Source organism: Macaca thibetana, unplaced genomic scaffold (assembly GCF_024542745.1).
Source record: "Macaca thibetana thibetana isolate TM-01 unplaced genomic scaffold, ASM2454274v1 unplaced_scaffolds2, whole genome shotgun sequence".
Lineage (NCBI taxonomy): Eukaryota > Metazoa > Chordata > Mammalia > Primates > Cercopithecidae > Macaca > Macaca thibetana.
The window spans coordinates 2322-73482 of record NW_026088791.1 but is presented as its reverse complement, the minus strand read 5'-3'; the positions used below and the strand labels follow the sequence as shown (position 1 = coordinate 73482).

The window sequence follows — 71161 nt, the reverse complement described above, 5'->3', positions numbered from 1 at the left end:
ATCAAGACAAGCGACAGCAGGGGATGAGTGGTTGAACAGACTGCAGGCCAGAGCCACCGCTACCGGTTCGTCACCCTGCGTATGCCGTAGGAATTTCGAAGGCCTGGGCGCGGCCAGTGCGCGGGTGCGACAGAACTGGCAGGGGTGAATGAACGAGTAAGGGGAGATCATCGCAGCTTCCGTTCCTATTGCACGGTGACAGTTCACTGGACGTGAATATCTCGTCAGTTCTCCCCCATCAGTTCACTTCGGGGTAGACGAAGGTGCGGGTGATGAGATGTTTTGCATCGCTTAGTGTTTCGGAAACTATTCGTCCAGTTTGGTCGAGGTCGAGCAGTACGTTCATACCCGCAGCCGGATAGCCCAATGCCAGACGGAGTTGCCGTCCGGCGCTGGGTAAGCGCACCGCGATGGGCGCAGTCCCGTCCGCATACGGCTCCTGGGCGAGGAAGAACTCGCTGGACAGACTTAGTTGCTGAGGTTCGGGTCCGACGTTTGCGGCATCACTGGTCACCGATTCGTAAAAGGTCAGATTCTTCTGAGTGCGGGTGATATCTACGGCTCGAGCGAGATCGGTGTCCCCGGACTGAACAGGCCATGGAATTAACATGCTGACCGTCCCGCCCAGCCACCCTGTCGCCGCGGCCTCGAGCGTGAGCATGCTTTCACCCAGTGGCCAATCGGCTTGCGCCACGAAGCATCCGGATCCGCACCCGCGCAAGGGAAGGGAAGTGTTCTGCCCGCTCGCCCGCAGTGCGCCGATCAAGGTGTATTCCTGGTCCGGTTCCTGAGCGTAGTAGTCGACGCGGCGCGGAGTCGACAGTCGAACCACCAGCTGCCCTTCGCTGGCGGCGACGCTCACCCCAATCTGTCCAGCCAATGTTCCCAGCGGCAGAACCGGACCGATGGCTGCAGGTGGTCCCGGCTGGGCGGGTGAATTGGCAGGCGCCGTCGAGACTAATGCAGCACTGATGGCGAGCACGGAGATCAGGAGGATGCTCTCGATACGAATCTGATTGCGCAGTTTGCCCACTTGTTCAGTTCTGCGCATCGTCCGCCGTGCAGATATCGCCACACCCGAGGCGGCGATGACGAAGAGTAGTTTGACCGTCAGAAGTTGCCCGTACGGGGTGGAAAACATTGCGGCAACGGGGATCAGCAACAATGCCGAGATCGTACCGGTGGTCACGACGACGATGAAGGTCCACAGCGCAAGTCGTGTGTAACCGGCCACGACCCACCGAACCGGGGCATGCTGACCCCGCCACGCGAATGCAGTGCGAACCGTGTGGAGCAAAGCGCCGACCCAGATTGCCGCTGCCGCGAGATGAACGGCGGTGAGAAACGCGCCCCATCCGGGAGCGACGACGTTTGCGTGCGAGCGCAGCCCTTCGGCGGCAATGACCAGCAGAAGGGCTGCGCTCGCAAGTCTGGGGGCTCCCCGCGGCTTTCAGCGCCAAGGCCAACATGAGCCCACACGTCTCTACGAGCAAGATGATGCCCGCACGTTCTTGCCATAGCGCAGCAACGCTGGACGAAGCGGCGAGCGAAACCATAAGGCCTGCAACACCTACCAGAGCAATACAAGCGCCGGCCGGAAACCAGGTGCGCAACTTCTTCAACGAAGGGTTCTCGGCGTGCGGTACAGACGACAATCTCTCCGCGACAAGTGTCCCGAGCGCGAGGGCGAACCCGACGAACAGCAGCCACCGGAGCACGGTTTCCGTCCACGAGGTCGAGGCGCTGTCGTCGCCACCGCCACCGCCGCTGTCGGTCAAAGCGAGGCCGACGGCAAACCGAAAGTCTTCCTCGACGAGGTCACCATCTGCGCCGATCACTTGCCACCGGACGGTGTAGGTGCCCGGCGACGGAGCATCCGAGAGCCGGGAAGTGATTGCACGGCCACCTTTGGACGACTCTGCTGCCTCCATCGGGCTCTCACGGCCTGCGCCGTCCAGGACTTTGATCGCATCGGTCCCGGCGGTGACTTGTTCGTTGAAGATCAGGGTGATGGCTTGCGGAGGCTCGGAAACGGCAGTCTCCGAGCCAGGTTCGGTAAAGAGCAGCGTGGGGTGAGCGTTGGCGATGCCGGCGCCCAGAACCACAAGGACTCCCGCAACGAGCACAAGTGTGATGCTCTGGAACATTCGAACGAACAACGACATGTTCAGGTCAGTTCAAGGCATACAGAGACTGAGAAGTCGCCGCGTACGCGCTGTCGTAACTCGCCGCAGTCAACGCTTCGACTGCTCCGACATTAGCGCGCTTCTCCCAGCCTTTTCCCTCCCTGCTCCGCCAGGCGAATCCATCTTGATCGACCCCCCACAGTGCATCCGAGGAGCCCGCGATCAGCACCATGGACGGCGCTCCAGCGAACTTTGTGAAGGTGCGCCCGTCGTCGCTGCTGTACTGCAGCCCTGACGAGGTGACAGCCCATGTCCCACTCTCGGTGAGAGCGAGGGACGCCACACCCAGGGCACCGCCGGATTCCCACGACTTTCCCTGATCCTTCGACACCGTGACACCTCTGGCCCCGTCGAAGCCGACGAGTGTCGTGCCATCTGTAACCAGAGAATGAAAGTCGACCTGTCCCGCGAGCGAGCTATCCGTCCAGGTTCGGCCGCCGTCGTTGCTGGTGCGTAGGCCAAGTGGGTTGGCTGCGGTACTGGACGGTCCCGGGTGCCCTGAGGAAAAGAGCGTGTCACTGCCCGCCACGCCCGCCAACCCCATCAAATCGTCGTCGGAATCACCCACTCGCACTGTGTCGCCCGAATCTCCGATCGCGAACAGTCCGCGATGCGTACCCGCCAAGATGGTGCCATCGGCGTTGATATGCAACCCGTGCAGATGGTCAAGTTCGGGTGTGAGCTCCACCCCTGGTATGGGCGGGACGATGGACTGGCCGGCCTTGTCGTCGTTTCCCTGCGTCGAACAAGCCGCAAGAGAAACGGCGATGAGAGCGGCGCCGACGAGCCCCACGATTGGGGACGTTCGCGCACGACGACTATTGGGCATCTGGGTGTCTCGTCCTGTATTCGAAGGGATGGCAACATTTCCGGGCGACTGGTACCTTATCTACTAAGATGCATAGTAGATGAGGGTGTTGGCTGGCTGCGAATTCACCCCCTGCAATGGTCTAGTGCAAGGGAAATGCTCGCCGTCGAAGCCCCTGATCTGATACGGCAGGGAGGTGCAATTGGTCTGGTCCCACGCACGGGTCGACGGGATGACGGCGCATCGCGTCATTGGTGGCGCAACCGGCGGTGGGCAGGAAGTTTGAACACAGGGCGGGTGCAGCGGTACTGCCTAGCCCTGGTGGCAGGAATGATTGAGAGTTCTTCTCGTGTGGTCACTTACCCGGAGATCTTGCAGTTGGCGAAGCGCCCATACAGACGGGATGCTGCTCAACGTGCCTTCGTGTGTGCCACTGCTGCACTACACCGTAGCCAGGGCAGGTCCAATCGATTGTCGCCCACCATGGAGACGACGTGATTTCGCGTCTGGCCCACTACGGGCGACGAGACCAGGGGAATCTCGTGGGCACAACTAATCCGGTTGGTCCAGGCCGTCGTGACTATGCGACCCACGGATACATCAGCGCAAAGGACTTGTACCTCAAACGCCTCAAGCGTATTGAGGGTCAGTCGCGAGGGCTGCAGCGAATGGTTGAAGAAGAAAGGTGCTGCATTGACATCCTTACCCAAATATCGGCGATGAAAAAAGCGCTGCATGCAGTAGCTATGGAATTGCTCGAAGACCATCTCAGTCATTGTGTCGTCGATGCCGCCGCAAGAGGGGGCGCCGAATCCGACGCCAAGATCAGGGAGGCCGCCGAGGCGATCAGACGGCTCGTGAATTCGTGAGGACCCTCCCATCTGATGTCCGAAACGATCTACTAGTCGGTGGGGCGGAATTTCGATGCCGTTTTATCGAAAGTCATTTACTTAGAATGTAGTTACGATCGAATCATGTTTTTTGAATGCGGGAGCGGGCGGCACATAGGGAAGCACTCCGCATGTTCCGTATTCCGGAGCGATTTCTGCTCGCCACAACCGGGATCCGAGGTCCTCGACGGGAATCGAGTTCATGATGAGCGCGTGCGGTGGCAGTCCCCACCGGGTGGGGATCGCCGAAGCATCATGGTGGCGCACCCGGGCTTATCGTGGGCCTGGGGTATCTGACGGTGATGGGCTCGTCGTGGTGGTGCTCGGTGTCGAGGATCCGTCACTTATGTACAGGGTGATGGTGGAGCCCGGAAGTGCCGCTCCCGACGGAGCTGTCGCGGTTGCTGTCCCTCTCGCGCTCGGACTTGACGTGAGGGAGACCGTCACTTTGAACCCGGCGTTCTGCAACAGAGATGTTGCGGCGGACTCGGTCATCCCGACCACGTCGGGTACCTGATCCCCGGCCGAACCGCGAACATATTTCTGGTCCAGCGGGGGTAGCGTGATGGGTCCGAAGTTGCTCGCGATCGGTCCCATCGCGTTGTACCACGTTCGGGCAGGTTCATTGCCGCCGTACAAATCGTCATTGGTGAACTCGTTTCGCTTGTGCACTGGCACCGACACTGAATTACTATCATGCATAGTAATTCATGTTCTCGTTCTTTCACCCCGCCGAACCCGGTACATGCCTCTGAAGAGTGCCGAAGCGGCGAGAGAAAGCACGATCGCAGACAACGCGAGTTCCGGAATCGAACCCACACGTGTTGCCAACGTGAGATCGGAGCGAACGGCGATCTCGTCGGTCAATGCTTGTGCTGTGAAGATCTCGCTCTGTTGACGCACCACACCCGCTGGCGTGATGATTGCGCTGACACCGCTGGTTGCTGCGATCAGCACACTGCGGCCGTGTTCGACCGCCCGCACCCGCGACATGGCCAGCTGCTGAAAGGTCATCTCGGTCCGGCCGAAGGTCGCGTTGTTGGTGGGAACCGCGATGACGGTGGCTCCTGCCTTGACGGACTCGGTCACCAGATCGTCGAAGGCCACCTCGTAACACGTGGCAACAGCTACCTGAATTCCGTTGAGGTCGACGACGCCGTTCCCGTTCCCGGCAACGAAATTGCCCGCAGAATCGGCATATGACGACACCGCACTAACGATCGATCGGAGCGGCAGGTACTCCCCGAAGGGCACAAGCTGCCGCTTGATGTGTTGCTGCCCAGGGCCGTCCGTCGGATCCCAGACCATGGCACTGTTGATCGATGTTCCTGGCTCGCCCTGCAGGACCGTACCGACCAGGATCGGGGCGCCGATAGAACGGGCTGCTCGGTCCAGTCGATCCGCCGCATCCCGATTCGTCAAAGGATCTATATCCGAAGCGTTTTCGGGCCAGATGACAAGTCGTGGCCGGGCTGCTCGGCCCGCTGTGACCTCAGCTGCGAGTTGTTCGGTGCGGGCAACATGATTGTCGAGCACAGCTCGGCGTTGGGCGTTGAAATCGAGGCCGAGTCGCGGCACGTTGCCCTGAACGACGGTCGCAGTGACGACCTCGTCAGGGGCGGCACCGGGAGAACTTGTCACCAATGCACTCACAAAGATGAGGACGATGCAAGCGCCACCTTTCGCCAATGCTTGCCATCGAACACGGGAGGGTCCGGCCAGTGACCAGGCGATGAGAGTTCCGGTCAGTGCAGTCACGAAGGAAAGACCTGGCGCCCCTGCGATCGAAGCCAACGGCAGCAGCGGACTGTCCGCCTGCCCGAAGGCCAAACGCCCCCACGGGAAACCGCCGAACGGAATTCGGCTACGAAGTGCTTCTGCGGTGACCCATGCACCCGCAATCCACACCGGGGAAAGGGGAGCGTGGCCGACGGCCACTGCCAGTACGCCGAACACTCCGAACGCGAGCGCTTCAATCGCCGCCAACGCCAACCAAGGCGTTGCACCGACATACGCTCCGACCCATGGCAGCAAGGGAACGAAGAATCCCAGTCCCGCGGCATAGCCGAATCCGAAACCCGCACGGAGACTGCGACCCTGGAGAACGGCGGTCAGCAGGGCGATGGCTACAGGGGCGAGAAACCACAGCGTGCGCGGCGGAAAGCTGAGAAATAGCAGCCACCCAGCGCCCACCGAAAGAGCGAGACGCAAAGCGTTCCCACCGTGGTGCCGTTTGGGGCGACCACTCTTCAGGCATGCATCGAGTTCACTGTCGGCAGTGATCGCACGTTCGGACGAAGGGACCCTCACAGGCCCGCTCTCGTAGAAGGAGAACTGTGCTGGTCAGTCAACAATTTCTCACAGAGATCGTCGAATTCGCTGCCCCACCCGGCATGATCGGTCCTCGCGAGGCCTCCGAGTTCGAGATCGACCTGCTCCGGTGCTGCCCCCGGGCGTAGGCGGATCCACACTCGCCGCCTCCTGATCACGAGCGAGGTCAGAAGTCCGAGCATCATCGTGATCGCAAAGACGAGAACCCACTGTTGCGCAGGGTCGTACGACACCTGTAGATTGGCGAATTCCTTGGCGCCGTCGAACCGAACCTGTGTTCCGTCAGAGAGAGTCCGCGTCTCTCCAGGGCGGAGGTTCACACGATCTTGTTTGACCAGCCTTCCTTGGTTGATCATTTCCTTGTTCAACGAGAAGATCGATTGCGGGATGCCGGTGTCCAGACCCGTATCGCCCTTGTAGATGTCGATCGCGACCGCAGGATCACGTGCGTCGGGAAACGACGAAGTCAGGAGCGTCCCGCTGAAGGAAGCGGTCGGCGCGAAGAGTCCCTCGATGGCGATCTGATTCTTCCGGCGCTCGTTCGGATCGGGGAACGAACCGCCGGGTGGATCGAACCGCAACGCCCCACTGCTGAGAAACGTCACCGCGTCGTCCGGTTGAAACTGCATTGTCTCGGTACGGGACTGGCCATCGGGGAAAGTGACGGTGAACTGCGGCGCGTACCCGTGGCCGGTCAGATAGACGCGGGCGCCATCGGTACGCAGCGGTTCGTTGACTCGAAGACGGTAGTCTTTCCAGGTATTGGTCGCGATGTCCTGCCCGCTCTGGTATGAGATGTTGGAGGTGAACATTTCGGCCTGACCAGTATCGAGATAGTCCGCGGAAAAGTCGTTGACCTTGATGCAGAACGGTGCGAGACCCGTGCCGTCAGTTGCACTTCCCGCGCGAAATGAGTCGTACACAGCGGGTGAGGTGTTGCAGAATCCAGGGCCGCCGTCGGCAATGACGATGACCGAACCCTCGTACCCCACCAGCTTGCCGATGGCGACGGTGACGAGCAACCCGATCAGCGAGAAGTGGAAAACCAGATTCCCGGCCTCGCGCAGATATCCCTTCTCCGCCGAAACCGATACTCCGGAATCATTTTCGGGATTGACTGCGATGCGCCAACCCTTGAGAGACCGGCGCACTCTCGTCAAGGCCTCGTCGTGAGAGATATCTACCTCGCCGTGGAAATGGTGCGGCAACCTGGACAGATTCCGAGGTGCCCGCACAGGCTGGCTCCTGAGTGCGCCGAGATGCGCCCGCAAGCGTGGAACAAGACAGCCGATGAGAGAGAGAAACAGGAGAACGTAGATTGCGGTGAACCAGAAACTGGAAAAGACGTCGAACAACTCCAGCTTGTCGAACAGTGGGCCAAGGGTTGGTTGGGCCGCAATGTACTGGGAAACTTTCTGCACGTTGAGATTTCGCTGAGGCAACATAGCACCGGGAAGTGCTGCCAGCGCCAAGAGGAACAGGAGCACGAGCGCGGTACTCATCGACGTCAATCTGCGCCAGTACTGGCGCAGTAGTCGAACGCTTTCTCGGATAATCAGTCTCGGTAGGCGGCGGATGCGACCTCCCGCGGTGGCGTTATCTGTCATATCGGCAGCACGACCGAACTGACGAATTCGTTGCGTAACCAGCCGACGAACATGCCCCACACGCCGGTGACCAGTGCGAGCCCGACAGCGACGAGCATTATTCCGCCGACGATCTGAATCGTCCGTGAATGGCGTTTGAGCCACCCGACGCCGCGGAGAGCTTTCGCCGACCCGAACGCAAGCACGATGAACGGCAGTCCCAATCCCAGACAGTAGGCGACAATCAGTATCACGCCCCGCGCTGCTGTCGTGCCTTCAGTTCCGGCCGCCACCGAAATAACTCCGGCGAGGGTGGGGCCGAGACATGGTGTCCAACCCAACGCGAACACGCCCCCCAACAAGGGCGCGCCGGCAAGGGAGGAGATACGCCGCGGGGCGAACCGTGTGTCTTTCTGCAAGGCAGGAATCAAGCCGATGAAGGTCAACCCCATCACGATGGTGATCACACCACCCACCCGTTGGAGCAGGTCTTCGTTGATGCGCAGGGTTCCGATCACCCCGAACACCGACGCGGTGGCGAGAACGAACACCACGGTGAATCCGGCAACGAACATCGTTGCCGCGCCGGTAACCCGCCATCTGCCTGCAGGTTCCGAGGTCTCGTCGCCACGGGTCACCGCTGGAGAATCAGCTCCGGAAATGCCGGCCAGATACGACAGATATCCGGGAACGAGCGGCACCACACACGGCGATGCGAACGACACCAGACCGGCCAGAATGCACGCTGCTACGGCGAGCAGTAACGGGCCGCTCGCGGCGGCGGTCTGGAAGCTGGAGCCGACACCTTGGGCGAGTTCGTTCACCGCTCGGCCGCCACGCGCTCGATGACCGGTTGCAGATCCTCGGTGAGAAGTGCGCGAAGAAACACAGCGGCGACGCGCTGTCTGCGATCCAACACCAAGGTGGAGGGAATCACGCTTGTCGGATAGTTTCCGCCGAGCGCTGTCAAAGTTCTCATCGACGGGTCGTAGATCGAGGGGTAGCTGACGTTGTTGTCGACGACGAAGTCCTGGGCCTTGTCTCGTTGAGGATCTCGAACGTTGATCCCGAGAAACTGAACACCGAGACTTTCGGTTGCTTCGTACGCGCGCTCGAGATCGTCGGCCTCGGACCGGCACGGGGCGCACCATTGCCCCCACAGATTGATCACGACGACCTGACCGGCGTAATCAGTGAGTGAAATATCGCTACCGTCGGCCATGAGGTCAGGTCCGGCCAATACACCGATCATGTTTCGCGATTCGGGCGGGTCGTACAAAATATCGGTTTGTCCTCCCGGTGACACGAAATCGAAATTCGCACCCGAAGCGACTGCATCGGTGCCGGTTGCACATCCACTCGCGGCGACGACGATCGCAGTGAGAATAGCGACCAGTGGGAGGATGCGGGTCGGTTTTCCGAGTACGCGTTGTCTCGATTTGCGAGGGAGTGCGGGGGCATTCATTTCATCAACTCACTTACAGCGGAGCGTATTTGGTCAGTGTTTTCGAAAACCATGGGGGTTGTAATCTGTTCGACGGACCCGTCTTGTTGGACGAGAAAGCTCAGCGGCAGAACTGGCGGCGCCGATAGCGCAATTCCGATGTCGTCGACCGCAGCGAACGAGGGATAGTGCACGCCTGCAGCGGTGAGAAGCGCTAGTGCTGTGGACATGTCGTCCTGGACGTTGATCCCGACTACTCGGATGGAGCCCGGAGTACCTGCATAGTCATTCAGGACCGGGATTTCCGATCGGCACGGCCCGCACCACGAGGCCCAGAGGTTGATCAGGGTCGGCTCCCCGGACAGCGCTGCACCGAGGTCGACCACAGTATTCTCGCCAAGACACGTCGCTTTGATTCCCAGGAGTTCTCCTCCAGCGGGCGGTACTGCCGGGGCCACAGGACAGGGAACCGCTGCTGCCGCGGACTTCGAGGAAAACCCCGAGTCGACGCGATCTTCATCTGCCTGGGCGGCCGGAGGCACTTGAGGCCGGGTCGAGGAATGGGTCTCGGTTGACGTTGATCGAGGCCAGATCGCCACGACGAGAAGACCGATCACAACCAGGAAGAGCAGGAACCACCGAGACTGTGCCTGCATGCACTTCCTCCAAGCGTGGTGCGGTGAACCGGGACAACACTGAACTACTATTGTGCATAGTAGACATATGGTTCGTTCTGTCGCCCCCGCCAACCAGAGGCGGGATCCGAACCCGAGAATCGAGCATCGTGAAACGCCAGTCCGCTCCGAAGGGCCGTATCAATCCACCAGTCAGCCCAGAAATTGCGGCACTGGGTGCCCATCAAGCACCGCAGACGCGCGTGGCGCGGATCAACCGTGTAGCACGGTCAAAGCTCGTGCGTCTGGTGATGTACTACACCGCGGTTCGACTCGCCCTGATCGCCGGCCTCGCAGTGATCATCATGGGAATCAACGCCATACTCGAACTCGAAATCCCCGGTGTGTTAGCACTGTTCGGGGCGGTGCTGCTCGGATTCGCCATCTCTGCGATCGCGTTCCGGTCATTGCGCCGCCGGATCAATGAAGAAGTGATGGTCGTAGATGAAAAACGGCGTGCAATGCGCACCCGGTGAAGGGTTCCCTCCGGTTAGGTGCGCGTGAAAGCTCCAGTAACGAAAATGCCCAGCATCGGTGCCACAACCTGTCTTTTTTGGACGTATGACCGCTCAAAGCTGCCTTCCTGGGTGATGCCGAGGGCGCGCGATCATGCATTGATTGGCATTGGGATGAAGATGTCAGGTGACGGGATCAGGTGCGGAGTCGGCGGTATCCGTGGTGGTCTCGAGTTTCGGAATCGGTACAAGCTGCGGGATCAGGCGGACGAGACTCGAGCAGGCGCAGTACGGAGGACCGTTGAGTCAGCTCGCCCTTGTGAGGAACCCCGGGGCTGCTGCTGGAGACGACCCTGTTGGGACCACCGGTGGGTGGCCGATACTTTCACTCATCGCCCTCTACATCAGCTGTGGGCGCAGCCATACCGAACGCACCCCTCAGTGCAGCAACGGTAGGAGCGCCACCGACCTCGCCCGTGGAATCTCGATAGAGCCTGCATGACACGTTGGGGACCTGGTCCGGTTCGGCAAACGGATCGCGGCCGTCGACGAGCAACGTCGGCGATCCGGTCATGCCCGCAAGCCTTGCGGATCGAGGATCGTCGACGATTACGTGGCGCAGTTCCCAATCGATGGACTCCTCCGCGAGAACGTGCTCGATCCGTTGTTCGAGGAGCTGCACGTTCGGGCAGTCCGGGACTTGCAAAATTTCAAGGTGCATCATGGTGTTCCTCCGTCGGCGTGTGGTTTCGAGTATGCGGCAGTGCAGGACAGCTCGCGGTAAACGAAACCCAGGACTGGTAGGTCTGCATTTTCTCGGCAAGATCGTCAGGTATCGGCATCGGTGTCATAAGACCGGCACGAGTTCGTTCGGTGTTGCCCTCCGGATAGCGGCCCAGTGCGGATCCCGGGGCGGCGACGACGATGATGCGAAGAACCTGCCCGACGGCTTCGCGGCAGTCACGCTGATGTAAGGCCAGGGGAGCATGGCGAGGTGGTTTGTGTGGCCATGGACAGGGCTGGGAGAGGACATGTGTGCGTTCGAGGTGATGCCAACGCTGGGTGTCATCGCTGGTGCGGGCCGGCTGCGGTCCTCTTTGCGGGCCGAAACGCGACGGCGCTGTGTCGGTCGTGCAAGCGATGCGCTTCGTGTAGACACTGCGCAATTGTGCGAGCATTCGGTTCATCGGATGCAGAGCCGGCGGCAGGTGCTGCAGGTCTTCGCCCATCAGAGCAACATCGGCGGTCTCGATGGCCACGTCGGAACCCATCGCGCCCATGGCAATGCCCAAGTCGGCGGTGGCCAGGGCGGGGGCGTCGTTGACACCGTCCCCGACCATTGCCGTCGGGCGGTTCGCACGCAAGGTTTCCACGATCCGTGCCTTGTCCTCCGGGCGCAGGTCGGCGTGCACGTCGTCGATCCCGACGTCGGCGGCCAGCGCCTGGGCGGTGCGTTCGTTGTCGCCGGTGAGCATCGCGACGGTGTACCCGCCGCGTCGTAGCCCGGCGATCACCTCATGTGCTTCCGGTCGGAGCTCGTCTCGTACGGCGACTGCCCCGATGACGGTTCCGGCGCGCTCGATCCACGCCACGAGTTCCCGAGACCTCTCACCGATGGCGTGGCCGCCGCACCCGGACTGAGTCGTCTCGACGGATGCGCCGACGTGTGCGTCGGCTACCCAGAAAGCGGTACCTCGCCTGGGCACTCGACGACCCGGACGGCCCACCCCCTCGGGTGGGCGCCCGAGAGGAGCGAACGGCCTACCCGAGCGTATACCCCCAGGGGTACTTGCATACCCCCCTGGGTATATGCAACAGTGGGTAGACGCTCGTCAGAAAGGACTGTCTATGTGTTACCCCGTCCCGTGCCCGATATGCGACAAGATCGCGTGGGCAGGTTGCGATCGACATGTCGACGACGTCACGAAGGATGTTTCACGGCCTCGGCAGTGCACCTGCTCTGCTGAGACCGTTGGTCCTATCGATCGGCGCCAGCGCCTCGCGATCGCTGTTTCGCCGCCAATCCCGGTCGCGAGTGCAAGGGCCTAACCTTCCAATTGGGTCAGGTTTACCGAGGTCTAGCTCGCTCATTTGAATACCCCAGCCCGTATTTTAGGAGAAGTTATGTCTGTGCCCGACACCGTGACGGCCACCGGTCGTGACGATCGTGATCGCGTATCTACACCCGGCATACTCGGACGCCTGGGAAGCGCGATGGTCGCACGCCGCCGATGGGTGTTCGGTGTCTGGCTGATCGCGCTTGTCGCGCTCGGATCTGCAGCGCCGTCGGTTTTTTTTCGTCACTGGCGGGTGCTGGGTGGCAAGCCAACGGATCCGAATCGGTCCAGGTCCGTGAACTCGCGCAACAGCATTTCGGCGGGAACTCCTCGGCCGCGGTTCAGGTGGTGGTCCATTCGGACACCGCGTCGATCGACGATCCCACCGTGCAGCAGAGACTCATCGACGTCACAGCTGTGTTCGACGGTGACACCCGGTTCGGTGCCGTCATCGCCCCACAGCCTGGTATGACCATCAGCCCCGACGGCCACACCGGCATCCTCATCGCCGGCGCCAACGCAAACGCGGACGACATGGTCAAAGCCGTCGACGATGTCAAAGACGAGCTGACCGCACTCTCCGGCGACGGTATCGAGGTCTATCCCACCGGATCCTCCGCGTTGTGGTCCGACTTCAACAAAGCCAACCACGATGCGATGATTCAGGCTGAACTATTCTCTTGGCCAGTCACTTTGGCGATCATGGTGCTCGCATTCGGCTCCCTCGTCGCTGCCGGGCTGCCGCTGTTGCTCACAGTGGCCGGACTCGTCGCCTCCGCCGGCGGTTTGGTGCTGCTCAACGAGGTCACACCGATCTCGGTATGGGCGATGAATTTCGCGATGATGTTCGCCCTCGCTCTCGGCATCGACTACGCCTTGTTCATCGTCGCCCGCTTCCGCGACGCCCTCCGTACGGCCGATCCACGAGCAGCCGTTGCCGAAACCATGGACACCGCAGGCAAAGCGGTGCTCCTGTCCGGACTTACCGTCCTGGTCAGCCTCTCGGCAGTGCTGCTCGTTCCCGCACCGGCCGTGCGCACCATGGCCGTAGGCATCATGCTGGCCGTCACGTTCGTTCTGATCGCCACCATGACACTTCTTCCGGCCACGCTGGGCGCACTCGGCCCCAAGGTCAACGCAGCATCCCTGCCTTACGCGAAACGCCAACAGCACCGATCCCCGAAGTTCGCTGCGTGGGGCGAATTGCTTCACAAGTACCCATGGCCGTTCGCGCTGGTCTCCGTCGGCATCCTCGTCGCCCTGGCCTTACCTGTCCTGGGACTGAAGGTGGCAATGCCGTCCATCGCTGTCGTTCCCGACGATGCGCCCGTTCGGCAAGGTTACGAGTTGGTTCAGGCCCAGTTCGGTGACGGGGCACCCGGCGCGCTGCAGATAGTTGTCCCGTCTTCCGATGCGGCTGCTACCGCCGCGGCAGCGAGCAGCGTCGACGGGATCTCGATGGTCACCCCGCCCACACCATCAACAGACGATTCGAACTACACACTGCTGCAAGCGTTTCCTGCCGTGGACCCTTCCGCAGAGGCCATGGGCACGATCCTCGGTGACCTACGCGCACAACTACCGGAGTCCGCGCTCGTCGGCGGCGCGCCAGCGGAGAACCTCGACCTGCAGCAAGCCCTGAACGACTACCTACCGTTGGTTATCGGGATCATCCTCGCCCTCGGCTTCATCCTGCTGCTCGTCGCTCTGCAGGCACCACTGATCGCGATCCTCGGCACCGCCGTCAGTTTGCTGTCGACCGCCGCAGCGTTCGGGGTTGCGAAGCTGATCTTCCAAGACGGACACGGATCGTCGCTGCTCGGCTTCACCCCTCAAGGTTTCCTCGACGGCTGGGGGCCGGTGTTCTTCTTCGCGATGATCTTTGCCATCGCCATGGACTACACCGTGTTCCTGCTCGCCACCGCGAAAGAACACTACGAGAAGACCGGGGACCCGAAGGCTGCTCAGGTCGACGGCCTCGCGCACTCCGGACGCGTCATCTTCGCCGCTGCGGCGGTCATGGTCGCCGTGTTCTTCACCTTCGCGCTCTCCGATCCGCTCCCACCCAAGGAAATGGGCATCATCCTCGGCGTCGCGGTGTTGCTCGACGCCTTCCTGATCAGGCTGATCCTGCTCCCGGTCCTGCTCCGGCTGAGCGGTCACGCTGCATGGTGGGCACCGGGCTGGCTGCGCAGAATGTTGCCGTCGATCCGCTTCTCGCACTGACCATTACAACACCTCACGGAGGAATCATGACCGATCCGAACATCACGCATTCGAGCACGTCTGCCGGGTGGCCGATCGAACGTATCGTCCCCGCACTGGCCGCCGGCGTCACCGCGACGGGCCTGACCCTCGGCGAACTCCACGCACCACGGTGGAGGCTGCTCAGCGCCTTCGCCGCCGCGAACCTCGCCCTCTACGCCGCGGTCGGCTGGTGCCCGGCAAGTGCGCTTCTCACCAGAGCGGGCGTACCAAGTCTTCGCCACCCCCGAAGCGGATAGGCACACAATTGCCGCAGTTCGACGAACGGAAGGAATTCTCCACCATGACCATCGCACTCTCGACCACCTTGACCGACACCGACTTCGAGACGGCGGTCACCGCCACCAAAGCAGCACTGTCCGAGCAAGGCTTCGGTGTGCTGACCGAAATTGACATGCAGGCCACCCTGAAAGCCAAACTTGGCACAGACATGGAGAAGTATCTGATCCTAGGCGCGTGCAATCCCACGCTTGCACACCGCGCCGTAGGAATCGTGCGTGAGATCGGCCTGCTACTGCCCTGCAACGTCGTCGTCCGTGCCGACACCACCGCCGGATCGGTCATCGTCGAGGCGATGAACCCGGACCTCATGGTCCAAGTGACGGGCGAACCAGCACTGTCAGATGTCGCGGCCGAGGCCACCACCAAACTCCAAGCCGCCCTGGACACGCTCGGCAGTCGGGATGCAGTGCGCAGTTGATGACGTTGACCCTGGCGCTGGCGCTCGGCCTCACCGTCGGAATCCTGCTCGGTCTCCTCGGAGGCGGTGGATCGATCCTCGCTGTCCCGATCCTCGTGTACGCTCTCGGGTTCCCCCTGCCGGAGGCGATACCGACTTCGCTGTTGGTGATCGGTGTCGCCTCCGCGGTCGGGGTCATCTCCAAGGTGCGGGCGCGGCTCATCGAATGGCGACTCGCGGCAATCTTCGCCGCCACCGGAGTCCTCGGCACCCTGGCCGGCACTGCCCTTGGCAAGCATCTACCTGAAACTGCCGTGATGATCGGCTTTGCGATCGTCATGATCCTCGCGGGGGCACGCATGCTGCGCAGCCCCGACAATCCCGGAACCGCCTGCAGGACGAGCAATTCCGGGATCAACTGGCGCCGATGCGCACCTCGGTCCATACCGACCGGATTCGGCCGTCGGTGTCCTTACCGGACTGTTCGGCGTCGGCGGGGCTTCTTGATCATCCCCGCATTGGTTCTGCTGCTGGGAATCGAGATGAGTGTCGCCGTCGGAACCTCTTTGGTGGTCATCGTCGCCAACTCCGCCGCCGGACTCATCGCTCAGGCCGACGGCCTAGGTGGAAACTGGCCCTTGACGGCAGCGTTCGCAGGTTCAGCCATTGCGGGTTCGTTGGTGGCCGGACGATTCGGTACACGCATCGCCACGGACTCACTTCGGCAGTGGTTCGCCTACCTGGTGTTTGTCGTGGCAGGTTACGTCCTCATCGACACTCTCGTTCTCGGATGATCTACCGTGCACCCCGTTGGATGCCCCCGGGGGTAATCTGGCAATTTCTGGCATCATCATGCATCTGAAGGAGACCCCATGATCGGCGACGAAGACAGCATCGCATTGGTCCTCAACCGCCTCCGCCGCGCACACGGCCAACTCTCGGGAGTGATCGGCATGATCGAGAACGGACGCGATTGCAAAGACGTTGTCACCCAGCTCGCCGCTGTTTCCAGGGCCCTCGACAAAGCTGGCTTCAAGATCGTCGCTACCGGTCTCCGAGAGTGCATGACAGGCGAAGCGGCAGACAACAAAGAACCCATGACCGAAGCAGAACTGGAAAAGCTCTTCCTGGCGCTGGCCTGAACGCCCGCTTCACATCAGGAACGAGGCCGACCGACAACATGTAGGAGCTCCCCATGAGCACGACCGACCCGGACATCGCCATCATTGAAACTTCCAGCCTCGGCGACCGCAGCTATCTGATCAGCCACGACGGTATCGCCGTGGTGATCGATCCACAACGCGACATCGACCGCGTCCGGGCGCTGGCAGCAGAAAAGAACGCTGTCATCACCCACGTGCTGGAAACTCACATCCACAACGACTACGTCACTGGCGGCCTGGAACTTGCGCGCGCCACGGGTGCCGAATACGTCGTCCCGGACGGCGATCCGGTCGAATACGAGCGCCGAGCAGTCGTCGACGGCGATGTCGTCGACGCGGGATCGACGACGTTCGAGGTCATGCACACCCCAGGGCATACTCATCACCACGTCAGTTACGTTCTGCACCGGCGCGGCGAGCCGATCGCAATCTTCACCGGCGGCTCCATGCTCTACGGGTCCACCGGGCGCACTGACCTGCTCGGCTCCGAGCACACTGATGAACTGACCCACGCGCAGTACCATTCGGTCCGCCGTATCGCGGCCGAACTGGCCGCTGAGGTGGAGGTCTACCCCACACATGGGTTCGGTAGCTTCTGTGCCGCAACTCCGACCAGCGGGGACTCATCCACCATCGGTGAACAGCAGCAGTCCAACCCCGCACTGACTCAGGACGAACACACCTATGTCGACGAGCTGATCGCGGGCCTGTCTGCATATCCCGCGTACTACGCCCATATGGGCGTCATCAACACCAAAGGGCCGGCCCCGATCGACCTGTCCATGCCCGAGCCCGTCGATCCAGACGAACTACGTCGCCGCATCGACGCCGGGCAATGGGTCGTTGACCTACGAGCACGCACCGCTTTCGCCGCCGGCCACGTCGATGGCTCTCTCGGGTTCGAACTGTCGACCAGCTTCGTCACCTATCTCGGATGGCTTTATCAGTGGGGCGTGCCGTTGACGCTGATCGGTGAAACAACCGACCAGATCGCCGAGGCGACCCGCGAGCTGGCTCGGATCGGCATCGACAGTCCCTCCGGATCCGCCGTCGGTGAGATTCACTCGCTCGTCGGCGACGGAAAGGTCCGCTCCTACGATGTATCCGACTTCGCCGGACTCGCGGCGGCCACCGGCGAACGTGAGATAAGCGTCCTCGATGCGCGTCAACAGTCCGAGTACGCGGACAGCCACCTTCCTGGTGCCGTGAACATCCCCCTCCACGAGCTACCACACCGACTCGAGGAAGTTTCCGCGGCCGAAGTGTGGGTGCACTGCGCATCCGGTTACCGCGCATCGATCGCCGCTTCACTTCTCGACCGCGAACACCGCACAGTGGTCCTCATCGACGATGACTACGAGCATGCCGTGCAGCTCGGCCTCCACACATCGCCCGCCTGACGAATGCGCCGCCGCTGCGCAAGCCGCACGATGCGAGTGGTTCACGGGGCTGATCTCCCCGATTTCAGCAAACGGCCATCGGATAATTCCGACAGAGGGCAGGAAGCCCAACCCCTGCCCGTGCCGACGTCCGAGAAGGCGGCCACCGCTGGTCCAACGATCATTCGGGCGCCGTCCGAGTTTGTCGTTCTGCCAATTCGCACTGGATCTTCCGCTCGCCTTTGCTTCGGTGGCCGGACCGTTGTGACGCGCCATGCACGGTTCCGGCCGGGATGCGGTGCGCGGAGTCGCAGACATCCGCGTGCCCCGGCGACCGCGAGGAGCCGGGACGGATCAAGGTGCCACCGTGCCAGCAGTGTCGGTCATGCCGCGGCGGCGATCAGGCGGCCGATCACACCGGATTCGAGCAGGATGATGACGCCCAGCCCGATGAAGACTGTGGGCACGAGCCAGTGCTCGACGCGCTCGAGGGTGTCGATGACCTTCTTGTGGGTGCCGAGCATTCTGCCGGCGGCGCACCAGAGTCCGACACAGATCAGGAACACGGCGATGGTAACGATGGTCTGGGGCGCACCGAGAGTGCGGAAGACCGGGGTGTAGACGGCGATGTTGTCGGCGCCGTTGGCGATGGTGATGGCGGCGACGCTGATCGTCCCGGCCGCGACCACTACGGGTTCACCGTCTCCGTCGCTGCGTAAGCCCTGGATCAGTCCCCAGATTCCTAGCGACAGGGGAAGTAATCCGAGTAGTCCAACCCAGTCCTCGGGCACGATCACCAACCCGAGGGCGGCGACCACACTGATCGCGACGAGGGTGATCAGGCCGAGGTACTGGCCGGCAACGATCTGCCATGCCCGCGGCCGTCCTTGACTGGCGGAGGCGACGAACAGGACGGTCAGTACGACGATGTCGTCGATGTTGGTGCCGGCGAACATCGCTACCACCGCCGCGGCGATGGTGCCGATCATCCTCGCATCCGGCGGCTGCCGCGGCGCGGCCTGATCTCGGGTATTGCTGTCATTTCGAACTCTCCTGTGCGGGCGGGGGATCGGCCGGGTCGTGGGTGGACTCAAAGATCAGTGATGCGACGAGCAGCACGACGCCGCAGGTGATGTAGGTGTCGGCGAGGTTGAAGGTGGGCCACCAGCCGGTGTGGAAATAGTCGGTGACCTTTCCGTCGACGGCACGATCGATCACGTTGGCGGCAGCTCCGGCGAGGATCGCCGACCAACCCACCGTCCCCACCAGTGAAGCGGTGGGGACGGTGCGCCAGGCGTAAATTCCGACGCCGAGAGTGATGGCGGCGGTGACCGCGAGGATGATCCAGGCCGGAAGCTGTTGGCCGATGCTGAACGCGACACCGCTGTTGTACGCCAACTTCAGTTGCAGCAATCCCATATCGACGGTGCGTGCACCGGAAAGGGTACGGCGCGCAACGGGTTCGGCCGACAGTGCGATCGCGATGAGAGCGAGACCGACGACCACGAGAATCACCCGCCGCGTGCTACCTGTGCGGATTGATCGAGCCGCTAATTCGCTCACGTGCGGGCCTCGACCTTCCCCGCCGGTGCGGGTACCGATCCGGTGGGGAAGGCTTGCGCGCGGCCGGCCCGGACACCGTTGGCGATGACCACGATCTCAGCGACCTCGTGCACCAGGACCACGGCGGCCAGGCCGAGAACCCCGAACAAGGCCAACGGCATCAGAACGGTGATGATCGCCAGCGACAGTCCGACGTTCTGCAACATGATGGTCCGGGAGCGGCGCGCGTGCGCCAACGCCTGCGGCAGGTGCCGCAGGTCCTCACCCATCAGAGCAACATCGGCGGTCTCGATGGCCACGTCGGAACCCATCGCGCCCATGGCAATGCCCAAGTCGGCGGTGGCCAGGGCGGGGGCGTCGTTGACACCGTCCCCGACCATTGCCGTCGGGCGGCTCGCACGCAAGGTTTCCACGATCCGTGCCTTGTCCTCCGGGCGCAGGTCGGCGTGCACGTCGTCGATCCCGACGTCGGCGGCCAGCGCCTGGGCGGTGCGTTCGTTGTCGCCGGTGAGCATCGCGACGGTGTACCCGCCGCGTCGTAGCCCGGCAACCACCTCACGTGCTTCCGGTCGGAGCTCGTCACGGACGGCGACCGCCCCGATGACCGTTCCGGCGCGCTCGATCAGCACCGCAGTGGCGCCGGCATGCTGCATCCGCTCGATATCCCCTGCCAGCGGACCCGGGTCGATCCAGCCCGGTCGACCGAGGCGCACAGGTATGCCGTCGATGGCCCCGGTCAGGCCCGCCCCTGTGACCGCGTCCCACGTCGTCGGCGGGTGCGTAGTCGTCGACGGCGGCGAGAATCGCGCGAGCGAGAGGGTGCTCGCTGCGCGCCTCCAACGCTGCGGCCACCGCGAGAACGTCCTCGCGGCTGGCGCCGTCCGCCGTGGCCACATCGATCACGGCAGGCTGGTTGCGGGTGAGGGTGCCGGTCTTGTCCAACGCAACGGTGCGGATCCGGCCGAGGGCCTCGAGTGCACCGCCGCCCTTGACCAGGACACCGAGCTTGGACGCCGCACCGATCGCGGCGACAACGGTGACAGGGATCGCGATGGCCAGCGCACACGGGGAGGCGGCGACCAGCACCACCAGGGCGCGTTCGATCCACACCAGCGGATCGCCGAGCACACTGCCGACCGCGGCGATAACTGCGGCGACGATCATCACACCTGGAACCAGCGGTTTGGCGATCTTGTCGGCGAGGCGTTGCGCCTCGCCCTTGCGGGACTGCTCGGCCTCGACGATCCGCACGATTCTGGCCAGCGAATTGTCCTGCGCATCTGCGGTGACCTCGACTTCGAGGACGCCGGTGCCGTTGATCGATCCTGCGAACACCTCGTTGCCGGGACCGGCTTCGACGGGCACCGATTCACCGGTAATCGCGGAGGTGTCCAGAGCGGTGCGTCCGGTGCGGATGACCCCGTCGGTGGCGATCCGTTCCCCAGGCTTGACGACCATGAGCTCGCCGAGCTGGAGTTCGGAGGGCGGAACGGTTTCCTCGCGGCCGCCGCGGAGAACTGTCGCGGTGGCCGGCACCAGAGACAGCAAGGCCCGCAGGCCCCGGCGAGTGCGGGTGACCGCATACTCTTCGAGTCCCTCGCTGATCGCGAACAAGAACGCGAGCATGGCCGCTTCGCCCACCTCACCGAGCAGTACCGCGCCGACAGCCGCGATCGTCATCAGGGTGCCGACCCCGATCTTGCCCTTGACCAGGCGTGCGAGAGTGGACGGGACGAACGTGTAACCGGCAATGAGCAGGGCGCCCACCTCGAGACCGAGCCCGAGAGCATCCGGCCCACCGGTCAGGCCCACTATCAGCGCCGCGATCAGCAGCACGCCCGCAGCTGCAGCCGCCCGGATCTCGGTAACCTGCCACCACTTTTCGGGCCCGTGTTCTTCCTCGCCTTCGACGCGGGGTTCGTCGTGACCGCAACCGCATGCGTCACTCACGGCTATCTCCGATGGCGGTGCCGTAATTCGGGCACAAGGCAACCGCGTTCCCCGTCGCGGCAAGCAGCGTCTCCGCCGAGGCGAGTAGGTCCATCAATTCCGGCCGGGCCAGCGAGTAGAACACCTGCCGACCTTCCGGTCTGCCGTCGACCAAACCGCAATCACGTAGGCATGCAACATGTGCGGACACCGTCGACTGGGCGAGGCCGAGTTCACCGATCAAATCCGCAACCCGCGCCTCTCCTTCGGCGAGACGGCGCACGATCGACAACCGGGTGCCGTCCGAGAGACTGTGGAACAGTGCCACTGCCGCATCCAGACTGGACCCGCTGCCGGTTGCAGCGAGGCATCCCGACTCGTTATTCATCGTCATAAAACGATGATAGCAATGTAGGGCGATTCGAGGAAGATGATGCACCGGACTTGGAAGTGAATGCGGTACGCCAGCCGAACGGTGGCCGGCCGACGTACCTCACCAGGAACGGCGAAGTGACATCGGTAGATTCCGAGTTGCTCGCCACGGCATCACATGGGGGGACAGCAAGGACCCATCGCTCGACACAGCCAGTCGCACAACATCTCCAGTGGGTTCATTTCACACCTCCTTCTGAGCGTTCGCCGTCAGCGCGACGACGAGCGGTCCGAGTCACCTGCGGTTCCCGAACGTCATCCATAATGGACATTCCAGTGCGATGGAAGGTCAAGGATCTCGTGAAAATTGGTGAACTGGCCGCTCGGAGTGGCGTTGCCCCGAAGACGCTGCGTTTCTACGAGGACAGTGGGGTGATTCCCGTCCCGGTCCGAAAGTCCAACGGCTACCGGGATTTCGGTCCGGAATCTCTTTCGCGTTTGCGGTTCGTCCGCAGCGCCCAGTCTGCAGGTCTCACCTTGCGAGAGATCCGCCAGATCCTCACCACCCATGACCGCGGGGCGGCTCCTTGTGAGCAGGTCGTGGAGATGCTCTCGGAGCATCTCTCCCAGGTTCGTGGCAAGATCCGCGAACTTGCCACCCTCGAAACAAACCTTGTTGCGCTGCTGGGTCGAGCGGAAAGTGGGATTCCGCCGGAAACCGACGATGTCGGTGTGTGCTGGATCCTGGAATCTGAGCCTCAGGACGGTGTTGCTGAATCGTGAAATCGATTGCGGGTGCACCCCCCTGTTTCAGCAGGTTCGGCGCTCAGCAATGTGATGAGGTGAGCGAAGCGGTTGTAGCGGTGTTGCCGGTGTGTTGATCAGTCCGGTGCAGAAGTAGTGGTGTCGGGATCTGTCGGGAACATCGATTCGGCGGATTCTCCGGGTGCGGGAATTGACAGGCGCCGCCACTCGGGGGCCGAGGTCACCATTGAGCGTTTCCGGAACTTTCGTTCCCAGGGAGCCATGTGCACTTCGCCTTGCCTTGGAAAGCAGGAATCCTCTGCGAAACCTGCATCGCTGTGATCCAAGGTTGCTGGCGAGCATGAGTGGGGTTGTCTTGCGACGGTTCACTTGCCGGGTTTACTCGTGCTGTTTGTCGTCGATCCAGCGCCAACCTGGAAGTTGTTCGAGTCGTGCGGAGCGGGCGTCGGACAGAATTCCTCGGTGGTGGTGTTTTCGTTGGGTGCTGACCCATTCGCCGAGGGGATAAGTTCCGGTGACCGCGCTCTTGGATGGTCGAGCATGACCGGAGTTCGCGACGAACTGAGTCAATACGGAAAACCCTCTCTCCCATTGTGTTTGGAAAGGATCCCAGTCCCAGCCGGGCAGCGCTTCGAGGGCGGCGATTTTCTCGATCGCCAGGGTGCCGGTTTTGTAGTCGCGGCGCCGGTGGTGGACCCACTGTCCGAGGGAGAACCCGTCGAGGATCTCTGATTGTCGGGGGGAGGCTGTTCCGTGGATGGCGGTGTAGGCCTTAAGGGCCGAGATCCCCTGTATCCACGCGTCGCTCTCGCGGCCCCATCGCCACCCTGGGAGCTTGTTCAGTTCGGCGATACGATCCGGGGGCAGGGTGCCGGCGCGATGCTCTTCTCGGCAGCGGAACACCCATTTGCCCACGTCGAAGCTGTTGGCGCGCGCTGAGCGAGGGACATCGGCACCATCGTGCTCTCGGAGGTACATCTCGAGTGCAGAGCGCCCGGTTTCCCAACGAACGGTGTCGTTGTCCCACATCCAGGCGGGTAGGGCTTCGAGCATGAGAATCTGGGTGTCGGTGAGCTCGCCATTCTGGTGGGCTGTGCGCTGGGCGTTCGCCCATGCGACCAGATCGATACCATCGATCACGAGAGTCGACGACAGGTCCGTGTCGGGGCGCGCGGCGAGCTCGTCCGATAATGCGGACAGTGCTGCTCGCCAACTTTTGCGTCGCGGTTTCCCCCAGGTCCAGCCGGGTAGGTTTTCGAGGAGGTCGGCTTCACCGGCGGAGAGTGTGCCGTCCCAGTATGCGATCCGTCGACGTGCCACCCACCCGCCGAGGTCGATTCCGAACGCATGGACTCGACCTGCGGGCCGGCATGACCTTTGAGTTCGACGAACTTCGTCAGCGCTCGGAATCCTGATTCCCAGTCGTCTGTGGGTGCGCCCATCACACGACCTGGGAGTTCTTCCGGGTTCTGCTACCGCAGAGAGCTGATGGGTTCATGCACATAAGGAAGGAGCGAGGCGGTAGCCGGCGCCGCGGATGGTGCGAATGAACTGTCCGTGCTGCGCATCCGAGCCGAGTTTTTCACGTAGCCGCTTCACGTGCACCGCGACGGTGTTCGTTTCGGCGCTGTGACCCCATACTGCGAGGCTGATCTCGCTTTGGCTGGCGACGTGGCCGCGGCGTTTGATCAGGTAGACGAGCAGTTCGAGTTCCCGCTGAGTCAACTGTACTTCGCGGTTTCCGACGCGGGTCTCGTAGCCACTGGGGTTGACCCGGATCGGTCCGGCGGTGACGACACTGTCTTCGGCGGGTGAGAGTGTGGTGATGCCGGCGAACGGAGCAATGGTGGTGATGTCGTACGGGCGGGCAACGACCGCCGAGGCGCCCGCGGCGAGGACTTCGCGCACGATGCGCTCGTCGCCCGACTTGGCTGCACCGACCAGGATCGGAACATCGGACCGGCTTCGAATCGTGGCCACCACTCGTGCGGCGTCGACGTTGTCGGTGTGAGCAGCCAAGATCAGGACGGTCGGCACCTCCGCACCCACCGCCAGTAGAGTCTCGGCACCGTCACGGCACCAGTCGGTGCGAATCCCCATGTGGTCGGCGGCCGCCATGAACTGCGCAGCGGTGGCTGGGTCCGGCTCCGCCAGAAGCAGACGCGTATGCGAATCGGCCAAGGAGTAGCCGTAATGCGCTCCCGCCGCGACCTCCCGGTCCGGCTGACGCAATTCGATAGTCAACTGTCGACCCCCTATTTCAGAACGTACCCATTGTCTCACCTGAAGTAGCCGGTGAGGAGGAGGTCGACTGCCCACACAGCCACAGTGTCGCTCAGCCGAAGCGGCCGGAGATGTAGTCCTCGGTAGCTTTTTGTGTCGGGTTCGAGAAGATCTTCTCGGTGTCGTCGATCTCGACGAGTCGACCGGGCTTACCGGTTGCCTCGAGGTTGAAGAATGCCGTCTGGTCACTCACACGCGCAGCCTGCTGCATGTTGTGCGTGACGATGACGATCGTGAAGTCCTTCTTCAGCTCGGTGATCAGGTCCTCGATCGCGAGAGTCGAGATCGGGTCGAGCGCGGAGCACGGCTCGTCCATGAGCAGGACGTCGGGCGAGACGGCGATGGCACGCGCGATGCACAGACGCTGCTGCTGACCGCCTGAGAGGCCGCCACCGGGCTTGTCGAGGCGATCCTTGACCTCGGTCCACAGGTTGGCACCGCGCAGAGAACGCTCGGCCACCTCGTCGAGCTTTTTCCTGTTGCGTTCACCACTCAGTTTCAGGCCGGCGACGACGTTGTCCTTGATGGACATGGTCGGGAACGGGTTGGGCCGCTGGAAGACCATGCCGATGGTCTTGCGAACACCCACCGAATCGACGCTGGAATCGTAGATGTCCTCGCCGTCGAGCAGGACCGAACCCTCGACGCGCGCCCCGGGGATTACTTCGTGCATGCGGTTGAGGGTGCGCAGGACCGTCGACTTTCCGCAGCCGGACGGACCGATGAACGCGGTCACGCTCCGGGGCGGGACGGACAGGCCCACATCGGCGACAGCGTGAAACTTGCCGTAGTAGATGTTGAGATCTTTGATGTCGAGGCGCTTGGCCATGTCTGGTGTTCCTGTCCGTTTCTAGCGCTTGTTGGTGAGGAAGCGGGTCGCGAGCGCCGCAAGAAGGTTGAGGAGTGCCATGACGATGATCAACGTCAGGGCTGCGCCCCACACTCGGAGCTGGCCTGCGGGCTGCGGGTTGATCAGCTCGGTGTAGATCAGCAGCGGGAGCGAGGCCATGTTGCCTTCGAAGACGTCGAAATTGATCGAGCGGGAGTAGCCGACGAGCACGAGGACCGGAGCTGTTTCACCCATGACTCGGGCGATGGAGAGCAAGACTCCGCTGATGATGCCCGGCATCGCGGTCGGGATGACGATGCGCATGATCGTCTTCCACTTCGGAACGCCCAGTGCGTAGGAGGCTTCCCGAAGCTCGTCCGGGACGAGCTTGAGCATTTCCTCGGTATTGCGTACGACGACCGGCAGCATCAGCAGCACCAGCGCCAGCGAGACGGCGAAAGCGCTCTGTTCGAATCCGAGAGTTGCGATCCACAGGCTGAAAACGAACAACGCCGCAACGATCGAGGGCACACCTGCGAGAACGTCGACCATGAAGGTCACTGTGCGAGCAAAGGCTCCGCGCCCGTATTCGACCAGATAGATCGCAGCCATGATGCCGAGCGGGACGGAGATGAGCGCTGCGATCGCTGCTTGGATCAAAGTGCCGTACAGCGCGTGGTAGATGCCGCCGGCGAACTGTTCCGGCAGCACACCCTGCAGAGAATTCGTCCACCAGCCGGAGGAGGTGATGGCGCGCCATCCCTTTTCGATGACGGTGAACAGCACCCAGACCAGAGGAATCAGCGCGATACCGAAGGCAGCGTAGAACAGTACGGTGGCGATACCGTTCTTGGCTTTGCGGCTGGTGCTGATGCTTTGGAACGTCGGCGCCTTGGCCGGCGCATCGAGGAGATCGGCGCTCATCCGTTGACCTTGCCTTTCGCGACCATGCGAGCTAGTGCGTTGACGACGAAGGTCAATGCGAAGAGGACGAAACCAGCGGCGATGTACGCGCCGGTCGGAAGGGGAGCACTGAACTCTGCCGCTGCAGAGGCGATCTTCGAGGCGAAGGTGTATCCGCCGTCGAACAGCGACCAGGTCGAGGCATTGGCAGCCGAACGCAAGATGATGAGCACGGCCACTGTTTCACCGAGAGCGCGCCCCAGACCGAGCATCGACGCGGCAATGATGCCGCTGCGCCCGAAAGGCAGCACGGTCATACGCACGACTTCCCATTTGGTGGCACCGAGCGCTTGTGCCGCTTCGATCTGTGAGCGCGGTGTCTGGCGGAAGACCTCACGGGTGACCGAGGTGATGATCGGCAAGATCATCACTGCGAGAACAATTCCCGCAGTGAAAATGGTTCCGCCGCCGGTCAAGGAGACGTTGCCTTCGCTGAAGAGGAAGAACCAGCCGAGGTTGTCGTTGAGGAACTCCGCGACCGGGCTGAGCTTGGGGGCGAGGATGAAAATTCCCCAGAGACCGAACACGATCGAGGGCACCGCGGCGAGGAGATCGACGATCGAGCCGAAAGCGTGGGAGAGACGCGCTGGCGCGTACTGCGTCAAGAACACAGCGATACCCAGCGCGATCGGCACCGCAATCGCCAGAGCGAACACCGAACTGAGCACGGTGACCGTCAGTAGGTCACGGATACCGAAACGCAGATTCGATGCATCGCTGGTGACGAATTCGGTGCTGGTGAAGAAATTCGCGTTGTTCGCCTGCAACGACGGGATGGCGCGAATGAGCAGGAAGATGGCGATCAGGCCGATGGAGACGACGATCGTGGCACCGGCACCGGTGGCCAGCCACCGGAAGAACTTGTCACCGAACTGGTGTTTTCCGGTCGAAAGAGACGAGGGAATCGTCAGGGAAGTCTTGCCGCTGTGATCAGGCATGCCGGGTATCTTTCCGCCCGCCCCCGGAGCCGCCGCAGTGGGCGTCTCCGGGGAGCGGGTTACGTCGTCGGGGTGCAGAGCCATCGCTGATCAGGCAATCAGGAGATCGCGTTGACTGCGGTGGTCAGCTTCTGCTGGAACGCGCTCGGGAGCGGGATGTATCCGTTTTCCTCGAGACCGTTCTGGCCTGCGCCGATCGTGGACTGCAGAAACGCGCGGACAGCGGTGCCGACCTCGGCGTCGGGGTACTTCGAGCACACGATCTCGTAGGTAGCCAGCACGATCGGGTACGCGCCGGTCTCCGCGGGCTTGTAGAAGGTGGACGTGTCGAGAACGAGGTCGTTGCCCTCACCCTTGATGGTGGCCCCGGCGATGGTCTTGCCGACGGTCTCGGTGCTGATCTCGACCGGTTCGGGACCGGCGGAGGTCACGATCTTGGCGGTCTGCAGGTCCTGAGCCTTGGCGAAGGACCACTCGTTGTAGGTGATCGCGCCTTCGGTGCTCTTGATGGCGGCGGAGGTGCCCTCGTTGCCCTTGGCGCCCTCACCGACGCCACCGACGAACGACTTACCCGCGCCCTTGCCCCAGGCTCCGTCCGAGGCGGAGTCGAGGTACTTCTGGAAGTTGTCGGTGGTGCCCGACTCATCGTTGCGGTAGATCACGTTGATCTTCTCCGACGGCAGCGAAGCACCCTCGTTGAGAGCCTTGATCGCCGGATCGTCCCAGGTGGTGATCGCACCGTTGAAGATCTTGGCAGCAGTGGGGCCGTCGAGCACGAGGTCGTCGACACCCTTGACGTTGTAGGTCACCGCGAGCGGGCCGAAGACGACGGGAAGGTTCCAGGCGTCGCTGGTGCAGCGTTCCTTCGCGCGGTCGTACTCGCCCTTGTCCTTGCTGAGCGGAGAATCGGAACCACCGATGTCGGTCTGGTTTCCGATGAACTCACTCACACCGGCGCCGGAGCCGTTGGAGGTGTAGTTGAGGGTCTGTCCGCTGCACGCCTGCTCGAACGCATTCACGAAACGAGTCATGGCGTTGGCCTGGGCGGTGGAACCACTGCCCTTGAGTGCCGACTTGCCGCCGCATTCGACATTCGAGGTCGAGCCCGCGCCAGTGGATCCGGTCGAACCCGTCGCGCCGGTGTTGTTGTCGCTGCCGCACGCTGAAAGCAGGAGGGTGCTGGCCGCCAGCACACTGAGGGCGGCGCCAGATCGCTTGAGCTTCACGTAGTTCCTTCGAAGTATCGGGGTTGCTCGCGCGGCGCGCGGCCACCGAGATCGAGTGACACTGAGCAGGGCTGATTGCCGCTCGGGTGATGAACCTAGAGGCCGGGGATGAACGGATATCGCTGTGAAAATGAACGGAACATGAATCCATGGGCGAAATTTGAATGAACGGCCCGGTTACCGGCAGGTATTGCTTGACTTTCCTGCATTAACTCAGTGATTATTGACTCAATGAACACTGAGGAAAATCCTTCGCTGGAACAACGGGCCTCGCTCTACGGTGCCCTGGCGGATCCGGCGCGCTTGTCGATCGTCGATATGCTCGTGCTCGGCGATGCATCGCCATCAGAACTGCAGCGCAGGCTCTCCATCTCGTCGAACCTGCTCGCGCACCACATCGGCGTCCTCGAGCGCGCGGGCCTTGTGCACCGATCGCGATCGGAAGGCGACAAGCGCCGCACCTACCTACGACTCGAGCCCGCCGCACTGGATGTGCTTGTTTCCCCCTCGTCGCGCGTGACCGCAACGCGAATCGTGTTCGTGTGCACCCACAATTCCGCGCGCTCGCAACTGGCTGCGGCGTTGTGGAACAAACAATCCTGCATCCCGGCAGCATCGGCCGGCACCCACCCCGCTCCCCGCATCCACAGCGGCGCACTCGCCACGGCCCGTCGCCACGCCCTACCTCTAGAAACATCACGCCCGGCCGCTGTCGAGGACGTCCTCGCGCCTGGGGACATGGTCATCGCCGTGTGCGACAACGCCCATGAAGAAATGCGCGAGAACCCGAACTCTCTTCACTGGTCGATTCCGGACCCTGCCCGCGCCGGCAGTGCCGCAGCGTTCGACCGAGCCTTCGATGACATCGACCACCGAGTCGCTCGACTCGCCCCCCATTGCCTCCCGAACGGAGAACTCTCATGACCGACAACCTCAGCACCGCAACACATCACCGCGATGACCTGACCATCGATCAACGGTTGGCGCTCAAAAGTGCCGCCGCGCACCTTGCCTCTGAATTCACCGACGTCTTCAACACCGAAACCATCGAGCGTTTCCTGCATTCTTCCTATGACCAGTTCGCGGGCCGCGCCTCCGTCGTCAACTACCTCCCACTGCTGGCCGAACGCTTCGCCCGGCAGCGACTGCGCGCCCTGGCCAAAGTCGAAGGACTCTCCAACGACGGCAAACCCACCGTCCTGTTCCTGTGCACGCACAACGCGGGACGATCCCAGATGGCCATGGGATTCTTCGAAAAACTTGCCGGTGAACGTGCCGTCGCGTGGTCAGGCGGATCCGAACCCGGCACCAGCGTCAACGAAGCAGCGATCGAAGCAATGGCCGAACGTGGCATCGACATCAGCAGTGAATATCCCAAACCGTGGACGGACGAAGTGGTCCGCGCTGCCGATGTCGTCATCACGATGGGCTGCGGAGATGCATGCCCGATCTTCCCCGGGCGTCGCTACGAGGAATGGGTCCTTCCCGACCCCGCAGGTCTCGGGGTCGACGCCATCCGTCCGATCCGTGACGAGATCGAACGGCGAGTACTCGCTCTGCTCGATGACATCGACGTTGCTGCCCAGCACTGATGCGCTGGCGAAATTCCGCGAAGAAGGCTTCTCATGTCCATTCCAGCAGTGCTCACCGCTTTTGTGCATTGGCTCCGTAGCGGCTACCCCGACGACGCACCCAGATACGGCCACAGCCCGCTACTGGCCCTGATGGATCAACGGCTCTCACCTGAACAGCTCAGTGAAATCGTGATCGCGCTCGACGGAAAACCTGTCTCCGAGGCCATCGACATCCAAGTGGCCATCACAGCTGCCACAGGGCGAATGCCCTCACCTGCCGATCTGAGTACCGTATGCACGGCTATCGAGAAATCCGCGTCCATCGAGGGGGTCTCCACGTGCTGCAGAATCAGGGGCGTACCCCATGTTGCGAACTGATTCGATAGATGTCAATATTGACGTATGTCGAATCAAGTGGAGCGAAACGAGCCATGCTGCTCGCCGCTCAACCGTGAACCCTTGACCGAGGACTGGGCGGGCGATCTGGCCCGCATGTTCAAAGCCCTCGGTGACCCCGTGCGTCTGCGCCTTCTCAGCTTGGTAGCAAGTCACGAAGGCGGTGAAGCCTGCGTCTGCGACATCTCCGACACGTTCGATCTGTCGCAGCCGACTATCTCGCATCATCTCAAGGTACTGCGCCAGGCCGGGTTGCTCGACTGTGAACGGCGCGGTACCTGGGTCTACTACTGGGTTATTCCGGCTGCCCTGCAACAACTTTCCGCAGTTTTACTCGTGGAATCAGCCCCCACTGTCTTGGACATCCGACAGGAGACAACTGTATGAGCGCCCCAGTCAGTACCGCTCACCCGGCAGTCGTCGGAAAACTCTCTACCCTCGACCGTTATCTACCGGTGTGGATCGGCGTCGCGATGGTCGCAGGGTTGCTGCTTGGCCGCTGGATTCCCGGTTTGAACACCGCGATCGAGAAGGTCCAGATCGACGGCATCTCACTGCCGATCGCCTTGGGTCTGCTGATCATGATGTACCCGGTGTTGGCGAAGGTTCGCTACGACCGCCTCGACACGGTCACCGGCGACAAGAAACTACTCGTGGGATCGCTGGTTCTGAACTGGGTTCTCGGGCCCGCTTTGATGTTCGCGCTCGCTTGGCTGATGTTGCCGGATCTTCCCGAATACCGCACTGGGCTGATCATCGTCGGCCTCGCTCGCTGCATCGCGATGGTCATCATCTGGAACGACCTGGCCTGCGGAGACCGCGAAGCCGCCGCCGTTCTGGTCGCGATCAACTCCGTGTTCCAGGTCTTCATGTTCGCTCTGCTCGGTTGGTTCTACCTGTCCGTCCTACCTGGTTGGCTCGGCCTCGAACAGACCACCATCGACACCTCGCCCTGGCAGATCGCCAAATCTGTTCTGATCTTCCTCGGCATCCCGTTGGTAGCCGGGTTCCTCTCCCGCTTCTTCGGTGAACGCGCCAAAGGCCGCGACTGGTACGACAACAAATTCATCCCCAAGATCAGCCCCTGGGCGCTCTACGGTCTGCTGTTCACCATCGTCGTGCTCTTCTCCCTACAGGGCGAACAGATCACCTCACAGCCGTGGGATGTCGTCCGGATCGCGCTGCCGCTGCTGGTGTACTTCGCGTTGATGTGGGGCGGCGGCTACATCCTCGGCGCCGCAATCGGATTGGGCTATGAACGCACGACGACCCTGGCGTTCACCGCCGCGGGCAACAACTTCGAACTCGCGATCGCCGTAGCCATCGCCACCTACGGCGCCACCTCCGGTCAAGCGTTGGCGGGAGTGGTCGGCCCGCTGATCGAGGTACCGGTGCTCGTCGGCTTGGTCTACGTCTCCCTTGCCCTGCGTAAACGCTTCACCCCCACCGTCGGAAAGGTTTCAGCCTCATGACCAGCAAGCCCAGCGTCCTGTTCGTCTGTGTCCACAACGCCGGCCGATCGCAGATGGCCGCCGGATTCCTCAGCCACCTCGCCGGCGACGCCATCGAGGTCCGATCCGCCGGATCCGCACCCGCGGACACCATCAACTCCGCCGCAGTCGAAGCGATGGCCGAACTCGGAATCGACATCTCCGCCCAGACCCCGAAGATCCTCACCACCGACGCCGTCCAGGACTCCGATGTCGTGATCACGATGGGCTGCGGCGACACCTGCCCGATTTTCCCCGGCAAGAGCTACCGCGACTGGGTCCTCGACGATCCCGCCGGCCAAGGCATCGACGCGGTCCGCCCGATCCGCGACGAGATCAAAACCCGCGTCCAAGCCCTGATCACCGAACTCACCGCCCCGTCGGTATCGCGCTGACCACCCACGCCCCCTTCGATTCCGTGAAAGAGACACTATGACCATCCCGTCCACGGTCCATGACGTCATCATTGTCGGTTCCGGACCGGCCGGCTACACCGCTGGTGTCTACACCGCGCGCGCTGAACTCGCGCCCCTGCTCTTCGAGGGAACCCAGTTCGGTGGCGCCCTCATGACCACCACCGTGGTCGAGAACTTCCCCGGATTCCGCGAAGGAATCATGGGCCCCGATCTGATGGAACAGATGCGCGAGCAGGCACTGCGCTTCGACACCGACATCCGCACCGAGGACGTCGAGGAGATCGATCTCAGCGGCCCGATCAAGACGGTCGTCGCGAACGGCGAAACCTACGCCGCGCACGCGATCATCCTCGCCATGGGCGCGGCAGCCCGCTACCTGGGCATTCCCGGTGAAGAACGCCTCCTCGGCCGCGGCGTCAGCGCCTGCGCCACCTGCGACGGCTTCTTCTTCCGTGACCAGGACATCGTCGTGGTCGGCGGCGGCGATTCCGCGATGGAAGAAGCAACCTTCCTCACCCGTTTCGCTCGCTCGGTCACCTTGGTGCACCGCCGCGAGGAGTTCCGCGCCTCACGGATCATGCTCGAGCGCGCCAAGGCCAACGAGAAGATCCGCTTCCTGACCAATGCCGAGCCCGTCGAGGTGCTCGGTGAGAACAGCGTCACCGGCCTTGTCGTGCGCGACACTGTCACCGGTGAAACTTCCACACTCGAGATCACCGGCATGTTCGTCGCCATCGGCCACGACCCGCGCAGTGAGCTCGTCAAGGGCCAGGTCGATCTCGACGACGTCGGATACGTGCGCGTCGCTCCCGGTTCCACCGCGACCTCCGTCGACGGCGTCTTCGCTGCCGGTGACCTGGTCGATCACACGTACCGTCAGGCGATCACCGCTGCCGGCACCGGATGCTCCGCAGCAATCGACGCCGAACGCTGGCTGGCCGACCGCGGCGACATCACCGCCAACACGCTCGACGCAGCCGGCCACACGGTCGACGCCGTCTGACTCCCACGCCCAGCGAAAGGAACTTCGATGAGCAAGCCTTCAGTGCTGTTCGTGTGCGTCAAGAACGGCGGCAAATCCCAGATGGCCGCCGGCCTCATGCGCAAAGCCGCCGGTGACCAGGTGGACGTGTACTCGGCCGGCACGAAACCAGGCTCGGCGGTCAACGCCCTGTCTGCCGAAACCCTCCTCGAGGTCGGGGTGGACATCACTGGTGAGACCCCGACGCTGATCGATCCGCAACTGGTGCGCGATGTCGACCTCGTCGTCACCCTGGGCAGCGAAGCGAAGGTCGATCCCGTCGCCGGTACCGACTTCGAGAACTGGGACACCGACGAGCCGTCCGAACGCGGCATCGACGGAATCGAACGAATGCGCCTGGTCCGCGACGACATCGCCTCCCGCGTCGACGCTCTCGCTGCCCGTCTAGCGACCCGCTGATATCGGAACCGCTAGCCGCACCATCGAAGACCCGCGAAGTAAGAAAGAGGACATCACCATGAGCACCATCGAAGTATTCGAACCCGCACTGTGCTGCAACACCGGCGTCTGCGGCGACGACGTCGACCAAGCGCTGATCACCTTCACCGCCGACCTCGACTGGGTCGCAAGCAACGGCGGCACCATCACCCGCCACAACCTCGCCAACGACCCCCTTGCGTTCGCCGGCAACGACACCGTCGCAGCATTCCTCAAAATTTCAGGCTCCGAAGGACTCCCGCTGGCGATCGTCGACGGAGTCACCGCCCTGACCGGCACCTATCCCACCCGCAACCAGCTCGCGAAATGGGCAGGCATCACCGAACCGGGCGCCGCGGACGCGCCGGCCGGGATCGCCATGCTCGGACTCGCCGACGGCTCGGCATGCTGCTCCACCGACGACGCCGACTCCACCACCTGCTGCTGAAAGCGCCGACACCGCAATGAAGTTCCTGAACGATGCGCCCCGATTCCTGTTCTTCACCGGCAAAGGCGGTGTCGGAAAGACCTCCATCGCGTGCGCGAGCGCGATCACCCTCGCCCGCGCCGGGAAGAAAGTGCTGCTCGTGAGCACCGATCCCGCCTCCAACGTCGGGCAGGTGTTCGGTGTGAGTATCGGCAACACCATCACCTCGATCCCCGCAGCGGCGGGGCTGTCGGCCCTCGAGATCGATCCGGAACAAGCCGCTGCCGCCTATCGCGAGCGGATCATCGGCCCCGTCCGCGGACTGCTCCCCGAGAAGGAGATCGCGGCGATCGCCGAACAGCTCTCCGGGTCCTGCACCACCGAAATAGCGTCGTTCAACGAGTTCACCGGACTGCTCTCCGGCCAAGGCGACATCACCGCGGGCTTCGACCATGTCCTCTTCGACACCGCTCCGACGGGGCACACCATCCGGCTGCTGCAGCTTCCCGGATCGTGGACCGAGTTCCTCGACGACGGTAAAGGCGATGCATCATGCCTGGGTCCGCTGTCCGGGCTCGAGAAGCAGCGCGCCATCTACGCCGACGCCGTTGCCGCGCTCGCAGATCCGCAGCGGACCCGCCTCGTCCTGGTCTCGCGCGCCCAGCGTTCGACGCTCACCGAAATCACCCGCACCCACCGCGAACTCGCCGACATCGGACTGACCCATCAGCATGTCGTGATCAACGGTGTCCTCCCGGCGCCGGGCGACGACACCGATCCGCTCGCGACCGCGATCCACCGGCGTGAACAAGCCGCGATCGCCGCCCTGCCAACCGAATTGGCGCAATTGCCGACCGATCAGGTCCCGCTCAAAGCGACCAACATCGTCGGCATCGATGCACTCGAGAGCTTCTTCGCTGCCGACCTCAGCCCGGTATCCGCGGCCTCAGCGGACCCGTCCCTGCAGCTGCTCAGTGCTCCGCTCTCATCCCTGATCGACGAACTCGACACCGATGATCACGGCCTGATCATGTGCATGGGCAAAGGCGGAGTCGGCAAGACCACCATCGCCGCCGCCATCGCTGTCGCCCTCGCCGAACGCGGCCACCAGGTGCACCTGACCACCACCGACCCGGCCGCACACCTGACAGAAACTTTGAACGGGGAACTCGACAACCTCCAGGTCTCCCGAATCGACCCCGCCGACGCCACCGAGCAGTACCGCAACCGGGTCCTGACCACCAAAGGCAAGAATCTCGACGACCGCGGCCGCGCGAACCTCGCCGAAGACCTCCGATCGCCCTGCACCGAGGAAGTGGCGGTCTTTCAGGCGTTTTCGCGGGTGATTCACGAATCGAGCCGCAAATTCGTCGTCGTCGACACCGCCCCGACCGGTCACACCTTGTTGTTGCTCGACGCCACCGGCTCCTACCACCGGGAAATCGCCCGACAAATGGGTGAGAACACGAACTTCACCACCCCGCTCATGCGACTACAGGACCCGAACGCCACGAAAGTCCTACTCGTGACCCTCGCCGAAACCACACCCGTCCTCGAAGCCGCCGGTCTGCAAGCCGACCTACAACGCGCAGGAATCGAGCCTTGGGCGTGGGTGGTCAACAACTCCCTCGTCGCAGCCGAACCGACCTCGCCGCTCCTGAAGCAACGCGCAGCCGGCGAGATCGCCGAAATCGGCAGCATCACAAGCCAATACAGCCAACGAACCGCCATCGTCCCGATGCTCGCCGAAGAACCCATCGGCACAGATGCATTGACGGCGTTGAGTAAGGCCTGACGGGAGTGCGGAATCGACTTCTGGCTGGTCATTTACGGGGGCTGGATATGGTGGCGACGGCCGTGCGTTGATGGAGCTCCGTGCGAAGTTGGTGCGCTTCGAGGCTGAGTTGCTGGATTTGTGACGAAGCTAGAGCGACTTGTTCGGTGAGTTCGCGATTACGCGTGCGGAGCTTCCGGTTCTCGAGTTCGAGATTCTGGATGTGATTGGGTGGCGCCGCGAGTGTGGGCGTACTGCGGTCGGTCTGCCGGTGCTTCGTCAGCACCTCGACTGTCTCTGGAAAATTGCGCCTCAGGGTGGTGTTCGCGATGCCGAGGCGGCGGGCGAGAGCAAGAGCACTGGGCAGGACTCCACGTTCGGCCGATTCGGCCAGTAACGCGGCAAGCTCCACGGATACAACTGCCGTGGTTGGCAATCCGCTGGGCGGGGTCATCGTGGGTCCGGGCGGTGGCGGTCGACGAATGCGTGAATCTGTGAGGCCCGTTCGGAGAGTTGGCTGTGTAGGAGCGGTGGGAGTGTGGGACGTTCACGAAGGGTGGCCGCGATTTTCTCGGCCTCTGCGTTCAGTTTCGTGAGGTTGCCGACCGTGAGCGCGACGTTCGTGCAGGCGAGCGGTTGACAGTGATCGAGCTGCGGAACTGCGCTCTTGTCGGCGCTGCTGTTCAGACACAGCGCTTTTCGGACATCGAAGACACATGTTGCGTATTCGCCTGGGTAGATGGCTCCGGCTTTGCCTTTCAGTACACGTGCGAGCCGTTTGGGGTCGGTGATCACAGCCCCGGTGAACTGGGGATGGCCGGCCAGCGCCGCGAGTCGTGTTGCGCCTTCTGCTGCGGCTGGACCGGTCAACGGGGTGTGGGCGTGTTGATCGATCATGGCCATAAGATCGTTGCCTCTCAGTAGCGCTTGCTCAGCTTCGACCTCCGCACGGAAACCTGAATCTGAGGTTCCGGCGTATCCTTCGAACATTTGAATGCTCAAGTGGCGGTATGCGATCGCGCCCGCTACGGCTCCGCCGGGTTGTCGGGCAATGAACCAGCAAGTGTTCGTCGGAACTGTCGGGTGGACAGTATCCATGGTGCGCCGTTCACCGTGGGAACGATGTCGGTGCGTCCGTGGTCGGCGCAGTAGTTTGTTGATCCAGCTGCACAGATCGTTGAGCTGCACATTGGTGGCGCAGGTGGTGAAAACTCGATTGGGGCGGAAACCACTGGCTTCGTCGCGCGATTGGGTGAGAAAGGTGAATAGATACTCGGTGCCTGGCCGGCGTAGTTCGGTGAGGACGTCGATGGCGCGGGCCACTGGCGCGCCGACTGTCCATGTGGCGTCGACGCCGTGTGGATCTTTGGCGCCCTTGAAGGCTGTGCCGGAAACTGTCCATCGGTATGGGGTTCCGTCGGATCTTCGGAGAACCGTGACGCAGCCGGGTCGCAGGCTTTTGACTTCACTTTCGCGCATGCCGGACAGATAGGCGACAAGGACGTAGCAGGCGGTGTGGAGCATCCGTGAGAGCACTCTCGCGGACTTGCTCGGATGGTTGTTTGCGCAGATCCCGTTGGTCCACGGCTTTTCGTCGAGTCTCCCCGAGATGGTTATAGGAAACCATGTGTACGGATCGACGCCGACCAGCTTTTCGGCAGCGGCGATCGATTCCCACTGTTCAGGTCTTCGGATGTCGCTGATGCCGGCCTCCGCGGCGAGGAGTGATCGGTTCACTCCTCGCCTCGTACCGGGTAGGGGTTGTCCAGTTCGGATGTAGCGATCGAGGACCTCCGTCAGGGCTGCGTGTGCTCCGGAGTTTCGGCCAAGAGCGGAGGGCTTGGTTCGGTTCTTGATGGGCCCGCTGTGTTCGAGGGCGGTCAGGATGTCGGGTGCGAAATCGTCGACGAATCTCAACGACCATGCAATGAGCGGACCGAGTACCTGTTCAGGGATGCGAGGGGTGATGTTTTCCGCGCGTGAGCGCGATTGCTGGGACCATCCCTCGGCTGCGTACTGAGGGTCGAAGTTGAGGGGCTCGGTCAGGGCGCTTCGATACCGCCACAGCATGCGCACTGCGCGTCGGGCGTTCTCGCGGTGGCCGGTGTCGGGGACATCGGCGAGTAGGAAGAGGGCGTAGTTTCCGAGCATCTCGGGAGACAGGGCGGCCAACGAAATTCTGGGACACGTGCCATCGGCCCAGATTAGAAACCGTTTAACCTGTGGAAACAGAGCGGTGACGGTGCCCATGGCCAGGCGATACTCTCCCAGCGGTAACGGTCCCGATAAGAGGGCGGCGAAAAGCTCTTTCGCGGTGCGCTGTTGACGGGCGGGGATGGTGGTGAAATCCAAACGCTCCGAACTCAGATGTGATTGCAGCTGGGCGGCGTCGAGTCGCCACACCATGTCCGCGTATCGAGGAAGGCGATCATCGGGGATATCGGGGCGCAGCGGCCGCCCTGTGAGTACATGGGGGCCTGTATCGCAGTGGGGTTGTGGTTCGGTCATGGGATGTCCCAGGGATGTTCGACGAGGTCGAGAAGAGCATCAGCAGGCTTGATCAACTCGGCGTGTGAGACTTGTCCCGGCGTAAATTTGGGGAGTACTTCATATTCGATGGTCACCCAGACGGGGCCGTAGCGGCTCCACCAGTCGGACTCCGATAGCACACGATCGCCGTTCGTCGAGCGCCTGCCGCAAGCCGAGCACAGCGGGAAGGTGACTTGAGGTGATGACGCAGTTCGCGCAGTGGAAGCAGTCGAGAAATGTTGTGCGACGACATATTCGGCCGGTCGCAGGGTGAGCGTCGGGGTCAGTGCAACCATTCCAGAGTGCCTCATGATCCGCAGGGACTGCCGCTTCCGGAACTACCTTCAGCGAGCCGCCCGCGGCCGCAAGTGCGCGAACATGGGCATCGAGCGCAGCGCTCTCGGCTTCGGCGATGGCAGCGGTGAGAGTTTCGGCGCTCCATTCTGCTGCCGAAGCGTCCCCTCGAAGGTAATTCCCAAATAGCACTTCCACACTGTTCGAGCGTGCTGCAGAGGGCAGATGACCGCCCAACCTTTTGACTCTGGCAACTTCGATAGTGGTCCGGATCCGGCCGAACGTCACCGTCAACGGCCGTCCCACCTCCGTTTCGCTCGGCGGATCTGTGAGCAGTGAATGCCCCGCCGCCCATTCGCTGGGCATGAGGGGTGGGTCGGACAAAGATGCGCGAAACGGACTCATGTGTTCAGCAATGCCGGTGATGCCGCCTGCGATTCCGTTGCGCCAGATCGACCACAGTGCAGTCGAATCCGTGTACGTTCGCCCGCGGGTCATCAATCGGTGCAGTAGCAGGTACAGCCCTCCCGGTGTGTCGAGTTCCCGATGCGGTGGACCGATTTCCCAGGTGACGGTTTCATGCCAGTGCTGATCGCCCCGACGACGTTTCGTCAGCTGTATTTGCACGGCCGTTCCTTCCAGGATCTGGTGTTCGGCTGGTAAGTCTTTGAGAGTTTCCACATTCCGGCCGGTCAGCGCGATCAGGAGAATGAGGATCGGAACGAGATCCCTCTTCAGGAGGAACAGTTGTTCTGCCTGGGCGAGTCTGCGCCGCCACGTCATAGACGGTCCGGCCGGGGAACGCGGAACGATTCCGGTGCTGGCGATCTTTCGTAGTTTCGCCCTATCTATAGCGGACAAGGACTTTTCGGTGGACTTTGGGATTGTTACCGGCAAGAATTCGTTCCGAAAACTCGATTCGTGACCGGGTTGCCGAGACGTCAGCGCGTGCAGCGCCGAGGATTCGCGTGAATTCTCCATCCGAGTATCCGGACGCATTCAGCTTTCTGAACTTCGGAACCGAACGTGCCAGAGCAGCGTGGATGTCGGGGGCGATCATCTCGCGCAACGGAGGTTCGATCAATACTCGCCGCAAAATTGTCTGGCACTCCAGCGATCGGTTGATACTGGCCACAGATGCTCGCTGCCGGAGATACCCCTGGACATGCCGCAGCGTGAGAGCGGACGGTACTGCTGGCGAATCGGGAACCAAGTCGAGATACCGCAGAAACGAGGAGAGGAGCAGCCAGATCGAACGCGCGGACGCTTCTGTCCGCAATGTTCCGGTCGGACCTGTGCGTCGGGCGAATGCATCGAGTGCCGGTCCGTGCCAGCCGGGCATGGGCCACTTGTCGGCGGAGAACGTCCGTGTCCGTCCGTCATCTCCGATGAACTGGACCGATGTGGTGCTCGCAGCGTCGGCCGGAGCAGATGCGGTCGACGGTTCGTGGCGTGGTGAAACGTCATACTGACCCGTGGGTGTCTTCGATGGTTGACCGGTATGAGTTCCGGCACCCGTGCGGGGTTTCACTGCGAGGCATTCGTGTTCGAGGCCAATGGATTTGGCGGCGCTGGCGGTTCCTCCCCAATCGTCAGGCACCAATGCCATCCGGGTCTCCATTTCCAGCTCGGCGAGGGTGTGAAGGTAAATCATCGTTGTGGTGATCGAGCGATGTCCCATACGGCGCCGAACCCAGTCGAGGGGATCGCCGAAAATTCGTGTGTAGTGGCCACGTTGTTCCGCAGTCTGTTCGCGCAATGCCGCGATATGGCCGCGTTGAAGTTGTTCGAGGGTTACCACCGCAAAGGTATGGCGCAACATGTGTGGGTGCACGCGCAGAGGTATACCGACGTCGGCGCACCGGACGTTGGCCTCGTGGAACAGACCCTTCCACCTCGACACCGACACTGGCATTCCTCGTTCCGTCAGCCAGAACGAGGCGGGTTCCAATCCGCGATCACCGGCGATGTATAGGCGGCGCCGGTCGGTGTGGTCCAGATTGGAGACCTTTACGCGTGCCTTGACGCCGGCGTTCGTGTAGTCGACAGCGATAGGTTGGGCAGGGTCCTCGACGACGAGCGGGCGAGCGATTTTGTCGTACCGTCCGTGTGCGCGAGCGTCGTCGATAATCTGGCGGCGATCGACATCGCGGTAGTTGATCAGTTCTCTGACGATGGATTCCGGTATGTACACCCATCTGGTCGAGGAGCCTTTGGCGATGGCTACCGGGAGTCGGAAGCGTTGATAGGACACGGGCTGGTGCTCGGTGGGCAGGTCGAAGACCGTAAGTGCGGACTGCTCGGCGAGGCGTAGTCCGGTTCGCACCATGAGATCGCAGAACACACGCATTACGCGTCGCCCAGCGTCCGCGGAATGCGGGGCGAGGGAGACCGTCCGCGTTCATACCCTTCATTCCGGTGTCTCTCCATCGCCGATAAGAGGCTTGCGGAATCCACTCGATGTTGTCCCGGTTGACATCTCGCGAATAGGTCGTGGGACTACTTCCTTGATCGTCGATGCGGCCCGGGGTATGAGAGCGACCACTACGGGCATGGTGCGGGATCGGGTTCGCGGCGACGAATCCCTTGCGCACTGCCAGCGATAGAAGTTGTTGACTGCCGCGACTTCTCGGTTCCAAGTTGCTCCGGACACTCGTGGGCCGGAAGCATCGCGCCGTCGCCAGACCAGGTAAGCGACATGGTCGTCCTCATTCGCATCACGCCATGAGATGCCGCTCCGCGCTGAGGTGAGAAATGAAAGGAACGCGGCGATGTTGCGTGCATAGCCCTGCTGGCTGATCGGTGACATCGTGACGAAACTCGGGTTTCGGAAGTACGAATTGAGGTCCACGTCGTACTCGAACGACGGAGACAACAAAAACGGTGAACCGGGAAACGGGTCTTCTGGAAAGAAAATTCTTACGGCACCCTCCGGTGCACCGTAATCCGAGGGACGGGCTACACGAGTTTCGGTGATACACACTCGCCAGGAAGACAACAGCATCTCGGTTTCCCCTCTGCGGTCAATGACCGACGGTACACAAGCTCGCTTGTGTGAAGATTCACGCCACCACGGGCGACGGTAAAAACAGGCTTGGACCTTTGGTTATGGGTTACTTCCGATGCGGTAAGCGCCGCACAATAGAACTGCCCCCACGGCGCACCGCGCGGGCGTGTGCCGGCGATCAGAGGGCCAGCGGTTCCCGAACAGAGGCGCGGTCAGGCGCCGGCGATGCTCTGCGATCCGCTGACCTGCACACGTTCCGGTCCCTCACCGAGAGGGAGAGTCCGGATACGGCGATGCCCCGACAACGTCGCCGGGGCATCGAGAGGTGTTCACCTGCCAACTTGTCAGCAAGTTAACATCACAGAATCGGTCAATCGCGCGTGCGCCTGGTCTTGGCCTCGCGCCGGATCTCGGGTGCGCAGGCGATGACCAACGCGACGGCGGACACCACGGCTAGACACACACCGCAGGCGACACCAGCAAGGTAAGGGGTGAAGGTGAGAAAGATGGTCGCGAGTGCGAACCCGCCCGCGATGCCGGCCACTCCGGCCCTGATCGTCGTTTCGCGCACTCGGCGAGTTGCTTTCGGAATCATGGGTTCGGCCCTTTCCTCCGTTTCCTCGGTGTCCGGCCAGGTCTGTGACCGAACATCAGCGCAAATCGGGCAGTAGCTTTCGTCTCTGGCATGCGTCCACCCTCGTTCGAGAACGGATTCGATGTCAGCGCAACCGTTTTCGTTCTCGCCGGCGGTGATTCCACACCCATGGCAGCTCAGATATGGCGACGTCATCGTCATCGCTGCTCGCCGTCGACGCTCGGCGGACTCACGGGCAGCAGTACCGCGGCGATGCGCGTCTCTTCCCATCGCGATGGCCGGCGGCTGACTTCCGATCTTCCATCGACGAGGTCGCTGAGCGATCGGGCAACCTGATCGTCGGTTTCGTAACCGTTCCCCCACATGCTGGCCGGCCCTCGAACACCGCGGTTGTTGTCGATGACTGTGTAGACGACACCCTCGCCTTCAGGGTTCGGCCTGGTGAGGATGACGAATTGGTGGTCGTCGGATACCGCACGGACGGTCCACCACAGGTCTGCCGGTTGAACGAACTGCACGCGGTGCCCGGCAGTGAGGGCACATGCCGTGATCGTCGAGGGTGACGATCGTGTTGCGATGCTCATGATGCTCTGCTCAGCTTTCGTCGAAGTCCAAGCGCAGTGCATCGCTCACGAACGCACGAGTGCGACTGGCCGGGTGAGTCATCGAGCGGCTCGATGACCTGCGCATCGTGTCCGAAATCGGGCGTTGAACTCAACGGGGTGTCCCCTGATCCGGAGGGCGAGCCGGCGCCCGGCCGGCCGACCCTTCGAGGAGTGAGGGGACGTGTCGTCTTCCCAGCTGAAAGACCTTTTTCGACCTATAGGATCAATGATCCGGACGATCGCACCCGGCGGACGTGCCCGGCGGTGCGTCGCGCTCTTCCGGTTTCTCCACGATGAGTGGCCTCACCCCAGCCTTGTACCGAAATCCCCACCAACCATTCGGCAACAGAACCATTCCGGCCTGACCCTCGTCAGGCGGCGGAGTCCAGCCCTCGTCCGGGGCAGGGGGTCGAGTCATATCGACAGTGTCTCAACCTCCCGAAAACAGCCGCGAAGCAGGACAAACCTGCGCACAGTGGAGAGATGAGCGCCGCCACAGGAAAACCGGTTCCGCCGATGCTCGCCACGCTCGGCAATCCACCGACGGGGGAGCGCTGGGCCCACCGACGGGGGAGCGCTGGGCATTCGAGTCGAAATGGGATGGCCAAAGGGCAATAGCCACAACAGGTTCCACGTCCACGACTCTGTGGTCGCGCAACGGTAACAACATCAGTGCCTCGTTCCCCGAGATCGTCGACGCTCTCCGTTCGGTGCTCGATCACCGTGAAGCCGTCCTCGACGGGGAAATCGTCGCTCTCGGACCCGACGGTGTCCCCGTCCTTCTCCCCTGTTGCAGCGCCGGATGCACGTTCTGCGGCCCACCGCTCAGCTCCGCAACGAGGCTCTGACCTCGTACTATGTGTTCGATGTCCTCGACGTCGACGGAAAGTCGACGACCGAGCTTCCTTACCTCGAGCGCCGTGAAGCGCTCGCCAACCTCAGCCTCGAACATCCACGCATCAAAGTCCCACCACACTGGCTCAACGTCGACGGACCGACCATGTTGGAAGTCGCGAAGAAACACCATCTGGAAGGTATAGTCGCCAAGAATATTTCCTCGATCTACCAGCCAGGCAAGCGATCTCGGGATTGGATCAAAACGCCTCTGAGGGCTAATTGTGAGGCCGTAGTGTGCGGATTCGTCCCTGGATCGGGTGGCGCAGCGGGAGGAGCCGGGTCGCTGATCCTCGGCGCCCACGACGACTCAGGGGGCCTCAGATATATCGGAAACGTTGGTACGGGCCTGACCGATCGACAGCGCCGCGAACTGCGGGACAAGCTCGTCGAGCTCGAACAGTCGGTCAGTCCGTTCACCGTCGAGCCGCCGAGAGCTGTCACCCGCAATGCTTCCTGGTCAAGACCTGTCCTTGTCTGCGATGTGGAGTACCGGAGTTCACCGGTGGCAGCCTTCGGCATCCATCCTTTCGAGGGCTGCGGAACGACAAGACCGCCGATGAAGTCGACCTTCCCGGTCGGCACTGACCATGTTGTTTGAAGATGCGCTGTTCGGGAAAGAAATCCAGTTATGAGTACAGCTGAACAGACCTATCATCCGGACAAAAAGCGCCGGTCAGCGGCTTCTACGAGTGCGATTGCGGTGACGCTCATCGGGTCAGTACCGATGTTGCCGGTCACGTGTTGCCGCCGTTGCCGCAGTGTTGTTCGGGCGGGGTGTGGCGGTTGAAAGAAGCTCGCCCCCCCAATAGAGGCAGATGACGAAGCCGCCGGCACCGAAATGGTGTCAGCGGCTTCACAGGGTCGGTGCCCGTCTTGCGCCTCTCGGCAAGTGGCCGCTCGAAGCGGCATTTCTGGGGTGGTACCCGGGGCAAAGAATCGAACACCGACAGCCTCTACAACGAACACCCGCGAAGAGTTATTCCGCACGGCTGACCAGCGTAGGTCGTCATTTCCGGGTGATGATCGTCCGCAACACGAAGCGGAACACCACCGCGGTACCGGCCCCGACTGCGACAACCGGCCACGATGTCGGCCAGGAGAACTCCGACTGTGACACCGAGGACCGTTGCGGCCACTATCGCCAATGCAACATCGGCAGATGCCGGCCGAGGACCGTTGATCGCGCTACCCCTTTCCCTGCTTGTGACGTATTCGCAGAGATCATCACACGCCATCTGAGCGTGGAAGTCGGACCCACGCTGTTCAATGGGACAGGAACCGGTTAACAGGAGGTCAGGCCATGTGCGGGCGCTACGCCAATCGAAGCTCAGATAAGGAATTGCAGTCGTTTTTCGACACCATGCACACCGTCGGCGATGAACTGCCCCCGTCCTACAACGTCGCCCCCACACAACCGGTCCGGGTGATCCTCGAACGAACCCCACGCGAGGAACCCGACTCCGAGCCCCAGCGCCAGCTCAGGACGGTCAAATGGGGTTTGCTCCCTGCCTGGGCAAAAGACCGGAAGATGGCGTCCAAGCTGATCAACGCCCGCAGTGAAACCGTCACGGAGAAGCCCTCATTCAGGAGTAGTGCTGCCAAACGACTGGCCATCGTTCCCGCGAACGGCTACTACGAATGGATGAAAAGCGAAGAGGGAAAGAAGATTCCGTACTTTCTTCACGGAGACGGTGACCTGATCGCGATGGCTGGACTCTACGAGTTGTGGCCCGATCCTGAACTGCCAGAAGACGATCCGAACAAGTGGGTATGGACCTGCACTGTCTTGACTCGGCCAGCTACGGATTCCACGGGACACATACACGACAGATCCCGCTGATCCTGCCCGAATCATTCTGGGAACACTGGCTCGACCCGACACTCACCGACAAAGGCGAGGTCCAGGCCATGATCAACTCCGTTCCGGAGCCGCACCTCGAACCCTACGAAGTCTCGACTGCGGTCAATAGTCCGAGGAACAACGGCCCGAGCTTGCTCGAACCGGTCCACTGACTGACGTTCTGGGCCTTCGCGCTCGACGAGAGGTCAGGATTCCCGCATCGTCACCCGGGCGAGCATCTGCTCCATCTGCGGCCATCCGAGAGCGAGGTTCGATCCGCTCATCTGGACCCGTGTGTTCCACTCCGGAGCGAAGGCATCGAACATGATCCGAGCAGCGGGAGCGAGTACGTCCCGCTCGACGGCGTCAACGGTGTCGGCATCCCAACGGAACTCCCCGTCGATGGAATCGGGTTCACCGAACACCGACGTCAGACGCGCGGACACATAGCCCAGAGCGACCAGATCCGCCGCACTGTAGAAGTCGTTACTCGACTTCAACGACCCGGCCGAACGCCGGTGGCGACGCCGAAAGGCGCCGCGGCTGATCTGGGTGGGCATCGGCGGCGCTCACGACCGTCGCCCGTCCTCCGAGATCCCTCTCCCCGCCATGCACGCGGCGATCGAGGACTTCGGGCCCACGACCCTCGTGGAGGGTTCGGTGACGCCCGTGTCGATCGGGGCGTCGGTGGACATCGCATCCCGGTTCCGTGCACCGTCGCCGGTGTGGGACGAACTCGGCCGGTCGGGTTCGACTCGTGGCAGCACAGCGTGACCATGTGCTGATCGTCGCCTTCAGCCGATAGTTGTCTTTCCTGTTGAACTGTGGGCAGGTGGGGCGCAGTATTTACCGATGAAGACCGAAGAGGAAGAGCGTCTGATCGCTCATGCGGTGACGCGGTTGTCCGCGAAGTATCCGTCGATATCGGCTGATGTCGTCGCGGACGCTGTTGCGTCTGCTCATACTCATTTCGACGGCCACAAGGTGCGTGATTTCGTTCCTCTGCTGGTCGAGCGCATGGCGGGGGAGAAACTGTCCTCACTGGTCGCGTCGTAGCCACGATGTCCGCGGCAGAAGAAACCGATATCGCGCAGGCGAGAGTGTTTCTTGCCCTGTTGAATTCGGAGATCGACGAGTTGTCGGAGCGTATCGAATCCGCGCTGCGACTGGTGCGGGGTACTCGTCCGGTCGCACCTGAGTTGGCGTCGGCGGCGCGCACCGACGCAGCGGCGCTGCGTAAGGACCTTCACCGGGTCCGTCGTATGGTGGAGCAACTGACACGCCGCTTCCCCGACGTAGTGCGCATCGCGGCTCACCCCTCGTAGGGACGCGGACGAGAGGCTTCGTTGCCATTCCAGTCCCGCGTATCCGAGCCCGGGGCGATCGTCCCGATGTGCCGAAGAACCCATTGGCGTAGCTGCGCTGGCGGCTCTGAGCAAGGCATAGATTCTTTTACCGGACTATGACTCGATGTCCTTGGTCCATGCCTTTTCTCGAAGCAACCGGAGGCCGTTGAGGGCGACGATGATGGTGGATCCTTCGTGGCCCGCAACGGCCAGCGGCAGGGGGAGCGTGCCGATCAGGTCCCATACAACGAGGCCGGAAATGAACGTCGCGGCGATCGCCAGATTGGCGACAACAACCCTTCGAGCGCGTCGCGACAATGCGATGACTGCCGCGATTGTGGTCAGGTCGTCGCGTAGGACCACGGCGTCCGCGGTGTCGAGGGCGAGGTCGGATCCAGCTCGGCCCATGGCGAGGCTGGTTCCGGCGGCAGCCATCGCTGGTGCATCGTTGACGCCGTCGCCGACGAGCAGGACATGGTGCCCGCTTTGCTCGAGTTCTCGAACGGCGTCGACCTTGTCCTGTGGGAGCAGCTCTGATCGTACGTCCGTGATCCCGATCGTTGTTGCGAGTTGTGTTGCAGCACGAGTGTTGTCGCCGGTGAGCATGGTCGGCGTAGTTCCTGTCAACGCGGTCAGCGACCGCACCACCGCGTCTGCGTCCCGGCGGAGCTGATCGGTGAACCCCAGTACAGCGACGGGAGTGGCGTCGAGGGAAACGACAACTGCAGTCCGGCCGTGTCTTTCGAGTTCGCTGACAACGACGTCGACATCGATGTCGACATCGATGTCGACGCCGGATAGTTGCGGGCTGTGCTCGTCGATGCGGGTGGGGCTGGTGATCGCAACTTGTCGGCCATCGACAAGTGCGGAGACTCCGACTCCGGGCGTGGATCGGAAATCCTCCACGCGATGTAGCGAGATTCGTCGTTCACGCGCTGCTGCAACGACGGTGCGGCCGAGTGGGTGCTCGCTCGCGGCTTCTGCGCTTGCCGCGAACGCAAGTGCCGAAGCCTCGTCGATATCCGCGGCGGCGAGGACGCGAAACGTCGGTCAGTGCGGGTCTACCTTCGGTCAGGGTGCCGGTCTTGTCGAACGCGACTACGGTCGCGTTCCCGAGTTGTTCCATCACGACCGCAGATTTGACGAGGACGCCGTGACGTCCGGCGTTGGCGATCGCGGATAGGAGCGGGGGCATCGTGGCGAGTACGACTGCGCACGGGGAGGCCACGATCATGAACGTCATGGCGCGCAACAAGGTTGGCTGCAGTGCCGAGCCGACTGCCAACGGGATGAAGAACAACGCCACGGTCGCAACGACGACGCCGAGGGAGTAGCGCTGTTCGATCTTTTCGATGAACAGTTGCGTCTTCGCTTTGGTGGCGGACGCTTCCTCGACCATGGAGACGATCCGGGCGATGACGGTTTCGGTGGGATCGCGTTCGACCCGCACGCGTAGGACGCCGCTCCCGTTGTGGGTACCGGCGAACACCTCGTCGTCGACGGCCTTGGCGGCTGGCAGTGGTTCACCGGTGATCGAGGCCTGGTCGACGTCGCTGGCGCCGTCCACGACTCGTCCGTCTGCTCCGATTCGCTCGCCGGGTCGGATGACGATGATGTCGCCGATCGCCACATCGGCTGTGTCAACCTGTTCTTCGGCTCCGGTGGCGGTCACGCGGGTGGCCTGTGCCGGGGCCAGATCGAGCAGGCCCTTCACCGAATCCTCTGTCCTGCGTGTTGCGACGGCTTCCAGGGCTCCGGAGGTGGCGAAGATGACGATCAACAGGCCGCCGTCGAGTACCTGTCCGATCGCGGCCGCTCCGATCGCGGCGACGATCATCAACAGGTCGACGTCGAGGGTCTTCTCGCGCAGCGCCTGCAGTCCTGCCCAGGCCGGTTCCCAGCCTCCAGTGACATAGCAGGCCAGGTACAGGCCCCAGTACATCCAGACCGGTGCTCCTGCGAACTGGGCAACCAGTCCTGCCGCGAACAGCACGGTGGCGGCGACCGCCCATCTGACCTCGGGTAACGACAACGCCGGGGTCCGGCGAGTGGGAGCGTCCCTGCCCGAGGGGCAGGTGCATCGGCCAGTGTGGTGGGCATCGAATCTTCCTTCAACGGTCGCAAGGGTGAATCGGACGCCATACTACGCATATATGTAGACGTCTTCATATATTGCGTGTGTTTAGAATGTGAGGTATGGGCCACGGAGTGCAAGGTAGGGACACCCCCGCAGCGGTGCTCGACGCCGAGAGCGCTGCCGTCGTCGCCGAAGCCTTGCAGGCGTTGGCCAATCCGAGCCGGTTGCTGATTCTCTCGCGACTGCGCTGTGGGCCGGTCGCGGTCAACGACCTTGCTGAGGATGTGGGAATGACGCAATCGGCTGTCTCTCATCAACTTCGGCTGCTGCGCGCCCTCGGGCTCGTCACGGGAACTCGCACCGGCCGAAGCATCGTCTACAGCCTGTACGACAACCACGTCGCCCCAGCTGCTCGACGAGGCGGTTTATCACGTCGAGCATCTGCGGCTCGGGCGCGGGACATCTCGGCCGGCTGATCCTTTCCCCGAGAGGTCAGGGCGCCTGGGAGCGTTCGAGGAGTGCAGGACGGCCGTCCGTCCCGGCGGTCACCGGGTAGTAGGTGTGGTGGGTGATCGGGGTCGACCGCGACGACGTGAGCGTCGTCGGCCAGGTGTCCGGACCCGACGGCGGTCAGGTGCCCGCCTTGTCGGTCGAGCACGCTGACGGTGCCGCTCTCGGCGGCGACGTAAAGACGTTGCGCTCCTTGGTCGTAGGCCAGGACGTCGGGTCAGCCCACCCATGTCGCTCCCGGAAACTGACCAGGGTGAGCGCAGCGGCAAGCGGCAGCCCGAGGGCGGACATCGAGAACCCGACAGATTTGCGCACGGTGAAGTCTCCTGAATATAGCAATGGGAATCGTTTTCGATACTGTAGCGGGGTGAATCACCTCGTTGCGCATCGCCCCATCCCTCGTCGCATCTGATGTGACCAGGGGAGTTTCGGCGGCGCCTCGACATCGGAACAGCCATCGAGGACGAACATTTGCTCTAGGGAAAGGGCAGCGGCTGTTCGTTTCGTTGCGCCAGCATCGTTGTCATCACATCTGATTCGTGTTGCTGCAGCGCAAGCAGTGAGCGTGCGAACCGGCGAATGATCGGATCCTCGGCGCGATCGCTTGCCACCTCGAGCATGTCGTTTCCGCCCTGGTGGTGGCGGAGCATCAGTTTCAGAAATTGTGTGTCCGACTCGTGCCCTTCCGCAGCGCGGAACGTCTCGAAATCCAGCGCCGTGGCCATTCCCGGCATCGAAGTGCCCGAATCGTGTGAGGGCATCTGGTGATCTCCCTCAGCCATCCAGCTCGTGTACGGTTCGGCTGGTTTCCTCGGTTGTCCCCACATGTCCAACCACCCCTGCATCATTCCAATCTGAGTGCCCTGACCTGTGAGGATGTCGAATGCCAGGGTGCGGACTGTGAGGTCGCCGGCATTGGCGACCGAAATTCGCGCAAGCTCGATCGCTTGCTCGTGATGAATGATCATGTAGTGCAAGAACCCGATGTCGACACCACTCGTCGGCGGGGAAGGTGCTTGCGTGTCCGATTCTCGCGTGAGATAGCTCCCGAGGACGATTCCGAGCACCAAGCACACGGCGACAGCCAACGACATGCCTGTTGCTGTGCGGCGGGAGCAGTGTGTGTTGCGGTCATCGTGTCGGCTGTGCGGAATGCGGAGCGACGTGCTGCCCATGGAGCTGGTTCCTCTGTGTGTGATAAGTCGATGTGACTGTGTAGTAACGGATTTCGAATCGGAACCGGGGTGGGGTTCGCGAGTGGCGTCGCCGATTGCGGATGTTCACCTCAGTTGGGCCGGCAGGTCCCCCGGGGTGACACCGAGATGGATGTGATCGCGGTGAACATCGTCGGAGAAGAACCCTGCTCTGTCGCCGTTGAGATCGATCGGGCCACCCACTTCGGTCGCTCCGAGTTCGGAGGCGCGAAGCATGAACTCAGTGAGCACCGGTGAAGTGACGCTGTAGTCGACAATGCGAACGCCGTTGATCTCGCGCACATCTGCCGCTCGACCGACGGCATGATTCGACACTTTCGACGTCGGAAACACCGTTTGAATGTGGCCGGTGTGCATCACCTGGATTCCGAAGGTGAATTCCTCACCGAGACCGTCAGGACGCGAAGCAGTGTTTCGTCGACCCGGCCGGTACCGACATCGTCTCGTGCAGGTGCGGACAAGATGATGCTGGGTTGTCGATCACCGCCAGGGCGGACCCGGTGATTGTTTGCTGCTCACCGAGGCTGGTCAATGCCTTGATCTGTCGGAACTTGCCAGACGCCGCCACCATGTCGGGCAAGACGAACGTCGAGTGCCATCTGCCTTGTTCACAGATTCCGTGGAGTAGGTCAGTTGTTGATCGAACAAGGCGATGACCGCAGCTTCGTCAGTGGCGATGCCGCCGTACTGCGGATAGAGGACCCGCAGGGAACCGGCGATCGCATCAGACGGCTGCAAGATCGCTGCGGCCGCGACGAGTTCGGGTACGAGACCAACTCGCGAGAGCGGATCGGTGACGGTCGACCACGTTCCCCGCTGTTTCGAGGAAGTCTGCTGCCGTTCGTTTGATGTCGGGCAGCACCTCATTGGCGCTCGGTGTCCACACGCCCCGAAAGCCCCTGCTGCTGTTGCATGTTCGTGGATTTGTGCCGGGACGGCACATCACCGGGGCGCGTGGCGGTGGTAGAGACGGGCGCATCAGGGGTTGTGTGGGGTGTTCGCGGCACTGCACATGCGCTGATCGTTCCGGCGGCGGGGACGGCGACGATCAGCGCTAGAACTTGTCGGCGAGTGAGCTCCATATGGTCCTTGTAGTGGTGTCAGAGAGTCGATACCGGTGATCTGTGGCGGGTTTTCCGCCCCCTGCTAGCGCGGTGCAGGGCCTGGGGGCGTGGCGGATCGAGGTGGGCGTCAGACGGCAGTTCCCGGGGGCCGGCTGGGCCCGGTCGTGGTTGGGAACCATCACCGATGGGACAGCGTGATCACCGAACCGGGAAGCGTCGAACCGACAGGCGAGATGCTGACCACTGTTTCCCGGCGTCGAAACGGATTCGGTTGTGGTCGTTGCGACGTCGAACCCTGCAGCTTGAAGCAGCGAGGGTCGCTGCGGACGACGTCATCCCGACCACGTTCGGAATTTGAGCGCTCTGCGCACACTCGGACGTATTTTCTGATCGACGGGTGGCAGTTCCACAGGACCGAATTTCGTGGTTTGTGCTATCGGCGCCAGCGCGTCGTACCAGGTGCGTGCAGGTTCGTTGCCGCCGTAGAGATCACCGGATCCGCAGGGCCGCAGGGGGAAGGAACAGAGTGCACTCGGAGTCGGCGAATCGCCGTACGTGTACACCGCACCGGCGTAGCGGTTGGTGAATCCGAGGAAACCGGAGGACCGATTCGCCTCGGTAGTTCCGGTTTTTCCCGACATCGGCAGCGACCACCGGGCCGACGCCGCTGCGGCGGCTGCGGTGCCGCCAGGTTGGTCGTCCTTGCTCATCGCGTTGGCCAGGGTGTTTCGCCAGTCCTGGGTCGATCACCTGCTCGCACCCTTGTACCGCCATCGGCACCGGGGCGCCCTCGCGATCGAGTACCGAGTCGATCGGGGTCGGGGGACACCACTTCCCCGAGGATGCGAGTGTTGCTGCCACGTTGGACAGTTCGAGTGGGTTGACCTGGGTCGGTCCGAGGGTGAACGAGCCCAGGTTCTGCTGCTTTTGGACTTCGGCCATGCTCTGCTGGCCTTGCCCCGAGGTGCCCGGCTCGTCGTAGGAGCGAAGTCCGAGCCGTACGGCCATCTCCACTGCCGGGGTGACCCCGACGGACTCGAGTAACTTCACGAAGGCGGTGTTCGGTGATTGCGCCAACGCATCGGTCAGCGGGAGGGCGGCGGGATAGTTGCCGGTGTTCTCGACGCAGTAGGTGGACGGGGGGCATCCTTGTGCGCCGCCATCACCGAGTCCTTTGACTTCGACTCGTCGGGGAACCTGCAGGACGCTGCTGCTACCGAGTCCCTTCTCCATTGCCGCTGCGGCGGTGAAGATTTTGAAGATCGAGCCCGCTCCGTTGCCGACAAGCGAATACGGTTGCGGCTGTACTGTTTCAGAGGGCTTCGGCGTCGAGGCCGTACGTGCGACTGCTGCCCATTGCCAGTATGCGGTGTTGGTCCTGGCCGGGTGCGACGACATTCATGACGGTCGCGGCCCCGTCCACGTCGGGTCTGGTGTTGCGTACCAGTGCGGTCTTGACGGAGTCTTGGACGTCCGGCTCGAGAGTGGTCCTGATCAGGTAGCCGCCTTTGTCGATTTCTTCGCCGCTGATGCCCGCTTGGGCCAGGTACTGCAGCGCGTAGTCGCAGAAGAATCCGCGGTCGCCGGCGGCGATACATCCGCGTGGGAGTGTATTGGGTTCGGCGAGGACGCCCAGGGGTTGGGTTTTGGCTGCCCGCAGCTCGTCGGCGCGTTCGGGGATGTTTTCGATCATCGTGTCGAGAACGACGTTTCGGGCGTGCGGTGACGCCGTCCACGTTCGTGTACGGGTTGAGTGCGGAACTGGACTGGACCATGCCGGCGAGCATCGCGGCCTGCATGGCGGACAGGTCGCTGGCGTCGATGCCGAAGTAGGTTCGGGCTGCGTCTTGGATTCCGAAGGATGCGTTGCCGAATGGAACGAGGTTGAGATAGCGGTGAGGATCTCGTCTTTGGTCAGTTGTCGGTCGAGGGTCAGTGCCATGCGGATCTCGCGGATCTTGCGCGCGGGTGTCGTTTCGATGGCAGCTCGGCGTTCGGCGTCGGTGGTGGCCAGCACCAGAAGTTGATAGTTCTTCACGTACTGCTGGTTGAGTGTCGAGGCGCCCTGTTCGACTGTCCGCTGGTGGTGTTGGTCAGGAACGCTCGGAGTGTGCCCTGCCAGTCCACGCCTTGGTGGTCGGCGAAACGTTTGTCCTCGACGGAGACGATCGCGAGCTTCATCTCGTTGGAGATTTGATCGCTGGGGACTTCGAAGCGGCGCTGCTCGTACAACCATGCGATCGGGTTTCCGGCTGCGTCGACCATGGTCGAAACGCCGGGAACAACTCCCTTGGCCAGCTCGGCGGAGACGTTGTCGACGGTGCTCACCGCCTGATTCGATGCGTATCCGAAGCCCCCGACGACCGGAAAGAGCACACCCGCGAGCAGGGCGCCGGCCAATGCCGTGCATCCGGCGAGTTTGGCCACTGTTTTTGTCGCACTGCTCATGTCAATTCCGTTCCGTCCTGTGCTGCGACGCCGAGTGATCGCCGGTAGACCTGCATTCGTCGACCGTCACGATCGAGGTAGGTGCGCGTCGGGGTCCATCCGAGGCGTTCGTAGAAACCGTGGGAGGTGCTCGAAGCGGAATCGGCGGTGTCGACGTGTGTTGCAAGCTCGGCGGTGGGCGTACCGAACTGCGTTGCGGCGGCCTCGAAGCCGGCGGTGAGTTCGGCGCCGATTCCCCGGCCACGCCGTGCGGGGTCGACGGCGACAGCGGCCAGTACCGCTAACCGGATCGGCGGGCGGGCGGGGCGGGGACGTCGTCGTCCTGACATCGCGAGGACAGCCCAGGAACAATTCCTTGGCGGCATTGCACCACGGCAGTGCCCGTGTGCGGAGAAACCGGGCAGCCAGTTGCGGCCGCGCGACCAGCGCGATGATGCCGTGAACAGCGAGTGAGGCCATCGTTTGTCGGTCGCGCACCATGTGGCTCAGGTGCGTTCGGTGATCGAGTGTTCCGAGGAGGAATCCCAGAACGTTCCGGTCGGCATCGACTGCGACGAAAGCAACGGCATAGGGGTGGTCGAGGAAACTGTGATGCCACCGGCGCAGAAAGCGGTAGCCGAGTTGGGGAAAGAGTCCCACGGGTAGGGCGTCGAGGTGCAGGTGAGCGCTGCTGGAGAGGTCACCGATCTGGGCGGGACGAATGGTGACGGGCCCGGCCCCGGCGGCAGCGGATGCCGGCGGTGTGGGCCGTGGGTGGGGTCGGGTAGAGCTGACAATGACACGCACGAGGGCGCTCCTGAGGTGAGATCGCGTGCGATCGGCCATCGGCCGACGGCGGACGCGGAACTGAAGTGGGAAAGGTCTGCCGGCTAGTGCAGACCTGTCACACCCTCAGTACGCATGCGGCATCGAGGATCGACACCGGGCGCAGGACGGCGCCGACTGCCGCGAACCTTGCGCCGCTTCGCTTTTCCGTGGCGAGCGAGGGTCGTACGCACACAATCCAGAGCAGTCGCAGCGCAATCACGACCAGTCCCAGCGAGAGAATGGCCAACAGCACGTGCACCGATTCGAACATCTGGGCAGGGCCGTCGGCCTCTCCCGGGCCGCTGTGACGGTGATCAGCAGGTGACCCGACGATGTTTTTCGGGTCTCGTGCGGCGTCGGGTCTGCGGCTTGATCGATCACGGCAGCAGCGATCGGGGCGTGGCCGGCCGCCGACGAATCCGATGTGTGTGCGATCTGTGAGGAGAGGAGCATGGCGAACACCGCAGCGAGCATCACGGCGCCGAGCAGTACTCGCTGCATCGTCGCGTCAGCTCGAATCGGTCCCACCAGGCCAAGATAGCACCGCGCACACCCTCAAGTTCATATTGTGCGCACTCATGCCTTTCCGACCTGCGAGTCGACTGCCGACCCCACCGGACGGGGTGACCTGACGGGCGGTCCGTGGATCACGGCCCAAAGCGGCCGAATGTGTTTCTACATGTGCGCAAGTGCGCACATGTGGGTTAGAGTGGGGTTTCCTTGTTCACGAGAACGTTCGGAGGATCTCCGTGCTCGACGTATTGCGGCATCGCACCTTCCGCCGATTTGTTCACCGCTCAGATCGTTGCCCTGATCGGCACCGGGTTACTGACGGTCGCTCTCGGTCTGCTGGCCTACGACCTGGCGGGCAGCGATGCCGGCGCGGTGCTCGGCACTGCGCTGGCCATCAAGATGCTGGCCTACGTCGGCGTCGCGCCGATCATCTCCGCCCTCACCCATCGTGTGCCCCGCAAAGTCCTCTTGGTATCCGCGGACGTGATCCGGGCTCTCATCGCGCTCGCCTTGCCGTTCGTCGACCAGACCTGGCAGATCTACGTCCTGATTTTTCTGTTGCAGTCGGCATCGGCGACGTTCACTCCGGCCTTTCAATCGGTGATCCCCTCGGTCTTGGTCGAGGAAGAGGATTACACCCGGGCCTTGTCGCTCTCTCGCCTTGCCTACGACCTCGAATCGCTCCTGAGCCCGATCCTGGCAGCAGCACTGCTGACGCTGATTTCCTACCACTCGTTGTTCTTGGGAACCGTCGTGGGCTTCACCGTATCGGGCCTGCTAGTTGTCGGAACCACACTGCCGAAGCTGGCTCCGGCGGGTCCGGCGGTGCCGCTGGTCCAGCGAATCACGCTCGGTGCCCGCGTGGATGGTGGGCAGTCCTGTTCTTCGAGGACTGCTCGCGTTGAACTTGGTGGTCGCCTCCGCGACCGGGTTGGTCGTGGTCAATACCGTGGTCTACGTCCGCGATCTCCTCGGCGGCACCAACACCGGTGTCGCACTCGCACTCGGTTTCTACGGTGGCGGTTCGATGCTCGTTGCGCTGTGCGTACCACGAATTCTCGCCTCGATATCTACCCGGCGACTGATGCTCACCGGCTCCGCCGTGGTCGCCCTCGGACTTGCCGCGGCGTCGTCGATGCTCCTCATTGCCCCGACGCCCCCGATCTCCTGGGTGATGCTGACGACCATCTGGATAGCCCTCGGGGCCGGAACGTCCATGATCAACACCCCGTCGGCGCGACTGCTTCGCGACGGATCGACCCCGGAGAACCGGGGAACGGTATTCACCGCACAGTTCTCCCTCTCCCATGCCGGCTTCCTGCTCACCTACCCTTTGGCAGGATGGGTAGGAGCGGAGGCCAATCAGTTCACCGCCGCGGTCGCATTGACCGTGCTCGCTACACTCGCAGCAGTCTTCGCATCACGGGCCTGGCCCGTGAGTGCCGCCCCGACAGTCGAGGCGGCCGCAACGGGAAAGTGAGCACGCCGATGTCCGATGCTGCCGTGCCCGCCGTGACAGACGTCCGGACCGAGGCAAGTCTGGTACATCCGATCGCGCCCGATCAATCCCGTCTCGACGCTGCGACCGGAACCTTCCGCATGCTGGCCGATCCCACCAGGCTTCACATCCTGTGGCTGCTGACTCAAGGCGAAGCCGACGTCACCGCCCTCACCGAAGCCTGCGACGCCTCCCGCACAGCAGTCAGTCAACACCTGGCCAAACTTCGATTCACCCGGCCTGGTCGACACCCGCAAAGAAGGACGGCGGGTGATCTACCGAATCCACGACGGACACCTCGCCCGCTTGGTCGGCGAAGGCCTCAACCACGCCGACCACCTGGTCACGGGCGAACCCGCACACGAATAGGCCACAACCCTGCGGCTGCACGTTCCCGTCGCAGTCACGGCGAGTGACGGTCTGCGGGGGATCCTCCGCAGACCGCCACTGCCACCGCTACGAGAGCGGCCCACCGCCGTCCGGTAGGGACGAGGATGGGCCGGTAATCACAGAGGAATTCGGTCAGGACTTCTTCGTGTTCCGGGGAACAAGGAAGAACACCACGGCGCCGCCGATGACGACCACCGCAACGGCGATCAAGATCCATGCCGGGAATCCACCCGAGTCCTCGTCTGCTGGTTGTGCGGTATCGGAGGATCCGGTTGTCGTTGCAGGTGCCGTACCGCTCGCAGAACTTGCTGCTCCGGGGTTTGCTTGGGTCAGTTGGAAGTTGTACGTGCCGTCGATCGGATGGCCGTCTTCGGAGATGACCCGGAACGCGACCGTGTACTGGCCGGCCTCTCCGAGTCCGTCGAGATCGACGGACATGTCGCGGCCCTCGACCACAGGCTCGGATCGACCCCACTGCGTGCCGTCCGCATCGACCACCTTCAAGGTGGCGAAATTGGATTGGATGTTTTGATTGAACGTCAACGTCACCTGGTCAGGGGCTGTGCTGATCTGCGCACCGTCGGCGGGATTACTACCGGCCAGGGCCGCATGCGCCGCAGCAGGTCCCGCACTCAATGCGGCGACAGTGATGACGGCAGCTGCGGTCAGGCAGCTGCGTGTAAGCCATGAAGTCATATGTTGGGGCTCTCTTCGATATCGATATTCGGGTCGGGGTCTAACTCGCACAAGCGAGAACCCGAGGCGGCCCTCGTCGATTGAGCGACCCCTCGCCCACCCAGGCAGTCCACGGCAGCGATGCCGCCGCGCCCGGCACCCGAACACGGGTAACAGACATCGGTAACGGCGGACGCACCAAGATCGTTGCCGCACGCAGCACCCAGGACACGCTCCCGCGAACTGCCCGCTCCGCTAACGGAATCACCATGCAACACACGGCGACAGCTGTTGCGTGTAGGACCATCATCGGCACCGAGGTCATCGAATGATGGTGTTCGAGGGGAGACAGCGACAACACGGCATGCCCGGCGAGCTGGCCCCCGCTCACTGCCATCAACAGACCCACGCGTCGGGAGAAGATGTTCGCCGACACCGCGATCACCCCCAGGCTGCAGCACACAGCCAACAACAGCACCCATTTCTGCGGATCCCGGCCAATGTCACACCCGCGCAGCCGTGCGCGAGAATCGCTGTCGTCGCCGTCGTCGCGCCGACGCCGGCACCGCGAATCTGCACCGCGCAAGACTGGGCAGAGTTCGTCACCAGGCCAAGGATAGAGATACCGAGTCCCCGCCCCGTACCTGCACACCACGACGACGTCGCCGCAGCGTCACCCCGACCAGCACGTGAGCACCCCATTGACCCTGCGACACCGCAAACGCGGACGCAGTGACGACACCAACCGAAATGTCCGTTTTATGCAGTTTTGCTAAACTGAGATCATCTCCACTCGACCTTTCGTCGACTCCTCCGAGGAGGAAGGGACATGGACACCAGCGACAAACCCGGGCCGCCTCGATGTAGGCGGCTGCGATGAACGAGATTGTCGTCAACGGCGCGTTGGTGCTGGTCTTTCGTTCTTATGGGTGGTGTGTTCGCCGCCACCGAGATCGCTCTGGTGTCGTTGCGCGAAGGGCAGATTCGACGGTTGGAGCAGCGCGGCGGACGTGGTGCGCGCACTGCCGCGTTGGCGCGTAATCCGAACCGGTTTCTCTCTGCTGTGCAGATCGGGGTGACGGTCGCCGGTTTCTTTTCCGCCGCGTACGGCGCCTCCACTATCGCACCGGCTGTTTCTCCCGCTCTCGTGTCGTGGGGGCTCCCGGCTGCGGCGGCATCGATTACGGCTTTGGTCGGCACCACTCTGGTGATCTCGTATCTGTCGTTGATCCTGGGGGAGCTCGTACCCAAACGTATTGCGCTGCAACGTGCCACCGGCGTTTTCGTTGCTGACGGCCCCGGTGGTGGACTGGTTCGCGACAGCGATGCGGCCGGTGATCTGGGTGCTGTCCGTCTCGACCGACCTGTTGGTGCGCTTGGTGGGCGGCGACCCCGAAAGCCAAGGGGGAGGACATCACTCACGAGGAGCTGCGGGATCTGCTCATCGGCCACAAAGCCTCGCCGAGGACGAGCGCCGGATCCTGTCTGAGGTTTTCGATGCCGGACATCGATCTCTGGCCGAGGTGATGCGACCGCGTACCGATGTCGATTTCCTTTCCGCCGACACCGCGCTGTCTCTGGCGCGCGAACAGGCATTGCAGTGGGGGCACAGCCGCTACCCGGTCACCAAGTCTTCCCATGACGACATATCGGGGTTCGTTCATCTTCGCGATCTGCTCCTCGCCGACGAGCGCACCGTGAACACTGTTGCCGACGTGTCCCGGCCCGTACTTCATCTTCCGGGCTGCAAACCCGCGTTTGGCCGCGTTGACGGACATGCGACGAGAGAATCTTCAGATCGCGATCGTCGTCGACGAGTACGGGGGTACGGCGGGATCGTCACCCTCGAAGACATCGTCGAGGAGATTGTCGGCGAAATCAGGGACGAGTACGACGATCCCGCCGTCCCTGACGTGTCACCGATCCCGAAGCGTCAACGGGTCGACGGCTTGCTTCTCGCGGATGATTTTCGAATCCCCACCGGGATAGCGCTGCCCGCAGTCCGTACGACACGGTGGCGGGTTTTCTGCTGCACCGACTCCAACGTCTTCCCCAACTCGGTGACACCGTCGTCTTCGATGGGCACCGGCTCACCGTCAGCGCACTGGACGGCCGGCGCCATTTCGGTATCCGTGTCACCCACCCTCATACCCACCGGCCCACGGCAGGGTCTCGATCAGTCGGTGACGGACAACGTGTGTGAAGGCAGCGGGCGATACCGGACCGATTGGCTTCCATTCCCAGGTTCTCGGTCTCGGCGAGGAAAGGAACGCGATGCTCCTAGGTCCCGGTATCGAGTCCGGCAATCTGCGGTGGGCGATGGATGACCGTTGCCGCGGTCGGGGGCATTGGGTGTGATCTGGTTCGTCTCCCCCCGGTCGCGGTCCTGGTCGCTGGTTCTGTGCTCGGCGGGGTCGGGCTGCTGGTTTTTCACCTGCTCCCGCTACGCGAGGTAGGTGCCGCGCAGCGTCGGTCGGTGCGGGGTTGCTGATCCCAGCGGTTCCGCTTCTCCGTCGTGCATTTGGTCAATCTGTTGTAGCGCCCGAGATCGGCCGCCGAACATCCCCCTCGGGGGACCGTTGTCTGAACTGCGTAGAGGGCGGTCGGGCGTAGGAGCGCTTTTCTGCGTCTGGCGGCGGTGGTGAGGAGATATTTTTCGGCGGCGGTGTAGTCGGTGATGGTGGTGCCGTCGGGGCCGGGGTGTGGGTGATCAGTTCGAGGTAGCGGCGGCCGGTAGAGGTAGGCGTCCGGTTCTGCGAGGAGGAATTCCGCAGCGGCGACGACGTCCGGATGCGGGGCTGCCCGGGCGAGTCGCGTCGGGGCGGATTGATGATTGACCACGGCGGTGTAGTGCTGCTCGGTGAGGTCGCCGAATGCGGCGAGGGCTGCTCATCGGACCGTTGCCGCGATGAGGAAACCGACCCCGCGCGAACGGCAGCACACGCACGTAGTGGAGGTGGACGGTGAGGGAGACATCACGAACTCGACGAGGGGTGCGGAACATGATCACCGTTCTCCGTGTAGTTAGCCGGGCGTACGAGATATGTATACCCGCTCCATCACACTGAGTCACAGATATTCGACGTTACAGATGCGAAAAAATTTGGGCTGCCGATTCCCGCCCATACTTCCCCTCGCTTCGGCTTTCGCCAGGGCTCCGGTTGCCGGCGGGTGGGCGGCCTCGACGACCACACAAAGGCAGGGACCGACGAGGCCGTGTAGACGTCGGCGACTGCTCCCGCACGCCTATTCCTCGACGGTACGGGGCGGCGGCCGCAGAGGACGGTGAGGTTCGTCCCGATTGCCGTGAGTGGTTCGTACAGACATCATCACGCCCTCAAATGCAGCCGCCGATGCACGCCGGCCGGCATGGAACTTTGGGATCGGCCCACACGGGTTGTCGGGAGTCGAACGGAGACAACGCATTCGCTATAATCGGCTAACGCAGCGTCATCCCGACGTGGCGTTTGCGCTCGGCCCACCGAACACCGGTCCTGCGCAGGCCGACATCCGGTGGGCCACCCCTGTACTGCGCGCCTGTCTCCCCAGACACCGCGCGCACGGCCCATCAGGTCGGACACCTAACCCCCGCCCTGATGGGCCACTTCTGGACCGTGCCTCGCGGTCCGGCGAACTCTTTACTCGCTGCGTTCACTGCGAAAAGCTTTCTCGCAGTAGCTCTCACAGCTTCGCGATCACTGACCTGTCGATGCCCACGGCTCCAGTCCCGGCCGCGACTGCGGCGAAAGCTCGCTGCACATGCCCGGCCGTCCGACCTCATGGTTACCGCACAAGATATTCGGTGAGGTTCACCGGCGCCGAGGTGTGAGCGCCGACGCCGGTGAACCCTGCGCGCCCTGGTGATGCACTGCCCGTGCAGAGCGCTTTCTCGGAGGTGACCCCACCCCCGGCGAGTGGTCAGCCGGAGGGCAGGTCGTCGGTGCGGCTCCCCGCATTCTTTCGCGGGGTTTTCTACTGCCGCACCCCAAAGATATCCCGCCGGCAACCGAATGCAAACGTCGCTCCCCACCCAATCATCACCGTCTCGGTGACATACCCGCCTAGCGTGCCAGGTGCGCGGGCATCGTTGCAGTGGTGAGTACTTCGAGCCGCTAACACGGGGGCCGGCCCGAACCGATGAACCAAGTGCGGGGGGAGCAAAACTCCAACATGCGTGCGAGGTGAGGATCATGGGTTTCGGCTGGAATCGACTTCAACGTGGCCTTCGCAGCCTTCGTCAAATGGCTGTCCGTCACGTTCGGCGGAGGTATCGGGATCAGCTGATACAACCGTCGGAACACCGAAAGCTGCCCCCGTCGTCATCTTAGAAACCGAGGGCAGTCGCTTCGTGTCCAACGTCGTTCCGCTCCATTGGTTCCTCTACTTGGACAAGAGGAATCGGCTATCCGACTGAGGATTGCGCGGTCCGCAGGCCGGGGCGCTCAGTCACCAGGATCCGCTGAGGATGAAGTGATGAAAACATACCGGCCGGGGGCCCTTTGCCCGATCTGAACAGCTCTCAGACTTCACCGTCCCACGCATTGTCGCGGGCTTGCGCCGTCGACGCCGTCATTCCGGCTGGCAGGCCCCGGGCCTTCAACTCCTCGTTCAGGAAATAGAGCCGCGCACGCTGGTTCGGGCTCAGTTGCTCGGCGTGGTCGCAGAGCCTGTGGTGCTCCGCTACGAGCTGTTTCCGATGTCAGCCGGTAGACGGAGACCGGTACCTGCTCGCGTTTCATGTGCGCCTCCTCGAAAGAGTCAGACAGTCCGCAGCGAGTCTTTCGACTACGTGGGTCCGAGAAAACGATCGAGCTGTCAACATCATTTTACGTCGCGCAATCTCACTGCAGAGCAACTTGCCGGGCGAGCCGTCCCGGCAAGCGACGCGGCGAAACTCCTCCTCACCCAGCAACCGTCGTGAGACTTGAGATTCGAACACAGTCGTTACGGAACATCGTGGTTACGAGCTTTTTATCGACTGACGGGGAGGTTCGTGTGATGGAGAGGTACAAGTTTCACGTTCGCGGATGGATCGGGGCACGCTGAAGAGTTCTCGAGTCGGACAATGAGGCGATCGTCGCGGCGACGGCCGCTAACGGCGGTAGTAGTTGGGGTGTTGGGTTTGTATGTCCTAGCGCTACGACCATCGCGGAGCGTTGCTACCCACGAAAACTTCCTCCCGGCGGGCACCGGGGCACATGGTGCCCGAAGATCGGCATAGCCGAGTCCGGCGTGGTGCCGGACTCGGCGGTTGATTCGGCTTCGAAGCCGTGAGGCGTTTACAATGACCGTAGGCGGAGGTAACTGGCGGTCAGATGGCATGAAGGAGTACTTCGCATGGATGTCGATGAACCTCGATGTGGTGGTGTGGCCGCGAATCCGAGGAACGTGAAGCGTGGTGGCGTCAGGTCGTCACAGTCGCAGCACGGATGCCACGATCGGCGACGATGACAACCGAATCGGAGTATCGAGGACGCAGCCTCTCGGGTTCTGCACGACGCGGCATAGTTCGTCGACTGCGGCGAGTGTCCTGCCAACGATGATCTGATCGAGGTTCACGTGTGTGCCTGTGTGGGTATGATAATTCCCTGTCCGGCATGGCGCGTGGAGTCTGACGCTGTTCGCTCGAACTGCTTTACGAAATCTTCAATCATCAATGTGTGAAGGGGCCTTTCCGATGAACGTACTGACTTCGAGGTCGAACACGGGGCAATCGCCGGCTGTGCACAGCGGTTCGATGAGTAGCTGCCGAGATCAAGGCGTCGTATCGAGGCGATGTACGACGCCGACCGAGGCACTCTCGTTCCGAAAGGCACCGGAACAAAGTCCTGAATATCGGCTGGGGCCGAGTTGGGAGTCCGTGGCCGTGCCCGGGAGTTCGAGGCGTGCCCGGGAGTTTCGAGGGTCAGGGTTCGGTGGGGAAGCCGTAGCGGCGGCGCATGCGAGTGAGGGCGACGATGTCGCCGTCGGTGCACTCGGTGGCGCGAATCCATCGGCAGGGCCTGCTGGTATGTCGGCGTGCGTCCGGGCCCGGCTCATCGCCCAGTGATGGCCGAGTAGGGGGAGTGTTGTGCGTAGTCGCTGTCGGTGTTCTCGAATTGGGAGAGGTAGGCCGCGAGTACGGCTGCTTCGCGCCGGAATTTACCGAGCACGAAACCTCCGCCAAGGCAATGCGGGGAGGGACCCTGCCACGTGGCGCGGCGCCGACAGATGGATGTGCTGGGCATCGGTTGAGGTGCTGCTCACTCGGCCCCGACCTGATGAATAGTACGTGCTGATCAACAATAGCGATTGACCGTAGCGCCGACCACTCTAGCTATTAACAAGCCACAACGCATAGACCCCGGCGTTGTTGTTGGTGTGCCCTCGCCGAGGAGGTGCCGTGGCGGCGGGGCATGTGCGGTAAGGGTTTTCTCGGATCCGGTGTCGTCACTACCTCCATACCCGCCCGAGAAGTAATCGTGGTGAGGCCTCAGTTTCAGCAACGACACGCGTCTCAATCGAAATTGTTGGGTGCGGAGCGCGGTTTGCGTTCGTCGTGTGTGGATATCTGTGGGGTGCCCGGCACTGGGAACACCCCGAAGATTATTGGGGGACGCCGCACGGACCTGCCTTCCCTGTCCATAAATCGCCGGGGCGGGTCGCTGTGAAAGGAGCGCCCTGGGCGGGCAATGCATCGTGGGTCGTGCGGGGGTCGCCAGCATTGGTGCTCATACGTCAACGCTGGTGAACCCCCTCTTTTCATGTTTTCGGGTTAGAGGTTCGAGTGGCTCGGGCGTGCAGGCCGGGGGTGTGTGTGCGGGCGGTGGCAATGAGTCAGCTGTTGGGCGTTTGCGGTGTGTGTGCCGACCGAAGGCGGAGGCTCCACGTCGTTGATGTGCCGTACGTGCCCGTTCCGGTGGGTTCGGTGCCGGCATTCGGGAGGCCGGTGCTCGAATCTCAGAGATGCGCGCGCGGTTCGTGACACCAGCGTGACACCCAGTAATTGGTGGGGTGCGGTCGTCTCGGGGCAGGGACCATTCGGGGGCCGGCGCCCACCGCCGTGAGTGACCAGCGTGCGGTGGGCGCCTGTGTGCGACTCCACTGGACTAGCCGAATCGCTCGCCGCGTGGGTAGTAGTTACTCTCGGACCCGGGGGGGCTGAAACATGTGATGGGTAGGAAGCGCGCTTTTACGCTCGGGGGGGGGGGGGGGGGGGGGTGGGGGAGCCGGGATGTCGGGGGCTGACGAACATGTGGATCGGAGGTGGGAAGCCCCTTGTGAGGGTGGCGTGGTGGTTGTCGATGGATTCTTATCGTGGGTATTTCACAAGATCCGAACGAGTGCGGATCGGAGGGAGTGCACGGTGCGTGGTGCATGATGTCAGGCGCGGGATGAGCGATGAGGATCTGGTGACGGGAGTGTTGTCGGTTGCAGGAGTCTGGACGAGTTGAGTCGCTGTGAGGAGATGCGGCTTGAGATCGTGCAGGGACGAGTTTGGAGTGTCGGCAGGCGGGAGCCGTGTCGAGGTCGTCGACTCTGAGTGTTCAGTATTTTCGGAGTTCGTTGTTGAGGAGGGTCCTGCGGGGCAAGGGTTAGCCGGTAGCTAGTCGGCTGTTGCGCCGGTTGGAGCGGAAGGATGATCATTGCTGTGCGGGCCGCAATGGCGAGTACGTGATGCAGCTGGGAGTCTTTCTCAGCGGGCGTGGGTGTGGGTGGTGGTTGATCGTGCCGGTCACCGCCCATCAACCTCCGATCCCATATGAGCGGTCATCGCTTCCGGCTTTGGCGGTGATTTGCGCCCAGCTGTGTCGGAGGCCACGTCGTGCGCGGCGGCTACCCGCAAAAGTGATGCGCGCCACGCTGGAAGTGAAGGTGTTGGGTTGGTAACGGTTCGCCTTCCCGTAGACCAAACCTGACGGACTGTTTTAGCTCAGGGTGGAGGTGCAGGGTTGAGTAGTGAGGACCCGGCGCGGAAAGTGGGTCCCCCGTGCTGTGTGCTCAACACGGGGACGTCTCACCTCAGTGGAGTCCCCGCCCAGCATCCAGTCGGGGGGACTCCACTTCGACAGTATGCCGAGTTGGTGTATCTGCAGGTTTACGTAAATATTCCAGTATGCGGAAGACGCCCGCTCCAGTCCGGGACTCGATACTCGTCCTGCCTTTGTGGCTGGCGTTGTCATGGCGTGCCTGCGCGGATGGGCCCGTGATCGACTGCGCGAAGCATCTCCACTTTCGAACTGGTGGTGATGTTTCCACGTTGGATGCGGACCGCTTTGCTTCAATAGTCGATATACGCCGATCGGGGAACATCGGTTTCAGGTAGTGGTTCGACGGGGTTTGCCGTCGTTGGCATGGTGGCCGAGCAGGGCGCGATGCCCAATCTCCTCGGAATCGGGTGGCGTGAGAAGCGCCAAAATTTCTATAGTGGCGGGGGTAGACATTCTCTGTTGGTTGTGTTGTATCTTTTTTCTCACAGGAACGAAAATCAAGAGGTGCGGGAGAGATGAACTACCCGCAAGCAGTACCGCAGGGCAGGGACGTGCCGGGACCGTAAGAGTTAGTTGTGAGTGTGTAGTTCAGGTCCCGGCGCCCCCTTCAAACGGGCTACCGGACATGGTGTTGTGCGTTCGGAAGCTCAACGAGTGCAGTTGTTGGTTCAGTGAGTGAAATCGGACCCCGTCTCGGCCCCCGGCGCACCCCCGCGCCGGGGGGCCACCGTCCATTCCAGTGAGAGAGGGGAGCCGCCCATTACTCGGCAGAAGCGACCCGCCGGCGACCTGTCCTGGCAAGTTCGGGACGACGAAGACTATCCGCCTACAGCATGGGCCACGCCCGCCGAGCTCCTCGGCGTGCGGCAAGGGTTCCTTCGCAGGATCGATGCCGCGAAAACTCCTCACCCCACAACGCTCGGCCGTGTGGGCACCGCCGCTACTCAACGCGCTACAACAACTGCGTATCGCCGCCCGCGCGCACGAACTCGTCGCCGCCGGCACTCGGGACTACCACTCGAGGCTGTGCGTGGCCGGATCATCATTCTCGAAGACCAACTCGCCGAAGCGTGCCGCATCAAGCGCAGAACTTCAAAACAACAGCGACAACGGGCCCGGCGTCCTGATCGCGGTTGGGTTTTCGGGTGAATGTGCCGCCAGGAAGGAGCCTCGGGCCTTTAGGCTGGGGTTCATGGTTTCCGGGGTGGTCGAATTTGTGACTGTGATCTGCGCGAGTGGGGTTGTCAGAGAATGGTTTACGGGGTCGGGCGGGAGATTGTCCGGTTTCGAGGAAGATGATGCGTCGTCCGATGTCGACGGTGGTGGTCGCAGAACCGTTCGTAGAACCGTCCCGTAGGAGGGTGACGTCGACTGCTGCTTGTACTCCGTGTGGCCATTGTGGGGGTTGGGTGACGGTGAACAGGCGCCGGTGTAGTTCGTCACCATGACGGTGTCGGCTGCGACCATAGCTTTTCGGGCGCGTCCCATGGTCGAGGTGGCGGAGTACCACTTTGGGGTTTCGTGGCCCGGGCTACCGCTGTCTTCCCGATGTCCTCGATGACTGGCTCGTGCTTCGGGTGGGACCGCCGGTGTCGGGTGGCGTAGACGCGCGATCTTCGCTACATGGGTAGCGAGTCCGCCCATGCGTTGCAGACTGGCGGCGATGTGAAGCAGGCCTCCGACGGTGAATCTCAGGTCATGCGCGACGGGGCCTGTAGGGGCGAGGAGTGGGGGGGGGGGGGACGATGCCTGGTGTTCCCAGTCGGCGGGGGGGGGGGGGGGGCCAGGCTTTATCGAGGTTGGGTGTTCGCGTCGAGTATCTCGTTCGGCGGTGGAAGGTCGACATCCAGCCAGGCTGTTGTATGCGTCGGCAATTTTGCTTGTGACGGGTGAGAGCGCACATCGAGGCGAGGACCGGCAGCGAGGTCGTCGAGGCTGTCGGCGATCTATGTGATGGTGCGCATCCCTGCTCACTTTAAGCGTGCCGAATGGTGTGCGACCAAGACTGGACAGCAAAGTTGCGGTCAGACAATATGGAGCCGAGCCGAGTCGAAGTCACGACCGGACCAGGCACAGCGCCGCACTGCGGGCACTTCCCCTTCCACCGGTTTTGCATGACGAAGTCGCCCGGGGGGGGGGGGGGGGGGGGGGGGGGGGGGGGGGGGGGGGGGGTGGGTGGGGGGGGGGGGGGGGGGGGGTGGCACCGAGAAGCCCTACCGCGCGGTTGCGATCCTCGCCGGTGCCGTCGTTCTCGACGCGCACTCGATTTAAAACTCGCGGTGATCGCGTTCTGCGTCCTGGGGCGGCCGTGCCCTGAGAACCTGAAGCTGATCGCTGCTCGTCGCAAGACGCCGTACACCGTGCCCTGGGGGCGGAGATAGCAGCGAGTGTTGAATAGGAATGTGAAACAGACCATTCAGCTTTCTACGACCTACCGCGAGTTTCGGGAGAGTGTTTCGACGTACCGGGTCCGTCGGATTTGATCCCTGCTACTCGCGAGGTACTCCGCCGAGGCATATAGGGACAGCGAATGGCGCCCAGACCCGAGGGGGAACCCACGCCTTGGGGCGATCGCGGCGATTGCACGAGACTCGATCGCTGCACGGAAACGATCACCGTCACGCCCCGGCGGTGACAAAGGAACCGTGCGAAAGCTCGTTGTGGGAGATGGGGGCCTTCAACAACACCTATGACAGGTTCGACGGGACAAAGCCGCGATATTGACCCCGTTGGCGTACGAGCAGTTTCCGTATCAGGAAATCTCGCATTGAAGAGTTATCACGTGCTCACGCTCTGTTCGAGGGACCCGGCCTTGGGCCCCTGGCCTGACTGGAGTGAGGTGTTCGGCAAGCCGCTGTTATGAGGCTGCCTGCGTGCTGCGTTCGCACTGGAGTGTGGGTCACCATAGAGAATGGCCTTTTTCGACCCGGCGACAATGGATTTGGCACACATGCAGGAGGTTTTCGAGACTGTTGCTCCGTCGTGAACAGATCGAAAAGTCGTGGACGCACTCACCACGACCGTCCGTCGCCGCTAAGGAAATGGAAAACTACGGTCCCGGCTCTCGACCGGTCGCTGCAAACGTTGGGAATTCAACCCGCTGGCTGCCCGTCCATCGTCAATCTTGGTGAGCGAGGAATCTGGGCCCCGCAGGTAATGCGATCGAACGCGCCATGTACCCGGCCAAACCTGTACTACCGAGGGCGTGGACGCCTTGGGGCACTACGGATTTCGCGCCCCGTATCCTGGGTGCGCCCCGCACACGAGGCATACGTCGGCAAGCATCTCGGGCCTCGTAGCCGGCGAGAACGACCTTCACGGGGAAATCACATATAGAGAAGGCAAAGACAACGCGAGGTGAAGAGCGTCGTCTGATTCTGGATCTGGGTCCACCCCCCCGCAAGCGAATCATCCTCGTCGAGTGCAAGTCCCGCACTTGACTGACACTCGGTGTCACGAGCGGGCGATCCAACGCTTCCGACGATCGCCGAGCGGTATCTCACCAAAGCCAGAGAGCAACTCGATCGCACAACACCCGCGAAACTCATCAGCCGCCCGAACGCCTCCCTTCGATCAATTTCCCCCAATGATCGACCCTGTTGTCGGACTACGCGGTCACGTGCGAGCCCTTCTACCTGTGAAATTCAAACCCTCAAAGAGTACTGGGATTGGCTCGAACGATCTCCGTCGCCTGGTGCTTTCGCTAATCGAGACCTGGAGAAATGGGGTTTTGCTTCCCGACGTCGGACGCAGTGGACAATCTCCTGGAGATCCCTGAATGACCCGGAGCGGTGCACGTGGTCATTCAGTGTGGCACTTCGCCCCTCCCAGTTACCTGATACCTCAAATCCGATCCTTGAGGCTTCATGGAAGAAAAAATAAAAAAAAAGTCCGCACTTCGTCGGGCCTCCCCCCCCCCGAATCGATGTGACCTGAGCATGATTTGCCGTCTACGGGCCGTTCCGTGGACGAAGCGGTCGTGGTTTTGGGGGTTGATGCAGTTCTCGTCTATCGGAAGCGACGGCAGTCAGCGATTTCTGCAGGTCAGAGCGAGTCAATCCATTCGTTCATCTCGGTGAGTATTACATACCCGGTCCGGTAGTTACCCAATTTCGTAGGAGAATTTGCTTTCCAGTAGCTTTTTATTCTACCTCATGAGGTTTTGAGCAAATATCCTCTCCCACCCAAATTGGGATCCTGGGGGGCGAAGAATGTATTCCTACCTGGCGCTGTGGGCGAGATGTGCTGCAAAATCGGTTGACCACGTCACCCATGTAACGATATCGTTATTTATCCCGCTGCCGCTGTATCCTGCTTTGATCATCAGGACTCCGCCCGTAATCCACTCCAATGCCAATACGTAGAGTATCGGTATATCCCTTTTTTCTCCATCTTTTTGTTGACCAAATTAATTAGAGTGTTAAGCTCGTGCGGCAATGGTAAACACATCATCGATGTCTGTTTTTTGAGCTGGAGTTTTGTATACTACGCCCACACGCAATCTCCGACTACATGTTCACTGTTCCAGGACCGTAAAGATCGCTGCCTAGAACCGCAACCA

At 62.4% G+C, this 71161-nt stretch overlaps 1 protein-coding gene across 1 annotated transcript; it reads left to right on the top strand.

The window, feature by feature from the left end:
• The first annotated feature begins 32223 nt into the window (after positions 1–32223).
• On the top strand, positions 32224–32640 carry LOC126947244 (arsenate-mycothiol transferase ArsC2-like). Its single transcript, XM_050777960.1, has one exon. The coding sequence runs from the start codon at positions 32224–32226 to the stop codon at positions 32638–32640; it is 417 nt and encodes a 138-aa protein (XP_050633917.1).
• The last annotated feature ends 38521 nt before the right edge of the window (positions 32641–71161 follow it).

Bases quoted from the DNA above. Each gene is read 5' to 3' on its own strand.
- LOC126947244 (XM_050777960.1), top strand. From the start codon at position 32,224: ATGACCAGCAAGCCCAGCGTCCTGTTCGTCTGTGTCCACAACGCCGGC.